Source organism: Sardina pilchardus, chromosome 11 (genome assembly GCF_963854185.1).
Source record: "Sardina pilchardus chromosome 11, fSarPil1.1, whole genome shotgun sequence".
NCBI classification, from domain to species: domain Eukaryota; kingdom Metazoa; phylum Chordata; class Actinopteri; order Clupeiformes; family Clupeidae; genus Sardina; species Sardina pilchardus.
The window spans coordinates 10785466-10839014 of record NC_085004.1 but is presented as its reverse complement, the minus strand read 5'-3'; the positions used below and the strand labels follow the sequence as shown (position 1 = coordinate 10839014).

General features: G+C 43.3%; 1 long non-coding RNA gene across 1 annotated transcript; it reads right to left on the bottom strand.

Moving 5' to 3' along the window:
* Positions 1 to 6597: 6597 nt before the first annotated feature.
* Positions 6598 to 7268, bottom strand: LOC134095878 (uncharacterized). Its single transcript, XR_009940638.1, has 3 exons — positions 7182 to 7268; positions 6860 to 7053; positions 6598 to 6711 (listed from the first exon to the last, which is right to left on the bottom strand). It is a non-coding gene; the product is annotated as an uncharacterized LOC134095878 (long non-coding RNA).
* Positions 7269 to 53549: the final 46281 nt, after the last annotated feature.

Sequence of the window (53549 nt, the reverse complement as noted above, 5' to 3'; positions counted from 1 at the left end):
TGACAGAGGCCATACAGCACCTTGCTGAGATGGACAGAACCAGTCTCGCCAGACCAAGCCTGCCTCTGGCAAAAGAGGCAATGTTCTGCCTGGTTTGCAAAGGTATGTATGTGTAACCCTTGAAAATAAATCTCACTGAAGAAGGGTAAAGCCCGAAACGTCTGTGAGGCGATTAAAAAAGTAAAAGGAAACTGCCGTGTGCTTGCTTTATTTATTTTCAATTATTTTCAGTGTTTATGATTTAGTATCAAGTAAGTTTAAGCACCCAGTTCGAAGTACTAAGGTTTTGAGCGCGCTTCTTTATTTATTCATGTATGTGTAACCCAAAATTCACATATGTTTGCCTGTTCTGTTAGTAGTGTTGAGGTATTTAAATTGCACTGGTTTCATGCGTTTAAGAACATTTGGATTATAAATGTGTTTTTTAAGAAAATCAAAAATGGTTAAATAATTTCACTTTTATTTACATCTGCAGCTGTAATGGAGGACCCCATGTTCGCCACCTGCTGTGGGTCAATGGTGGGGTGCAGAGTCTGCACAGACCGCTGGCTTGAGGCAGCGGACACCTGCTTCAAGTGCAGGGCGGACAACTTCAGTGGCCACCTCCACGCAGTGAGGGGCCAGTCCCCTGCACTATCTTTCTGCAAAGATTTTGATTAAATGTTTAATATCTGTTCTTGTTCTGTCTTGTGTTTTGTTAGCTGGTATTTGCTGTTTGTTCACTGTTTGTTTTGTTATTAGCTGTTTGTTGTTGTTAGCTGTTCTGTTTTTTTTAATTAAACAGTTTTGTAACATTGTCCTGATACCATTTTGGAAGCATTTTCTTTGTCATTGTCTTCGAAACATAAGTTGAATCTTGACCTGTTCACATTAGGTCATTAATGCAATAAGGGAAATGGGGCCTATCTTAAGTTCAATCATTGTTAAATAGTAGTTAACTAGCATTTTAATGTAGATATGTCAACACTCTGATCCATTCAGGTCCATTCATCTGGGTGAGGTGGTGTTAATTGTTTGTACTTTAAACCGTGTGTAGGCAGTATTTGCTTGCGTGCTTTTTGTACGTAAACGACGATGAAACCGAATATGAAATATTGTGCTCTTGTCAGGTAGCGTCTTGAAACTTTCTCCTGTCAACTTGAAGTCCGATTAAACTTCATTCAAAGGTGGTCCATAATTGAAATGAAATAGTTTTCTAACGAAAAATACCAATACATTGGCCTCTAGAGATGTATTGAAGCAGGTTCTGCATGCCTTTTCTGGCCACCTGTTGGGTCAAGCTTGAGACACAGAATTTGGAGAGGTTGTCCTCCATGTCCAGATCCTCCTGGTCGGTCATCTGGACCAAAGCGGTCTTCAGGGGGTAGTTAACCCGCTCGTTGACCTCAACCCACATTTTTTTTTTGCAGGTATTTTGCAGTTATGGCTGCCTGTTCAGGTTATACCGATGGGCAGCCAGCTTCTCCTGAACGTACAGGGTGAGGTAGAACTCCCATCCACAATCGACCCTCACTTGATCCCACATGCCATATGAAATGACAGCAGGTCTGAGGAAAATAGATAAACAAAACGTACAGATTTTACAACAGATGTTAAACTTATAACCCAAACATAATAATCTTCAAAAATATAATTTTAATGCATTGCTAAATGCACTTCACTGTCCAGAATCAATACTACAACTAGACGTACCGCAAAGCGATACACAATATGACCGCTGCTCAGTCCTGCACATTCTCTCCGCAAATATCAATCACGCTTTTGTTTCCATCGCCTACTCCATCCCCTATTGCAACTTCTATGTATGTATATGAGTGTGTGCATGTGCGCTTGCTTTTGTGTATGAGTGCTTCTCTGTCTATGAGTGTGTGTGTGTGTGTGTGCGTGCCTGCTTGTGTGTGTGTTTTGTGTCTCTATGTGTATATGTTCACTGTGTTCTCTGCTGTCACTGTCACTCCAATATCAGATCACACTCTCACACACACACACATGCGTGCGAGTGCACACATACACATACGCAGACTATATGGACCGACTCAACATTGGGTCAATAACCCAAAAATAACCCAAGCGCAGAGTCAGATATGGACCGACTCAACATTGGGTTACTTCAACCCAGCCCTTAACCGACCCAGCACTGGGTTCCATTAACCCAGCATGTTGGGTTGTGTTTTCTGCCCAGCAGCTGGGTAAAAATGACTACATTGCTGGGTTAAAAATTACAACCCAAAAATGGGTTATAAATTGGGTTAACATTATTAATTCACCATCACCAATTATTATTGATGCTTTTTATATTTTAATCATTATTACCAAAGTCAATTACACATGCTTAAAGGGATAGTTCGGGTTTTAAGACACGAAGTTATATGGGTTCCCCGTCAGCAACGTTGTGCATCAGCACTGACTTACCCCGCAACGGCGTCCTGTGAGCTGAGATCCAGCCGGTTTTTGATGCTGAAGAAAGTAGTCCGGCAAGTTTCTGGGGTCACGAAAGTAAAGTGTTTTTCTTCTCAAAACCATATGCGTTCAAAAGAGTGATATATTTGCACCACAAAAACTTTGTCCAGGAAAAATTCAAACCTCGTTATCACTTACCATCAACGTTTTTGTGGTGCAAATATATCACTCTGTTGAACGCATATGGTTTTGAGAAGAAAAACACTTTACTTTCGTGACCCCAGAAACTTGCTGAAGAAAATAGTCCGGCATCAAAAACGATCAAAAACCGGCTGGATCTCGGCTCACAGGACGCCGTCGGGGGGTAAGTCAGTGCTGATGCACAACGTTGCTGACAGGGAACCCATATAACTTCGTGTCTTAAAACCCGAACTATCCCTTTAAGAAATCAACAAAAGATTCTGATTTCAATCATTATTTTATTGATATTTTCATTTACATTAAAATTAATGTCTCCCCATTCATTTTTTTTTTAAAAGTAAAGTCATTGTATGGCCCCAGCTGTGGAGCAACTGATATACTCTAAAAAAAAAAAAAAAGTAAAGTCATTGTGAAAAATTGTGAATTTTGGCACTTCAGCCTTTGCTCGTGTGAGATGCTCAGCGATGTTTGTTTCAATCTGTGAAGGTAAGAAAGAAAGAAAGAAACAAAAAACAACATGATTAAGTAACAGTACAATAGTGGCAAGAAACATGATGTGAACCCATGCTAAAGTTGACAAAAAAGAAGAATAAATTCCTATGGAGGCAGGCAGATTTTTATGTAAAGGCCAGTTATTTCATGGATCCAGGACACTATGCATCCTCATAAAGTTCCCTTGACTTTTGAAATGAAAATAGCCCCACATCATCACATACCCTTCACCATACCTAGAGATTGGCATGGTTGCCTAAAAGCTGGTTTGATTTGCACTGAGAGATGATCTTCTGGAAAGTACCTCTGTGTATGGTGAAGGGTATGTGATAATGTGTGGCTATTTTAATTTCAAAAGGCAAAGGGAACTTTATCAGGATGCATTATATCCTGGATCCACAAGTACAAGTGCAAAAAACTTGACCGGATATTCAAATTTAATGACTGCCAAAGGTAGGGAGCCCCTATCTTCAGATGAGATGTTATGAGCTGCACAAAATGTCATGTGTATGATGAACCTGACACCCCCTGGGAATATGCCAAGTTTTGTAGAATTTCATCCATGGGGGGGCTAAAAAAAAAATGGATTTATGTGTACATTCAGGACTGTATATCCATCGGCCTGTAGATGGTGGTATTAACCCTCTGGAGTCTAAATCCCCCGCTGGGGATTTGAAAAACTGTTCCAAACACACATCTCAATCTGCTAGTTTGTGTCCTAGAAACATATAAGTGACACGGTCTGACACCATTAGAAACCTTTAATGAACTAGTTTCCAAATATATATGTTTTAAAAGAGAATGGTTGCTCTGGGTGCTGGATGCTACGGTCATACACACACACACACACACACGCACAAACATGCAGGAACACACACACAAACACACAGGCACATACACACACACATGTACATAACAAATTACACAAACACGCCCACACGCATGCACACAAACACCCTCACACAGATGCACAGTGCACACACACACAAACACCTTTGAGTAAGTTTTGTGAGACCACCGGAGCTGAGAAGTGAGTGTGTGTGTGTGTGTGCGTGTGTATGGGTGCGTTTCTGTGTGCCCGTGTGTGTGTTTGCATGTGTGCATGTGCATGTTCTGTGTGTGTTCTCTTTCTTTATCTCTCTCTCTGTGTCTGTGTGTATTCTGTGTGTGTTCTCTCTTTCTCTCTCTCTGTGGGTGTATCTGTGTGTGTGTGTGAGTGGGTGCCTGTGATCTGATATTGGAGTGACAGTGACGGCAGAGAACACAGTGAACATATACACATACAGACACATAAAACACACACACACGCAGACACACACGCACACTCACACACAGACAGACAGACAGACTCGTACACAAAGGCAAGCGCACATGCACACACTCATTAACATACATATAGTAAAAGTTGCAATAGGGGATGGAGTAGGCGATGGAAACAAAAGCGTGATTGATATTTGCGGAGAATGTGCAGGGGGGTATTTCACAAAACCAAGATAGGGGATTTAGACAGGCTTACTGGGTTATCCTGGATGAACATAGCCTTGACTTGGTTTCACAGAAGAGATCACATATAAGTTACCATGGGAATTTATACTTGGAAGCTAGCCTGCTCCCGACCATGCTAACAGCCAAGCTAAGTTAATTCTAATGGTAATTACATTATCTGATTGGTTCTGCTAGCTGTCAGTCAAATCAGACCTCCATGCGATTTTTTCAAAGAGCTGTATTCCATTTATAAATATATTATTTGCTACTTGTATTTACTCGCAAAACACAGCAGAATGGCTGCCTATACCATATGGGTGTCCTTTAAATTATGGTGGCCTTATAATTAATAACATACTTGTTGTTTGCTTCTTTTTTGACGGACGTTTGATGAATAGCCTAGTAGTTGGTTGGAAGTGGAGGGGACATTTTTCGAAGGTGTTTTCAACTAATTCGGCTTTTAAGACAAATTAAGATAATATAGGACATACTTTGTGCATCTTTGCGGTGGCAAAGAGCTTTCTTAATGACGTTGCGTGCTGAGACAAGGAAGCTCTCACACGTGGGTGCATACGTAAATTTGCATTCAGTTGATCTGCCACACCTACTCCCGCTATGTAACAGAAATACTCATGATTCCCATCCAAAAAAGTACAACTTTACCTCGTTGTTAGTCTATATCAAAAGCGGTTGTTCACTTTGTGTGCAAGACGCTATTTTTCGCTTCTTTTGTATTCCCACCGTGAGTTATTTGGGGGAGAAATGAGAACGCGCACACATACCGAATAACTTACACCTGTCTTGACCTAGCCCCCTCAACTCATCTGCGCTCAGCATTAGTGAAACGTATTTAGCATGTTTACTTTGACCAGGCTTGGTCAACCGCGTGTGTCGTCACTTATCTTGGATCTACTTACTCTGGTTTTGTGAAATAGGCCCCAGGACTGAGCGGCGGTCATATTGTGTATCGCTTTGCGGTACATCTAGTTTATTTAGTCAATGCAGGTTGGTGTCCAACCGTGTTGTTCTGGAGTGGGCGTTGAAGGGAGAGACCTTGGGCAAAGGAAACCAGGCACCATTGCCGTCATGTGTGGTTGGAGCAATTCGCCGTAAATACCCATCAGAAACAGGCATTTATGTTGGGTTTCAGGAGGCAGAGGAAGCAATGCACATGATGTAGCAGTAACAGCACTCTGGACTGGACTGGACTATTTGCGCTTTGATTTGCACTCTGTATTTGCATTTATGACTCAGGGAAACAGAACTTGAAACAAATTGCACATAATGTGAGATACCAAAAATAAAGATTTGCCCTTTTTTTTTTTGAACACACAACACTTTGTCTTGCTTTACTTGTTCCGAACCCCACTGTTGAGTAATGTGGCTGAAGGTTTACGCAACAAAACAACCCAAACATAAGAAAAGCAAAGAGAAAATGGTAATCAAAAAATTGAAAAAAGAAGATAAGAAATTGTATATTTACACACATTTTTATATTCAAGACACAATAATCAAAGTGTATTATGCAGCTTTGAATCTGGAAGAGTGGCCTTTTTGGAGGCTCTCATTGGTAGGTTTTGGCAGGCCAATATTTTCTGCCAGATCCGGGACTTCCAATCGAGATGAGGGATCTTTGTACTGTACTTGATGGAGGGGTCTAGCCTTCTCTGGATAACTCCCTCCATCAACTCGTCTCTGAATTTCTGGGTTGTTGGAGTGTAAATTGGCCTGACAATCCACTGTTTGGACTGCTTCTGGAAACCAGTGCTGTATCTCGGATCTGAAATTAAAACATTCATAAATGATTTTCATAATGTTGTGCAAATAATATTGCCACTTTAGACTAAAACCTGCAGAGTAATAAAGAGGTCAAGGTCAGTAATTCAAAGTAGGTTTGGTCACAAAGTGAAGAGAACAAATACCTCCAACAGCTCCAGCATGTCATTGTACTTTGCATGTTGCTATGTTTTTTATACTTACTAGTTGCTGTTGTTGCCTGTGTTCATGGATTGTCATGGTTCTCATTGTGGTCCATGACTGCCAACATTGTGTGTGCCTGCATGGTTGGGAACTCAAAGTGCAAACACTTTGGGCAGTACTTTAGAAGGGCATTGTGGAAGACCTCTAGTTTCCCTGGTAAAACATAAATAAAAATGTACACAACAAATGATGAACAACTTCATAAAATTAGTAAGCAAGTGACTGAGGGTGTGGGCATGCTCTATTCAGGACTGGCATTCATAAAATGTTGATGAATTGAGCCTATTCACCAACCACATACCTGTGTGCTTGAACAGTGCCATATGATCTAGGTCATTAATCAGCCGCTTGTCCATCACAACATCATAGAGGGCTTTGTAAGCACCAGAGTCCTGTTGCAACCACTTCTTTGTGTGTTGTTCGCCTGCCGTTCTCCTCCCATCGATGGACACCACATATGTGATGGAGGATGGATGTCCATCGTCTCTTCAACTCCTGATAATTACATTAGAGCACAAGCAGAATATTTTTTATTACATTATGTTCTTGTCTGTGTCTGATTTGGAATCAGACATTTCCACGTGCTTTGAGAAATGAATTGTGCAGTTAGTGCAAGCATGTACCTGTGCATCTCCATTGCATGAGCTGCAGCACCACCACATGTGGTTGCTCACACTTCTTACCCACGAAGCGAGGACCCTACCATCTTTACGGTTGGCCAACACAGTCAGTTTCTTTTTTATTCCTGAATAAACACAAAACAGAACAAACATGGATCAGAGAGTGCTCAAACAAAACGGAATAAGTTAATGTTTTGGATTATATTGAATACAAGGTTTATAACCATCAATGACTGTTTATCTTCTATTGTTTATTTACCTGAATCAAGTTGAAGAGTATAATTTGACTGGTGGAGTCATCCATGAATGTGGTGTAATTGCACGAATGACCAGGGGCCTCATGTACAAAGACTTGCGTGGAATTCTTACTAAAACATTGTGTACGCAAAAATCTGGAAAGAAGCGTACGCACAAAAAAATTTCAAATGTATGAAACCATGCGTACGCAGCAATCCACGCAGCTTTCCTTTGAAATTAAGCGCACATGCACGAGCATTATACTCCACCCTCTCTCCTCCCTCAATCACACTCATTTTAATATGCTAACTAGAAGGCCACTCGAAAACTCAGACCTCCGCGAAGGCAAAATGGCTTATCCCACAATATTAATAAGAGTAAAAAATCATTTGTGGATCCATCCGTTCTTGAACCATACCATATCGTACCATAGGGGACAGAGCTTTTGCCATCGCCGCCCCTACCCTCTGGAATTCCATCCCCCTGGCCATCCGCAATGCTGACTCACTGCCGTCCTTCAAAAATCACCTCAAAACCCATCTGTTCAACATCACTTACAACACCTGACAAATTTTCCTTACCCTTTGTATTGTTCTTTTTGCATTTTTTGTTTGTTTACATGTCTGTATTGTATGTACTGTATTGTCCTTTTGTATCCTTGTTCTGTGTCTTTTTTGTAAAGCGTCTTTGGGTACCCAGAAAAGCGCTATAAAAAACTGAGGCATTATTATTATTATTATTATTATTATTAACTGCAATAATTAAAAGGTCATTAAATCACTCGTGTCCGAGTAAGAACACGCATCGCGCACCCATAGTAGAAGTCTATCCAGGCTTTGCCACAACGATTTCTGGATCATATTCCTATATTTTGCAGAAGTGTGACAACAATAATGTGAATGCTTAGGCCTACTCGAGGAAAGTCAAAGTAGCCTATGCAGTCAGTCAGGGAAATTGCTTCAATTCGCACTAAGCTATTCACACGGATCATCTTGTCCCATTTGTATTTTAATTGTTTTACTGAAAACTGTCGGAAATATGTGAAAACACCCGGGAAATGTATTAGACATGGACATATGCGTGAAGCCGACAGTGGCGAGGCGTAAGGAAAATTTCTGAGGAAGCCAAGTGACGAATGCATATTTATTTATTAATTTATGTATTATTTGTTTGAGAGAGGTGAGGGGGGGGGGGGTATACATTTTGCGCTATGCATAGCGATATACTCAAACCAACAGACCATGTAAACAGACTGGACGAGGGACATTGGTGACTGCAACACACGCGCGCTGTCTCTCTCCCTCCCTCACACATTACATCTCCACACAAATTTACTCGGTTATCACTACATTAGGCCTATGCGTAGACATACCATAGACTACGAAGATATGAATAAGATATACGGCTACACGCATTGTCACGGCCTACTGCCACTCGTAACTCGCAACAAACAAGGGCTATCTCTCCCTCCCTTCAAAGTCCTAAAAATTTCTACCCTCTCAATACGAACCTCCAGATTTAGCAGTGGACTGCAGTCGGATTTAATTTGAAGTCGTTGTTGAAGAAGTACTTTACTAAATTAAAATTGTAGGCCTGCTTACAATTCCAAATCTCCTCGGTCCTTAAAAACACTTGCTAACGTGATCTGACCTTGATGAAACGCATAATTATCGCACCTAACAAAACGACTGATAGAAAGGGAAAGACGAGGAGGATGGCTTCCCTTTCTAAGGTGCTGACGAATCACAGTTTGACCGCGACCGTGACATTCCCCTAATTTGATTGGTTGATTGTCGTTTTTGTTTACATGTTACTTGGTGATAAGGAATCCAACTCGAGCTGGGTGCCACTTGGAGACGACGGGAGTGTTTCACCACATTCACATGCATACAATTTATGGGGGCGCTGTTACACTCATTGCAAAATACAAAATGAAAACGGGAGATGACAGCACAGAAAGAATGCACAAAACCATAAAACGATTGAATGAAGTGCTGTATTTACAATAGCGATTGTCTGACGAAATAGGGGAAGCATGGCTTCCCTTGGCTTCCGGGAGAAAACGCGACTGGAAGCCGACCCCATTCATCACAGATTTCGAGGAAGGAAAGCTCTTCGAAATCTGAAATGTTTGATAAGCAAGTGAATAATCATGTATGGAACTAAATATAGGCACTATCTCTATACGTTTCACATTAGGATGCCTAATTCTTGATATCCTCTGATAAGACTAAAGTTTTAACTGCAGATATAGGCTGTTGCATAGTTTGGTACTTGTAAAGCATGTTGCATGGCCAATTATCTAGAAACATATGCCTACTTTGAAGTGCTATTTTTAATAGCCTACATTTCACAATATGCTGTGCAAATAAAGGCCTTGATTCGCGATCAACTAATGTTGTTGCGCTGCATTGCCTCTATGTGTCGCCAACTGACGATACACACTGGAAATGTGCGTACGCCAGACATGAAGCTTGAGTGGAGGACCGCACACTCACGTTCAAGTTAGTGTTTGTACATCCGGACGTGAGCATGAGAGTTAGCGTACGCAAGCTTTGTACATGAGGCCCCAGGACTGTCACACCTCCCATCTCCATAGATGTGCACAGCTTCTCCGTCCAGTGTCTGACAAATAAGTCCAGCTTTGATGGTGTTCTCTTGCTTCAGATAATTGTCATTGATGACAGGAATGTGGTAGCTTGATTGCATATTATAGAAACGGGTTTTATGAGGTAGCTGGAGATTCAGCAGCCCTGCCAAGTCTGCAATGTCGGTGTATGTTGTACCTGTGAATAGGATGGCCGCTGATGCCAATAGATTGTTTTCGGGCATGCCCCGTAGAGAAGGAAAGGACACTGTTGCGCTTCCATTTAATTGATATTTGACTGCCAGTTGTGACTTTGTGCGTGATGTTGTCTGTGCACAACCTGTCTTCAACAAAGGAAATGGAACCTTGAAGTCAGGAGCTCTGGACTTCTGTGGGGTCGACTGAGGCAAACCGGCAAAACTGGTCAGGAATTCCTCAGCTTCTGCTGAATCTTCCTGTACATCACTTAAATCACCCTGAGGAAGGATTGATAGAATGTAAATGACAATTATTGGCAGGTCCTCCCTAAAGGCAAAAACTTGACCTGAAAAACGCAATTACTGTGTGAAAGGAAACATTACAGGATGAATAACTTCTTGTGGCATAACCAGATGTGGAGAAATTCATGCACTATCTAGCCTTGAGACTTGCTACCTGAGCCTATTTGGTTTTCCTCAGGTAATTCAATTCAGTGGCCTACGTCACCTCCAATCAGAACCTATATGTTGCCCATCCCCCCAGCATTCTGCAGGTAAGTAGCGTTTGCCTGAAAAACTAACGGTGACAGAGTTGTTGTTGCTGTTGTAACGTTATATACGGTCTCGCGTTCATGCCCGTCTAAATGCCCTTATACATTAGATCATCATATTGCTGTTATTTTTCCAGTGCCATCATGATCATCTATATGCCCATATAACATGAGATCATCATAAACAGAAGGCATCAACAAGCCTTCGAAGCCCCTTTCATGCTTTTACCTGCTATTCGTCATACATCGAAACGTTACAGTTGGAATAAAATACTTACAGGCATTGACAATGCGCATGTGTCTTGTGTTTTGAAAACCGATGGGATGGCCGTATCCTTCAGATGTTGTACCATCTTTCTGGTGGCATACTGCATTTTCTCCACGTAGTCGTCCGGTGTGAAATGCTCTCGCTCCATTTCACAAACAAGTGTATACTCACCACCAGAACCCGAACGCTCCATTTCACAAACAAGTGTATACTCACCTGCACTCGAACGCGCTATTTCACAAACAAGTATATAGTTACTTACTTACTTATTATCACAAATGGAGACTCGAAAATGAAAGTTTCAGGATGCAGACGCTCAAGGCGTTGTTTTACTTCAGTAAACAAATCAAAAAGCCACAGTGGGCAAACACGACAAAGGTTCTCTTTTCACACAGAGCTTCACGCTGAATTGACAAATAATAACCAACAACACAAACTGAGAGTCCAGGGTTTAAATAGGAACATAATTAGAATTGGAAACAGGTGGGAACTAAACAAGGCGGGAAACTAAGGAGGCAAACTAAAACTCTGGGGAGGATGAACGGATTGGATCTGCAAATGCTGGTAGGGCAGGAAGCCGGACTGGAGTAGCCGTAGGAACTGGAGCTTGGAGAGAGGGCTGGGATAGCGTGGTTGTGACACTTATGGTTTATTTGATAGGGACAGATACATTTCATGTGGGCTGAGCACAACCCAACAGAAGGCATCATAGCACTTATGGCCTTGGCTAATTTCCAATAATTGTCCATTGTCCCTAGGGCTATACTCACCTGCACTCAAACCCTGCATTTCACAATCAAGTGTATACTCACCTGCACTCAAATGCTCCATTTCACATTCAAGTGTATACTCACCTGCACTCAAATGCTCCATTTCACAAACAAGTGTATACTCACCTGTGACACTGCCACATTAGTTTAGGTGCTTTTTATCAATTGTTGAATTATTGCATATAATTAATATGTAAGTCTCATGTAATATCTTTATTTGATATGTATATGTACTTATTTATATGTATTAATCATGTCTCTGTACGCTGTATGGAAATGGAGTGTTTTGTATAAGGCTAATACGCCTACCACCGCGCACCCGAACTTATATAGGGGAATGCGCTAGGTGAATGGGGGCGGTCTGAAGTAGATAGCAAGTGCGTGTGTGATTTTTGAATCGGTGGCGCCAGTACTTCAGTGCTGCAGCTACATTGTTTGTTAGAGCTTTCCTGCGAGTTTGAGTCAAAAAGTAGACGATACTACTGGGGAAAACTTATTGACAATCCAGCTAAACGGTGTGCGTTTCCTGGAGTGCGTGACCTGCCGCAACAGAGGACGCACGGAGAGAAATTCTGTCGCTGTCGGCTTGGTGGATTTATCTACCAGATTTCGGTGAGCTCGATCCATTTTTTACTATTTTTTCACATTGCTGGGCCTAGCATAAAGACTGCGATCGCGTTGTTCCTTTTTCTGGGATTATATTTTTGTTTGTTCGTCGCGGGACTCTTTCGTTTCCTGGAATGGATTATTGACATTTGTGCGCGCGGTCTTGGATAAGGACAGGACATTTTTCGTTAGTTTGGACTTTTAGGTTTGTGTGCGGGACTGAGTGAAAGAGGGAATTACACGCTTGGGTTTGTTTGGGGGCTTTGGAATTGTTTGTGAATATATAGCGCCACTGTGCGCAATCTGATTTATTGTTTGATGCGTGGCTTTCTTCCTTCAACGAAATATCGTTTCATTGTCTATTGAAAGTATTCTAGCAGCGCTCAGATTTAACTTTTCGTTTTACTTTAATTATTTGGAATATATCTGTTTATTGCCAGTCATTAATTTGTCATTCAAAAGAACCCCCTTCGCGTTAAGTAACACGGCCTAAGATAAAAGGTTGAATTGTTACACACCTGCACTCAAATGCTCTATTTCACAAACAAGTGTATACTTACTTACTTATGGTTTACGTGATAGGGACAGATACATTTCATGTGGGCTGTGCACAACCCAACAGAAGGCATCATAGCATTTATAGCCTTGGCTAATTTCCAATAATTGTCCATTGTCCCTAGGGCTAAATACTCACCTGCACTCGAACCCTGCATTTCACAATCAAGTGTATACTCACCTGCACACAAATGCTCCATTTTACAAACAAGTGTATACTTACTTACTTATGGTTTATTTGATAGGGACAGATACATTTCATGTGGGCTGTGCACAACCCAACAGAAGGCATCATAGCATTTATAGCCTTGGCTAATTTCCAATAATTGTCCATTGTCCCTAGGGCTAAATACTCACCTGCACTCGAACCCTGCATTTCACAATCAAGTGTATACTCACCTGCACTCAAATGGTCCATTTTACAAACAAGTGCATATACTCACCTGCACTCGAACGCTCTATTTCACAAACAAGTGTATACTCACCAGCACTCGAACGCTCCATTTTACAAACAAGTGTATACTCACCTGCACTCGAACGCTCTATTTCACAAACAAGTGTATACTCGTCACCAGCACTCGAACGCTCCATTTCACAAACAAGTGTATACTCGTCACCAGCACTCGAACGCTCTATTTCACAAACAAGTGTATACTCACCAGCACTCGAATGCTCTAGTTCAAACATTTCTTTCAGTTCAAATGCATTTCTTTGCTCAGTCCATTTCCGTTTATCCTCCTGCTCTTCATTATCGCGCACATGGAAGGACACGGTTGTTGTCTACCAAGGGAGAGAAGTCCTAACCGGACTTTCGCCAGATCCTGTAGTTCGCTGTCTGCTTCACACAAGGATCTGGGACTTCTCGATAGGAGATGTATTTCTGAAGGCGGGTCCTTGTAAAACATCCTCGCATGTGATTTGATAAACCACTTGCCTGTTATCTTGAGTGACGTGCTAGGCTTCTTCAAGCTCTTGCCAAACCAGGTCGGAAGAAGAGTAAAAACATCCTTGCCACCAATAAATGTCTTCAAATCTATTCTCTGTTAATCTTTTAAAGAATGAATACTCGATAGATTCGACAAAACGGTTGAAATAGCAGAATCAATGTCAGCACAAGACTCCTCGCTGCGTGCCGCCATTGTTATTTGAATCAAAACACTCGCTTCGGTGCTCCTGATTGGTTGCTCATTTTTTGATCACTGGCAGGGGTTTGGATTGCCCTCGCGTCCAGACCCTTGTGTGGAGCTCAGCGAAACGCCTCTGGTGGAGCATGGCGGAACTACAAGGGTCTGGCGAGAGTCAGGCTAGAGAAGTCCACCAGGTCTTGGTCATCTGCAGCAACTGTGACACACAATTTGCCCCTAAGACCCCTGACGTAGGGAATGGCACATATTATTTAGTACCGCTGCATGTGAAGAGGTACAGACCACCATAAACATCAATTTACTCAAATATTTATGAAAGAATGAGTTTACATAAGAAATACAATGCAACACATGACTCACAAAATAACACATACCATCTAATGTTATTTAAACAAGATCCATGTGGTAAAGTTTAATCCTTTAATCAGAAGGAAAATGAACATGTTCCACCCACTTTTTATAATTATTAGTTTGACCCCCACCCACACACTTCAGCCATGCTAAATATCAGTGCTGTTTTAAAATGGTTCTTCTTAGAAAATCTCCTACATCTGTGTCAAATCCACTTGGCTACAAATGCTAAATTGAAACTCAATATCAGGTTTTCATTGCTAGCTACTCCTCACAGCACACACAGCACAGACAGACAGACAGACAGACAGACAGACAGACAGACAGACAGACAGACAGACAGATTCAGTCAAAATTCTAGCTGAGCTAGCCGTTGGAAGATTACACACAGCAAAACACTTGGAAAGCCTCTTCATTTTGATTACAGAAGTGCTAACATTAAATCCTTGTTTAAGTCAAAACACTTCTTCCATTAGTTAACAGTTCTTGTGAGTGCTATTTGTTAATATTTGAGAAACTGTGAAGCCCCTTTCAGACAGACGTGTGTTTACGCAATGTTCACGGACATTTTACGGTAGTTTTTTTCCCCTTGTGCTGTCTGAATACATATGTCCACATATCTACTACCGAAACTTTTCCTGCTGCCGACCTAGTCATATTTCCGGAATGTTGACCGCCAGAGCTGCAGAGTGAATGCAATTGCGGAGATTTTCCGCACCTATCAGTGATGAACGAGATACGTATTACGTGTATTTAAAGCGCCCTGGAACAGGAGAGTTTTAGAACAAAATGGAGTTACCAAGCGGTGAAGGAGCTAAGGGCAGAGCATACAACAATGCAGCAGCTGAACAGGACTGCCAGAGATTCCTTAGTCTTCGCGAAGATGGTGAAGGACCTGGCCGCCCGAGGTGTGATTAAATCTAAAGTCATCTCAAAACTGAAGACTTTAAAAACGTTGTATCAAAAAATAGTCGACCACAACGGAAGAACTGGCAATGACCAAAAATCATTCCTATACTACGACCTCTGCGACGCTGTGTGGGTCAAAAGGCACGCTACAAGGCCACCTAGGGCAGCGTTTCTCAATCTATGGGCCGTAGGCCGACCTTGACTGTCTTCTTCTATTTTATAACTTTAAAACAACTGTCACTGTAAATCAGATTATGAAGAAGAGCGATTCTGGCTGGCTGGCTCTGCTATCAGTGTCTGTGTCACCTAAATCCCCCTCCCACTTTAAACGTTCTAGAATGTTGAAAAGTTCCCGCTGTGTCTCGTCTGTAAGTTTGAAGAACTCATTCATTCTGTCCTGTCTGTCGCGACACGCACACACGTTTCACGATAACAATGGCATGTTCAAAGCAAGCTAGTCTTGACTCTTTTTTTGGAAAACGTCCATCTAACACTGCAGATTCACAACATGACCCACAGGCAAAAAAACATTGCACTTTCACTCGCAATTACGACCCTACATACATCAAATTCGGCTTCATGTCAAGTGATAGTAACCCCCCAAAACCAATTTGTGTCATCCGCTAAACAATGCTATGCAATGAGGCCATGAAGCCATCGAAATTAACCCGTCATTTGGAGACAAAACACCCAAATCTAAAAGATAAACCTGAAGATTTTTTCAAACGAAAGAGAGACGAATTGGTCACTCAAACGAACATTTTAAGAAGTAATTTGGCAGAAAATGAAAAGTTATCCAAGGCATCATACCTGATTTCGCACCACATTTCTAACTGCCAGGCACCTTTCACAATTGGGGAGAAGCTAATCATGCCTTCCATAGTCACTGCATGTAGTGAGGTGTTGCTGCTGCAGCCAAAGTCAAAGAGATCCCTCTGTCTAATGACACAGTTTGTCGTCGAATTGAAGATATGGCAGCAGACATTCAAATGCAAATCATAGAGAGGGCAAAATCTTCTGACTGGTTTGCCATTCAATTGGATGAGACAACAGATATTGCTAACCTGGCCATGCTTCTGGTGTACATCAGATATGCACACGAGGGCCGGTTTCATGAGGATTTCTTGTTTTGTAAAGCACTGCCAGGGACCACCACCGCTGGAGATATATTCAGTGTGCTTGATGGGTATATCTCTGGGCATGGGCTAATGTGGGAGCGTTGTATCGGTGTCTGTACCGATGGGGCAGCGGCTATGACCGGTCGGCATAATGGAGTTGTTGCTCGGGTGAAAGCTGTTTCACCATCAGTCCAGGCAACGCACTGCGTCAGGTTGTCAAAATAGTGAACTTCATTAAAGCCAATCCGACAAATTCTCGTCTTTTTACGACGAGATGGGTGCAGATCATGTTCATCTGCTCTTGCACTCAGGGGTTCGTTGGCTATCACGGGGTAAAGTGGTTAACAGAGTGTATGAGTTGAGGCGTGAGGTCGAGGCATTCTTGACAAATAAACAGTCTAATCTTGCCACTCACCTGCAAGATAAATCCTGGATTGTGATTGTAGCCAGTTGCATTCCTGCTCTGTCTGTCCCTTCCTGCTTCCCCTACGCACTGAATGAACGTGTGTTTGCCCCGCCCCCCTTGTTAGTGGAGATCATTCATTCAGGCCATGGCGTAGTATAAAGGAGTCTGGTAGGTAAGACCACCTTCCTCTCTGTCTCCCTCCCGATCTGTCCCTGGGGTTCATACAGGAGCCTATCGCCAGCTCACTCGGGCATTGCCATATGGAACCCGACCGGCGCGTAGCCCTAGTTGTCTCTCCTCTGCAGCTTATGACCACGGCCCGGTGTGTTCGTGTAGTGTCCTTTACGGCTTAGATCAATGGCCACGAGTTTTGGTCGCATGGCTTAGCCCCGCTGTCTGTTTAGTGTGGTCATGCTGCTGTCTTGTCCATAGCGTTAGTATAGGTCTAGGCTAATTTCCTGTGTTTACGCTACAGCTCCTCCGCGTTGCGGTAGGTTTCCTGGGGCGGTTTGTGGTGCTTGTGTGTGCTTGCTTGGGATTTCCCTGTTATGTCCGTTCCCTTGTTTTGTTTGTTTGTGCGCTTTCTTTTGGCTTGTGTGTATCCGTGTGTGCCTCGTTTGTTTTGTTTGGTTTCGGTTGCCGTGTCGCCCCCCCCCCCCCTCTAGAGTAATGCATGCGGGTGGGTTGTTTTGTGTGTAGCTTTATTTTCCTTTGAATGTTGCATGCTTGTATCGCTGCTAGGGTGGTTGCCCATAATACCAACAGCTCTCTTCATTCATTACGTATGATATGCGTGTGTGTTCGCTGCTGCTTCTTTTGATCAGTTTATGCTTTGGCAGGCTAGTGGTTTATCTTTGGCGGGGGTAGCTAGTCACCTGGTGGTGGGCTTGTGAAATTCACCCTGGAGTGTAGAACTATTACTGAGTGTATTAAGGAGTATTGGTGGTGGCTTGCTGTGACAGTGGTGTGACACTTTTCTGCAGTGAGAGTGCACGTGTGGACACCCCCTTCAGATAGCCTGCTCCCCCCTCCAGGTAAGCCCTACCTGCCGGTATAATTTTCTGTTTTCTTTCAGTGTTGCATTCCCAACCGATGTTTTAATATTAATTGTTACAACTCATGTCTATTTGCGCTGCAATCACACGCAGTACAGTAAGAAAATAATAATATTAAAATATATTTTTATATCTTAACCCATGCCATCTTTTAAGTACGAGCATCACATCACACTCCCTCTCCCCTCCCCCTAAACAGTCTTTTTCAATAAAGAGATATTTGATTGTACTGGAATTCACGTCTCTGCCTGTTGTATTTGAACCTGTGCAATTTGAGGTGTAATTTGTATACTTGATATTGGTCTGGGGTCCCTGGACACTAGATCCAGGGTGGCGTAGTCGACAGCCATCCATTGGTCCGGTCACATAAAGGTAGCTTATCTTTCTGACATCCTGGACCATTTCAATATGCTAAACCTGTCGATCCAAGGCCAAGCGTGTGACATTTTTCAAGCCAATAATAAAATCATGGCTTTCAAAAAGAAGCTCTCGGTCTGGACCAACAGAGTAAATAGAAGTGTGTTTGACATGTTTGGCTGTCTCTCGTCTCTGGCTGACGAAGGTGAGGATTTAGGAGAGGTCCCGGCAGTGATTGCGCAACACCTTGCAGAAACACTGCGTCATTTCGACAACTACTTCCCTTCCAAATCCTATCTCACAGACAAACAATGGGTAAGAGATCCGTTCACTAACCCAGAAACGAGCGACCTGCCACCTGTGGTGCAGGATAAACTTTTAGAGCTCTCGTGCGATGCTGGTCTGCAGTCTAGATTTGGTCGACTTTCTCTGTCTGAATTTTGGCTGTCATGCTGCGATGAATATCCCCAGCTGAGTGAAATGGCAGTGAAAACAACTATGCCTTTCCATTCAACATACCTCTGCGAGACTGCATTTTCACATTTTACAGCCACAAAGACAAAATACCAAAACAGGCTCAACTCAGAAAACACGCTCCGAGTGTCCTTGTCATCCTGTCTTCCTCGTTTTGACCTATTAGTGGCGAGAAAGCAGGCGCACCCTTCGCATTAGAATGTTGATTGTTCCTTTTCCTGCGACATTTCTGTGTATGACTGGGCCTCTCATTTATTTGATGTTAATGAACAGCATGCAGGCTATACGTTAAATTCTCCATTTAAGTTCATACTGGGACAATCAGTAGCCTAAATAGGGCTAGTGAGTCTTGTCAGTTTGAGGTCCCATGTTCCAGTAGACCTTTTCGTGCGTGTGTTTTTGAGGCACTGTTTGGCAGTGGCAGCCTACTTGAAGTTCAAGTTCTAAAAAAAAAAAAAAAAATTCAAACAAAAAGTGAAAAAAAAAGACGTGATAATAGGTAATACTGCTACTAGTTCAAACAATAGACCTAATAGTAATAATAATAGTTGTAGTACATGTAATATTAATGATAAATGTCAAATTAATAGGCCTACATATATTTGTAATGACTATAATAATGATCACAGCAGCAATAATAATAATAACAACAACATAATACTAGCAATACTAATAGCATAATAATAGTAATAGTAGTAGTAATAATAATAATAATATAATCTTTGGTAGGTTATTTGGCAATTTTCTACAATTCAGTCACTGCACTCCTGTTAGGACTTATTTGGCCTAAATATTTTGTTATACTGGTATAAGCCTAATACCAGGAACTGCTAATAATAATAATAATAATAATTAAAGCTGCAAGCAGCAATGTGGGGGCCAAGCTTTGGAAATGTGGAAAAACACCCCCCCCTCCCCCCGTGACCACCATAGAGGAGTATTTGTGTGCTTTTGTCTGGGCTTTAGAGAGAGAGAGATGATAGCATTACTGAAAAATGAGCTGACTTCCTGTGATTATAGCGCCCCCCTAGTGGTCAGAAGACATGACATGGTAGAGTGGGCGTGTGCAAATGGAACCCCCCCCCACGACCACCATAGAGGAGGGTGTGTGTGCTTGTGTCTGGGTTTGAGAGAGAGAGAGATGAAAGCATTACTGAAAAATGAGCTGACTTCCTGTGATTATAGCACCCCCCTAGTGGTCAAAAGACATGACATGGGAGAGTGGGCGTGTGCAAATGGAACCCCCCCCCATGACCACCATAGAGGAGGGTGTGTCTGCTTGTGTCTGGGTTTGAGACAGAGAGAGAGTGGATATGAAGAAAATAGCCAAAATTAATTTCTAATTTTTTTTTTGTTTGTATGTGTGTCCTTGGGATGTGTTCCTAAGTCCACTTACCAAGTTTGGTTTCGATAGGTGAAATTGTGGTTTATTATAGCGCCCCTAGTGTTCAAACGTCACCAAATTTAGTGTAGGTCCTCAGGATGTGCTCACAAGTCCACGTACCAAGTTTGGTGTTGATATGAGAAAGTTTTGCTAATTATAGCGCCTCTAGTGGTCAGAGTACAACAAATGTATTGTGCGTCCTCAGGGTGGGGTCCCAAGTCCATATACCAAGTTTGGTTTCGATACGTGAAAGCATTGCTGAGATATGAGCCTACTTCCTGTTACTATAGCGCCCCCACAGTTGTCAAAGGGCACCAAAGTTGTTGAGGTTTCTCTTAATTGGGTTCTGAGCCCATGTTCTAAGTTTGGTCTTGATACGTGAAAGCCTTGCTGAGATATAGGTTCACTTCCTGTGTGGCGGCTTCGCCGCCAATTTGGATTGGCTGTTACAGGCGAGCCCTTCCGCCAATTGTTCCATAAAGCAATGCAATTATAAGTCATGGTCTGAAGATGGTCTGTGCAAATTTTGGTGAGTATCGGATGAAATTTGTGACCTGTGAAACTTTTTGACCGTTTTTGACCTTGTCCTGCTGGTGGCGCTACAGCCTGAATGGTTAAGTCTTGTTAATAGGTGGGTGGGGTCAGTACTTTTGCCTTAATCCACTGAGCAATTTTCAGCTTGATAGGTCAAAGCATTGCAGAGCTACTTGCATTAATGTTGTTGAAAAATGTATACATTTTGACCTGTTGATGGCGCTAGAGTTTTGGGGTCTGGAGTCTGTAAATTGGGGAAAGTGGTCATTGGCCATAGAGGAATATGTGTGATGAATTTCAAAACTTTTTACTGTATGGTTCTATGGCTTCCATAGAGATATAGGTTTAAAGGGATAGTTCGGATTTTAAGACACGAAGTTGTATGGGTTCCCTGTCAGCAACGTAGTGCATCAGCACTGACTTACCCCCGACAGCGTCCTGTGAGCCGAGATCCAGCCGGTTTTAGATCGTTTTTCATGCTGAAGAAAGTAGTCCGGCAAGTTTCTGGGGTCACGAAAGTAAAGTGTTTTTCTTCTCAAAACCATATGCGTTCAACAGAGTGATATATTTGCACCACAAAAACGTTGTCCAGGAAAAATTCAAACCTCGTTATCACTTACTTATTTTTCGCGATTCCTATCACTGCGCGCTACTGACAGCTGGACAACGTTTTTGTGGTGCAAATATATCACTCTGTTGAACGCATATGGTTTTGAGAAGAAAAACACTTTACTTTCGTGACCCCAGAAACTTGCTGAAGAAAATAGTCCGGCATCAAAAACGATCAAAAACCGGCTGGATCTCGGCTCACAGGACGCTGTCGGGGGTAAGTCAGTGCTGATGCACTACGTTGCTGACAGGGAACCCATACAACTTCGTGTCTTAAAATCCGAACTATCCCTTTAATGTCTGTGTGGCAGCTTCGCTGCCGATTTTGATTGGCTGTTAAGGGCAAATAATTTTGTCAATTCTTCCAGAAAGCAATGCAATAAGAAGGCATGGTCTGAAGATGGTGTGTGCAAATTTTGGTGAGAATCGGATGAAATCTCTGACCTGTGAAACTTTTGGAAAGTTTTGACCTTGGTCTGTTGGTGGCGCTACAGCGTTTGTGGAAAAGTCTTGTTAATTGGTGGGTGGGGCTATACCTTTTGTGTTAATACACTGAGCAAGTTTCAGCTTGATAGGTCTAAGCATTTTAGAGTTATTTGCATTAATGTTGTTGAGAAATTGATGAATTTTGACCTGTTGGTGGCGCTAGTGGTTTGAGGTTAAGAGTCTGTAACTTGGTGAAAGTTCTTAGAGTTGTGAGTAGAATAAGTGTGCCAAATTTCAGAACTTTTTACTGTACGGTTGAGTTCGACCAATCAGAGCTGTGGAATAATAATAAGAATACGTAGAATCACTATGGGTTGCCTCGCAGCTTCGCTGCTTGGCCCCCAATAATAATAGTAAACTATTCATATAAATCTATCTATCTATCTATCTATCTATCTATCTATAAGGGCGCCCATGGCGGTGGGCGTTGGAGGTTGGGCGGGTGTTCAGAGGGCGTGCAGGGCCTTGGAACACCAAGGCCTAACATCACAGGGCCCCAGAGCAAAAAAGTTTGAGAAACCCTGCTGTCTGGTAGTCTGCAGCTACCATCTCCAGAACCTCCAGACAATGTCGCCGAAGCGACAGAATCTGCATCTACCGAATCCACCGAAGCAGCAGCACCAGCCGCAAAGGGCCTCGGTCAAGACCATGATGGTTCTCCATTGAGGAAAGGTAAACTCATTGTTCATATTGTCATACTGAAACCGTATGCATGTTGGCTCACTTTAAATGGGACCTATGTTAAAATATGGGTTTTGTTTTTGAAGTGTCACCATGTTGCGCGCCACAAAGAATGGTACGGAAGACTGGTTGGTATACAAAGCTAGATTATTGCCAACAGATTAGTAGCTGCTTTCACATCATGGTCATTATGGCTCCTCTGATGCACTTTGGGTACTGCGGCTGCTGTTCATGGTACACATCTGGCTGGCCGTCACCACTCAGGCAAATAGTGCTCCTTCTAAATTTCACATATGTTGTGAATACAACACACATGAACAATATCTGCCATAAGCATGACATCCACATCATTGCGCTTGGCAAGACATCGCCAACGACCCTTCAGGCGTCCAAACGCATTTTCCACGACCATTCTAGCAGAGCTCAAACGGTGGTTAAAGGTGTTCTGCTGTGGTGTGAGTTGACCGTGATGGGTGAACCCTTTCATCAGCCACTTCTTCAGTGGATAAGCTGCGTCCCCAATGAGGTGAATGGGTACAAGCTGGGCCTCAACACCTCCCTCTGCAACTGGCTACTGGACTTCCTCAGCCAGAGGCCACAAGCAGTGCGTGTCGGCAACAACACCTCCAGCAGATTCACTCTGAGCACAGGGGCCCCACAAGGCTGTGTGCTCAGTCCTCTGCTCTTCACACTGCTGACACATGACTGTGAACTAACCTACAGCTCAAACCACCTGGTGAAGTTTGCGGATGACACAACTCTGGTGGGGCTCATCATCAAGGGAGATGAGACACAATACAGGAGAGAGGTAGACCTCCTGACCTCATGGTGCAAAAGCAACAACCTCCTGCTGAATGTCAGCAAGACAAAGGAGGTTGTTGTCAGCTTCCAGAGAGGTCAGACCCAACACCCCCCACTGACCATCGACGGTGCTGCTGCAGAGAGGGTGAGCAGCACCAAATTCCTGGGGGTGCACATCAGCGAGGACCTCTCCTGGACCACCAACACCACAGCACTGGCGAAGAAAGCCCAGCAGCGCCTCTACTTCTTGCTGAAACTCAAGCGGGCAGGGGCCCCTCCACCCATCATGATAACATTCTACAGGGGCACAATTGAGAGCATTCTCACCAGCTGCATTACTGTGTGGGGTGGAAGCTGCACTGACTACAATAAAAAGTCACTCCAGCGCATAGCAAATGCAGCTGGAAAAATCATAGGGGAAACCCTCCCCTCCCTTCAGGACATCTACACAACCCGCCTCACCCTCAAGGCACTCACAATTGTGAGTGATGCAAATCACCCCTCACACAACCTGTTCAACCTCCTGCCCTCTGGTGCCTCCCCTCCCGCACAGTCAGACTCGCCAACAGCTTCAACCATCAGGCTGTGAGACTGCTGAACTCTCTCACTCCCTCAGCCTCAGCCATCAGAAACCTGGCACGCACGCACGCACACACGCACGCACGCACGCACGCACGCACACACACACACACACACACACACTGGACTCAGACACATCAAATGACTGTTTTTGCACTATGGAAATTGCACTGATAACAAAGCAAAGTATTCATATTACCTCTTATCCTGTTACTGTATCTTGTTATTTTCTTGTTATTTTATTTAGAATATGTGTACCGGCCCCAGCCGTGGCGCAACAGGCTGGGGCACCTGCACCGCACGCCGGCGACCCGGGTTCGATTCCCGCCCAGTGGTCCTTTCCGGATCCCACCCCAGCTCTCTCTCCCACTCACTTCCTGTCATTCTCTCTACTGTCCTGTCCAATTAAAGGCATAAAAAGCCCAAAAAATAACCTTTAAAAAAAAAAAAAAAAAAAAAAAGAATATGTGTACCCTGCCATTCTATGGAACAAGCCTTACGCTCTCTGCACTTTATTGTATGTCTCTGCACCTTACTGTTGTCATGTCCTGTCTGCCCTGGTGGTGTCATGTTCTTTCTTGTCTGGATGAATGTCTACGCATGGGATAGTGGGGAACGTAATTTCGATTCCTTAGTATGTATAACACATGTGAAGTATTGACAATAAAACTGACTTGACTTAACTTGACTACTTCCACGCCGTTTAGCATTCTGGAGTTCTGTGCGTAAATTGAATATGATGCCAATGACAGCCCATGCAGATGAAAATAAATTATAGGCATACAACAGTTATGGCCGGCATGTGTCACGTAACGTTACCTCACGGGGAAACAGGTCACCATGTCGATCTTCGGCCGCCTGATATAAGAAGGAATTGGCCAGGATCCTTGCGTCGTGCGCCGACCCCGGCCATCCCGTGTAGGCATCTATGAAGCTACACAAAGGGAAGCATTAGGTAATCGAATCTACAATTACAAGCTCAGCAAAACTTATGATCGACAACCGCTTGCAGACCAATAGAATGCCAGCCTTTTCTATTGTAGTAGGATAGGATCTGGGGTCGTCTCTCGGGACGATTATAGGGATGTGGCTACCGTCGATCGCACCTGCGCACATGGGGTACCCTCTGGCCTCACATCTATCGACTGTCTTCCGAAGTTCATTTCCTGTTGATAGGCAGATGAAACACGCGGACAGGTTGTGTTTCAATGCCGCGGTGACTTCGCGCACAAGCACCCCAACACCAAACAGAGAACTAATTGTCCTATATTCCGATGGGGTGGCATACCACCAGAGGACAATAGCCATTCGCTGGCATGGTTCTAGGGGTTTGCGCCACGATGTTGTTTGGCGAGTCAGCGCCGCTTTCACCAGACTTAAAATGTACTGAAAAGTACGAGTCATCCGAAAATGACGCATCCAATTGGCATTGTTGAAGTTGTTCCAAACGTTCTGCCAGAATATTTGGCCGCTCGGTCTTTGGATTGTCCACACTCTCTCTATCCTAAGACGCATCTCAAATTGAAGGGCCACTGCACTTCTCGTCAATATATAACGTGTTCGTTCACGCTGGCATTTATATTTATATTGTCTCCTATTTTCCTGAAGCTCATTGAGCATTTTTGCATCTCTTTAACATGCTGCCGATAATGCAGCAAGGCTATAGCAACTCTTTTGGAATCCTCCATGGTCCCGGTGTAAAAAACTACACTGTTCGCTGTCAGGCCTGACCAGCTGACAGCGTGGCCGCAGCATGGCCGCATTTATAATGCGTCATTGACGGAAATTCTAAATTAGATGTGAACAACAGGTGGCCGTATACATTCCGCATATATGCTTCATGTCTGAATGTCCGCTACCGTCAGAAATGCGGCAAGCAATTATCGCAAAATCTGCCCAAAACCTGTCTAAAAAGGGCTTGAGTAAGGGGCTGTGGCAGCCACTGCCTAGAATGCTGAAGTGGTACGGTGGCACACCGTCAAGTTAGTTTGAAATTAGACATTTGCCAGAATTTCAAAACATCACTAGTTCTCTATCTCATTCAACCCTGAATAATCTACTCACAAAGTGCGTTGTTCATGTAATACTGAAAAGCCTTTCGCAGGCTGCTGATGCTGGAAGGGGTGTGTTTAACTTAACAGACATCGTGCACAAAGCTGGAAAAGACTTGAGCAAGTTCATGTTATCGGCTGAACAGGACAAGTTTGCATCTAGTTGTTTGACGCCTTTTTGTGTGTCTTTGAACCCTGCAAGCTAGAAAAGAAGTCGTCTTCGTCAGATGAGCTGGACCTGTTGACCTCACTGGACTGCAATGCGGGGTCTTCAATGTGTCATTAAAGGGATAGTTCGGGTTTTAAGACACAAAGTTATATGGGTTCCCTGTCATCAACGTTGTGCATCAGCAATGACTTACCCCCCGACAGCGTCCTGTGAGCCGAGATCCAGCCGGTTTTTGATGCTGAAGAAAGTAGTCCGGCAAGTTTCTGGGGTCACGAAAGTAAAGTGTTTTTCTTCTCAAAACCATACGTGTTCAAAAGAGTGATATATTTGCACCACAAAAACGTTGTCCAGTAAAAATTCAAACCTCGTTATCTTGGCACTATTTTTCTCGATTCCTATCACTGCGCGCTACTGACAGCTGGACAACGTTTTTGTGGTGCAAATATATCACTCTTTTCAACGCATATGGTTTTGAGAAGAAAAACACTTTACTTTCGTGACCCCAGAAACTTGCCGGACTACTTTCTTCAGCATCAAAAACGATCAAAAACCGGCTGGATCTCGGCTCACAGGACGCTGTCGGGGGGTAAGTCAGTGCTGATGCACAACGTTGCTGACAGGGAACCCATATAACTTCGTGTCTTAAAACCCGAACTATCCCTTTAACATAGTCCATTCCTGAAATATAAGAGTGTGTTATAAACAATAACTAGATATATCAAAGAGCGGTACAAAATATGACCACCGCTCACTCACTGCACCTTCTATCCGCAAATATAAATCACACTTGTATATTTGTTTCCATCTCCTACTCCATCCCCTAGTGCAACTTTTATGTTTGTAAATGGTAATGGTGTGTGTGACTGTGTCTGAAACATAAGTACACACGCTGGGCAGCGTGCATTTTCCGGATGTTACGTCAGAATAGACTGTCCGAAAGTCAAGCGCTCTCACTAGATGGGTACTTCGTTTGGCGTGATTTCCAAGCGTGCATCGATGCATCTTTTTGGCCTCAGATACCCCATAATCCATTGCGCAGCACAGGTCAAGCTCCACCAAAGGTCCTTAAGGCGGAGCAAGATACGTTGTCGTAATTCATGTCTATGGGCGCAAAATGGGGATCACTTCCTCTGCATAAAGGGGGTGTGTCATGCGTGTCATGTCCATAGACTTCAATGGAAAAGAGGCGGAACAGCTCTGCATAAAGGGGGATTTTGCCCCCCTCCCTCTTGCGATTCGGGTTCCAGGAAGTGGCTTCTCATGAAGTATCTTGCTCCGCCCTTAATGATCTTTGGCTCCACACGTCATGCAAATTGTCAACACCCCCCCTCCCCGAGTCAGGTGACGCCAACTAGTTTGTGCTGTCCAAATGTAGGTAGGGACGCATACTGAGGAGGAAGCTAACAGAGACGCTACTGGAAAGAACGGTACTATCCAGCGTGCGCCCTTGACTTTTGCACACGGCCCTTGTGTGCGTACCTGTGTATATGTATGTGTGTATGTGTGTGTGTGTGTGTGTGCAAGAATAGTTCCCTCGCCTGCCCCTGACACTCGGCTGCCGGATTCTCTCCCGAGATTGGATAGAGGCGCAACTGCACTTCACACGGGATGTCATTCAACCACAGCTCACCAGCGGAATGACAGAACGTCAACACCCGAAACAGGTGGGAAGGTCTTACTTATGACAACAAAGGAGATCAAAAGCAATTGACATCATCCTTAACCATAGTACATACCCAAACCCACCCTCAGCTGTAAGCAATGTGGAACTTGTCCAAAACTACTATATCAACAAATTACGCCCTGTAACGGTGCTGCTGCCCGTTACCACTGACTGCGCTATCACATGCACACCAAAACCAAACACGCACAGTTTCAAACACAACACTTTATTTTGCACACAAGCTCATCAACAGCGGAACTTGAGTCCATTACGACAGCGGTTTTAGACGGCATCTGTAAAACACTAACATAAACATAATTACGTTAGTGACGAGCTTTACGTTCGGCGTGGCAAACTGGATGTTTAAGGACCACGGACAGTAAACAAACAAACAACTCATACAACGAACTCTTACCTGGCAGCCGGTGCGTGGTTACTTCCACGTCTGGGCAAAGGATGCGACGGCAGCTCCCGCAGGACATTTGAACTTTGGGCTGGGTGACGTCATAGCATGGTCTGATAATTGTGTGTGTGAGAAGAGGGGTGTTTGGGGCTTAGGAGCTAGTTATGGTTATTTATGGTGATGTGATGTGTGGCGCTGGTGAGTAAACTGTGTGCTTGTAGTATTGACTTTAGTTATTGATATTAGAAAGTACAATTGATTTGTGCATGAGAGCAATGGGTTGAGCCATGGGGGATAAGTACTTGGTAGGACATGGCTGAAGGCAGTTGGGTCTAAGGTGGGGGTAGTGAGAGGTCTGTAAAGTCGGTCACAACCTCTGTTTTTTTCAGTACACTGACATAGAAAAAGTGGACAAACCACCTAGAGGTGGAGACCATAGACGGTTGGTACTTCAACGGGAGACCTACTATATACATGCTGAACACTATGTCTCCAGCGGGTCTGAATGAAGAATTCAACATCAAACCTTTTCTATAGGTTACGGGGTCTGTTCTTTGATTTCTCTGGTTTTATGTATTTGTACTGATATGACCAAAGACTTTAAGAGCTCTTGTTTCTTCACGACTATTAACCTAATACAGTCAATGTGTAGGATTCTTTTTATCCAGCAACGATGAAATATTGAAAAAATCATTTTTGATATGGTGACTCTTGATTGTTGATATTTTTTGGGGCAAGATGGCCCTTGTTACATCATCTTTATATATTGTAATTTACCAAAGATCATTAAGGGCGGAGCAAGATACTTAATGAGAAGCCACTTCCTGGAACTCGAATCGCAAGAGGGGGGGTCAAAATCCCCCTTTATGCAGAGCAGAGGCAGCAACTGTTCCATTGAAGTCCATGGACATAGATCAGAATTTCATGTATATGCTAAGATCTTGGTTCTCCAGAGTTAGGAATGTGAATTTTGGGCACGGTTTCATGACCCTCAACCCCTTCTGACCACTTCAGGTACATTTTTAGATTTTTGAGCATTCCAGTCTGGAGAAAATCGACTTTATATCAGGTGTGCCCCTCTTGTTTATACTGCTGATATTCTACACTTAAGCAATATACAAGAAAGGGAAGAGCAGGCTGTACTTCCTGAGGAGGCTGTGGTCCTTCAATGTCTGCAGCAAGCTCCTCTGGATGTTTTACCAGTCTCTTGTTGCCAGCGTCCTGTGGCATGCTGGGGAGGAAGCACTAGGAAGAGGGATGCTGGGCGATTAGACAGGCTGGTAAGGAAGCTGGTAAGGAGTTATATGGGTTCCCTGTCAGCAACGTTGTGCATCAGCACTGACTTACCCCCCGACAGCGTCCTGTGAGCCGAGATCCAGCCGGTTTTTGATCGTTTTTGATGCTGAAGAAAGTAGTCCGGCAAGTTTCTGGGGTCACGAAAGTAAAGTGTTTTTCTTCTCAAAACCATATGCGTTCAACAGAGTGATATATTTACACCACAAAAACATTGTCCAGCTGTCAGTAGCGCGCAGTGATAGGAATCGCGAAAAATAAGTAAGTTATAACGAGGTTTGAATTTTTCCTGGACAACGTTTTTGTGGTGCAAATATATCACTCTTTTGAACGCATATGGTTTTGAGAAGAAAAACACTTTACTTTCGTGACCCCAGAAACTTGCTGGACTACTTTCTTCAGCATCAAAAACCGCCCGGATCTCAGCTCACAGGACGCTGTTGCGGGGTAAGTCAGTGCTGATGCACAACGTTTCTGACAGGGAACCCATATAACTTCGTGTCTTAAAACCCGAACTATCCCTTTAACCTGCTGGGACCTTGAATTTCCCCTTGGGGATCAGTAAAGTATCTATCTAGTTATCTATCATCTGATGTTGGCCAGTTGCTGTCACGGTTTGGTTTTTTTTTTTTTTTTTTTGTACTTCTAGTTTGTAGCGTCTTGTGTCTTCCTGTTTGCTTTGTTTACTTCTGTGTCCTGTTCCATGTGCTCCTTACCCCGCGTACACACTGTCTCCGTCCGTCAACGGATCACGGAGGTTGGATCTGCCGCATGTATATTTGCATACACGTGATCTGATTGGCTGACGGATCCGTCGCTGCCTGAAAAGTTGAACATTTCTCAACTTTCTTGACGGAGGCAACGGAGCTGAAGCGACGGACGGACCCACAATGCATTTCGAGTCCGCCCCATGCAAAGTGAATGAGATCCGTTGACGGACGGAGACAGTGTGAATGCGGGGTTAGTTTACCCTCCATGTGCTCTGGTTTGTTCTTGTCTCCGCCCCTCACCTGTGTCCAATTATTAGTCCCTTGTTAATTTCACCTGTGTCTTGTTGCCCCTTGTTAGTGTTGTATTTAAGGTCTTTGTTTTGTGGTGTTCTTTGCTTCGTCATTGTTGTATGTATACTGTGCCTCGGTTGTTTCTGTCCTAAGTAAAACTCTGTTCCACGTTATTCTTGAGTCCTGCCTCGCATTTGGGTCTTGGTCCTGCTGCAACCCTGACAGAATGACGAAGCCAGTAAAAGTCCCAGCGGGCAGGTTTGTCGATCTTAGTTCTCATGCTCTTTGGGAGCAACCTTGGGAGGACGTCAGCTTGGTCAGCCCCGAGAGGGATCCCTGGGATCCCTTTCGGGGATCGCGACTGGCAATCTGGCGACCTCCCAGGGACCACTGGAGGACGGTCCCCCTGACGGAGGACGAGTTGGCGACCGAGGACGAGTGGTCCACGTTGTTGTATGTATACTGTATAGTATACTGTGTCTCGGTTGTTTCTGTCCTAAGTAAAACTCTGTTCCACGTTATTCTTGAGTCCTGCCTCGCATTTGGGTCTTGGTCCTGCTGCAACCCTGACCCCGCATTCACACTGTCTCCGTCCGTCAACGGATCTCATTCACTTTGCATGGGGCAGACTCGAAATGCATTGTGGGTCCGTCCGTCGCTTCAGCTCCGTTGCCTCCGTCAAGAAAGTTGAGAAATGTTCAACTTTTCAGGCAGCGACGGATCCGTCAGCCAATCAGATCACGTGTATGCAAATACACATACGGCAGATCCAACCTCCGTGATCCGTTGACGGACGGAGACAGTGTGTACGCGGGGTGACAGTTGCTACGTACGCTCTACCTTGACAACACATTAGCCAGCCAGCTGGACCAAATTCTGATTTGTGCTAACGACGATCAGATGGCGCTGGGGTAACTCAATGAGAGCAGCGACATACATGTATTTCCATTATTCCATTGAATATTTAATTCATTGAAAGTGTACATGCTTTGTGTGTGTTATTTTCCATATTAGAATTAATAAATGTACAAGACTTGAGAGAGCAGCAAGATTATTTTGGAACATCATCAAGCAACTGATAGCAATTGCATTGATAGGCCTAATCGAGTGCTTGATTTTATACACCTGTGGAATGACACGCATGACACATCCCCGTTTTGCGCCCATAGACATGAACTACGACGACGTATCTTGCTCCGCCCTTAATGATCTTTGAATTTACTAATTGGGTGACACACCCCCCTCCATGTATATATATATATACCCTCCCCCTGCACCTGTTCTGTGTTGCACCTTGATGAAGGACCTTGATCCGAAACGTTGTGCTAAATAAACCTGGGAGCTGCTATCAGTGTGCGGACCTTATCATTTGTGACTCTGCAAAGCGAAACCAGTCGTTTCGGTAAAATTGACTAAATTAACTTATTGTGCTCACGTGAACGGCCATAAACTAAGCTTTCCAACGATATGTATATCGAGGGTATTACACAAACTATCGCTAAGATACCTGCATCCAAAGTTGACATGGTTCTCCTGTCACGATATGCCAGAAGAGGAAAAATCACCTTTTTTTTTTTTTTTTTTTTTAAGTATATTTTTTGGGGCTTTTGTGCCTTTAATTTTGACAGGACAGTAGAGAGAGACAGGAAGCGAATGGGTGAGAGAGTCGGGGTGGGATCCGGAAAGGACCTCGGGGCGGGAATCGAACCCGGGTCGCCGGCGTGCGGTGCAGGTGCCCCAGCCAGTTGCGCCACGGCTGGGGCCAAAAATCACCTTTTTAAGTGGCGCGTGGACAACCGAAATGACGGCTATCGCTGTTCATTCCGACATACCAGCACTCTGACATTGACGTCCAATTGTCGTAGTGGAGGGGAAAAAGTCCCACCACTCCGACATTTTTTTTTTTCATGGTCGCAGTGGCGGTATTTAACTTTTTTTTCAAACAACGTGCCATTCCGACATGAGGTCATTAATAGGCTATTCATGTCATAACTATATCCAATTGTGTAAAATAATAAAGATTCACGTTTAAAATGTCATTGTGAAGACTTCTTGATATGGTTATGTGTCTGTTTTGCGTGCACGACTCGGGGAAGTGAAAGCAGTTCTATAGACATGGCAAGATTTCTTCTCTGTCTCATTATTCGCGGACTAAGTGGAGCTAAATTAAGTTATTATTTTGCTGTCACTTTGTCTGTTTTATGGCCTAGAAGGTTGTATTTGGTATCTGTGGATAGCTCTAGCTCTCTTCTTTTATCTGACATGCAAGCCGTATCTTTTTAACCACGGTTTCACGAGTAAATCAAACGAAAGTAGCGGTAGCCGAAGCTATATGATTCTTATTTGTTTGTCACTTTGTCTGTTTCTATAACACAAAAGGATCGATGTGTTTGGTATCAATGGAAAGCTCTGTTTCTCCTCTTTCATTTGATATGCGTGTCATGTCTGTGCGATGCCTGGTCCCGGAGTAATTCAAGCGAGAGCAGTGGCTGCGTGGGTGAACGCAGAGCAATATAGACTGTAAATATGATATAGGCTACTTTCATTTAAATTCATGATTTTATTTTTATTTTCATACTTGATTGTACTAGGGTTGGGACTTTAGATGAATTTTCATGTTCGACTATTCATAACGTTATTGAACAATTAATCGATTATTTGCTAAATCATGACGTCACATGGCATTCAGAGCCGTATAAACATTTGCCCCCACCCATCACTCCCACATGTCCAACACGCACACAATTGTTTAACGATGATATTTTTTTTTTAAAAAAACCTTTATCAAGAAATAAGTTGTTTACAACAAGTTGTAAACTTTATTTTACAGGGCATTATGCCATCCGACGTAGGTCCTATTTGAACATGTAGGCTAACGATTGCAACGCTCACTGGTCATCTCCGGTGCTGGTTTCGTTTATGGTCGGATGAACATTTTGTTACCTTGCCGGTCGGCCCGTTATCTTATCACTTTTAACTTCACTTGCCGGCAGCTTGCGAGGTAATTGTTAAAACACGGGTTATACTAGTGGTATATTGGTGATGAAACAATTAAGAGGCTTGATGTCTCGGAATACCGGTTTAATAGGCTTCTTTTCGTTTAACATGGAGATGCTTCACAAAACAGTTCTCCCGCATTCATTAACATAACACACACTTCTCTAACTCTCGCACTTCACGTTGTTCTAACCACAACACTTACTGCTTACGTTTTAGGTACCCCGTTCCCATGAGCCCCTAAATAAAGAAGAGGTCCAGCACTTTTCCTCGCTCGCTTCATCTCTGCTTGATTTTGTCATGCGCGCAAAATACCGGAAAATGTTGCTGTTCTCATATTGCATGAGACTAAAACGATTATTCATTAGGCATTTATTTTAGTCGAATAAATTCTTAACAAACATTATTCGATATTCGATTATTCATTAACAACCCTAGATCGTACAGACACGTGTCTCGTCTCATTGGAAAGCCCCGGTTCTGAGCTCTTTCATGCAATATAGGTCTCATCTCGCTGTGACTAATAATCGCGGAGCAATGTAACGGAGAAGAATGGGTGTGTTTTTTGACGCACTTTGCGTCCCTCGGGCTCATAGGGTCCGTTAAATTGACGTGGAAAAAAATAGGATTTGTAAACTGTCGGAATGGGGGTACTAAAATGTGTCGGATTGGCAGCATGTCAGAATAACACCATGTCTGAATAGCGGCATGTCGGACGAAAGGGATGTCGGACTGGCAGGATGTCGGACTGCCGACATGTAACCCGTATTGAGAGGGAGAGGCTAGAATGGGAGAAAGAAGTTGAACCGCATGGATATTGAGAAGCGTCGCCTTGACTTGAAATGAGAAGATTGGAAGCTGATGAGCGGCGAGCTCGAGAGACAAGGGAATTTATGATGCAGTTTTTGCAGTGTCGTCAAATGCCTGTTTCTCAACCCACACCATTCAATTATGCTCCCTATCCTGCTAGCTACCTCGAGCATCTTGAGGGCTCTTCTGCTCCAAGTTCTTCTGCTGGGTCACAGCCCTATATGTTTGAACATGGCGGATTTCTTTTAAATTCCGGTGAGATTCTGTGTGTAATCAGATAGTTCACATGCTGTCTTGAGACAGACAGATGTGTAAGGGTGAGTTTATCCTCCACTAATGTCTGGCACAAAGTGACAAATGGTTGAGCAATGAACAGATCATACTCAGCAATGAAGGAGCACACGCAATTTTTTAGTTCAGCCACGCGATCGATCATAGAGGGCTGGATATTTGCTGAGGCTGTTGCCCCTGGCAAACGTGAGGTAAGTGGAATAGCTCGTAAAGCTGCTAGATAACAAGGATCTACAGTAGGGTTAGCTATTAGCTGGTTTGAATTGCATTGAGGTTAATAACAATGAAACCAGCTAATAGGCTAACTGAATGTCAATCTCTTGTTATGGTGAAGGGTATGTGTTGATGTGGGGTTATCTTAATTCCAAAGGCCAAGGGACTTTATCAGGGTGCATAGTGTCCAGGGGCCTCATGTACAAAGACTTGCGTGGGATTCTTACTAAAACATTGCGTACGCGAAAATCTGGAAAGAAGCGTACGCACAAATAAATTCAGATGTATGAAACCATGCGTACGCAGCAATCCACGCAGCTTTCCTTTGTACATCCCAAATAACGTGAAATTAAGCGCACATGCACGAGCATTATACTCCACCCTCTCTCCTCCCTCAATCACACTCATTTTAATATGCTAACTAGAAGGCCACTCGAAAACTCAGACCTCCGCGAAGGCAAAATTGCTTATCCCACAATATTAATAAGAGTAAAAAATAATTTGTGGATCCATCCGTTCTTGAACCTGCTACAAAATGTAATAATTTATATAATCAAATCGAAAAAGTTTTAAAAGTTAATCACCAGCGATTGCAAGGTAGAAGTGCTCTTATCAGACAACATGGTAAAGACACAGTCGCCTACGTCTTTATCATCTGTAATTAATAACAAAAAACAGTTGAGGCAGAGCGTACAGTGGCTACAAGGGTCTGAGACCGTGGCAGATTCATTGGTCAGTCTGCAAGTGACAAGGTTCACATAAGGCGTTTTGGTGGGCATTTCAAGCATTACAAAATAACTGCATTAATCACTCGTGTCCGAGTAATAGAAGTTTATCCAGGCTTTGCCATGACGATTTCTGGATCATATTCCTATGTGTTGCACAAATGTGACAACAATAATGTGAATGCTTACTCGAGGAAAGTCAAAGTAGCCTATGCAGTCAGTCAGGGAAATTGCTTCAATTCACGCGTATCATCTTGTCCCATTTGTATTTTGTTTTACTGAAAACTATCGGAAATATGTGAAAACACCCGGAAAATGTTTATATTGGACATATTCGTGAAGCCGACCCCATTCATCGCAGATTTCGAGGAAGGAAAGCTCTTCGGGTTACATGCTGCCACTCAGACATGCCACCACTACGACATGCTTCCATTTAGACATGCCTCTATTTCGACATGCTGCTATTTAGACATGCTGCCAATCCGACACATTTTAGTACCCCCATTCCGACAGTTAACAAATCCTATTTTTTTCCAAGTCAATTTAACGAACCCTATGAGACCGACGGACGCAAAGTGCGTCAAAAAACACACCCATTCTTCTCTGTTACATTGCTCCACGATTATTAGTCACAACGAGATGAGACCTATATTGCATGAAAGAGCAGAACCGGGGCTTTCCAACGACACTAGACATGTGTCTGTACGATCAAGTATGAAAATAGAATAAAATCATGAATTTAAATCAAAGTATATCATATTTACAGTCTATATTGCTCTGCGTTCACCCACGCAGCCACGGCTCTCGCTTGAATTACTCCTGGACCAGGCATCACAAAGACATGACACGCATATCAAATGAAAGAGGAGAAACAGAGCTTTCCATTGATACCAAACACATCGATCCTTTTGTGTTATAAAAAAAGACGAAGTGACAAACAAATAAGAATGTCATATACAGTAGCTTCAGCTACCGCTACTTTCGTTTGCTTTACCCGTGAAACTGTGGTCAAAAAGATATGGCTTGCATGTCAGATAAAAGAGGAGAGCTAGAGCTATCCACAGATACCAAATACAACCTTCTAGGCCATAAAACAGACGAAGTGACAGCAAAATAATGACTTAATTTAGCTCCACTTAGTCCGCGAATAATGAGAACTTGCCATGTACAGAACTTTCACCTCCCCGAGTCGCGCACGCAACAGACACATAACCATATCAAGAAGTCTTCACAATGACATTTTAAATGTGAATCTTTATTCTTTTACACAATTGGGTATAGTTATGACATTAATAGCCTATTAATGACCTCATGTCGGAATGGCACGTTGTTTGAAAAAAAAGTTAAATACCGCCACTGCGACCATGAAAAAAAAAAATGTCGGAGTGGTGGGACTTTTTCCCATAAAGAGACATGCCTCCACTACGACAATTGGACGTCCATGTCGGAGTGCTGGTATGTCGGAATGAACGGCGGATACCTGTATGGCCCATTTATCTAGAAACATATGCCGACTTCGAAGTGTTATTTTTAATAGCCCACATTTTACAATATGTTGTGCAAATAAAGGCCTTGATTCGTGATCAACTAATGTTGTTGCCTGCATTGCCTCTACGTGTCGCCAACTGAGGATACACACTGGAAATGTGCGTACGCCAGGCATGAAGCTTGCGTGGAGGACCGCACATTCTCACGTTCAAGTCAGTCTTTGTACATCCGGACGTGAGCGTGAGAGTTAGCGTACGCAGCATTTTTGTGCGTACGCAAGCTTTGTACATGAGGCCCCAGGATACATGTAACTGGCATTTACATTTAAAACAATTAAAAATCGGCTAGCCTCTATTGGAATTTTAACACATAGGGTTAACATACTGTAGGCCTTCCAATACTTATGACCCATGTATTTTAAGGAAAACATTCATTCATTCACAAAGAAAATTGATGTCCTTAAAGGTTAAATATTTCCTCTTTTTTTCCATTTAGTGCATTAAGATCAATTTCCAAAATATTTTATATAATCAACTTTAGCATGTGTTCCAATACTTTTGGAAGGGACTTTATATCCAGGATGGTGCCATTCCACTTCTCCATCTGCACTGTTAACTGAACACTGGCCTCCCAAACCCAGTACGCCAACAGAACAAATATGTCAGTGTCATCACTTAGTTTACGTATTGTCGGAGTCCCAGCTTTTGCTGCTGCTTGCAGGTGATCCGCCTCCTCATGCTTCACAATGCAGTCTATGTGGTTCACAAATAGAGCTCCACAGTCCCGCCCACAGCCTTGTCCGGAAGTAAAAATCCAATACAATTTCTCCATTGACAACTGGAGAATAAGCCATAAAAGCGTAACCGTCCATGGTACACTTAAAACCAGCTACAATGTGACTAAGCGATTATACCGGCTCATATAGATGTCAAAAGTTAACGGGGCATCAACCTTGTTTTTGAGAAAACAATGTTTTATTGTAAAACAATGTTTTATTCACGATTTAACTACCCAACACCCTACCGTGTAAAACTGGTGAAAGCAGAGCCTTTGATTGGTAGAGATCGCCGTTGCCATGGCAATCCCAAACAAACTGTACTCAACTTTTCCCGCACCTATCGTCCGGCTAGTGTCTTGCTGGAACTTCAAAACTTAAAATGGCTGCAGGGCTGTCAGGACCGATGTGTGGTCTTCCGAAAAAGAACAGTTTTCTCATCTTGAAGGTTGAATTTACTCAATGGAAAAGGTAGGAAGTAATCATCTTCTTTTCTCAGATTAATATAGAAACATGTTAAACTATCGTTAGGCTGCAAATGTTGGAAATGTGTGTACGTTTGCAAAGCATCATGGGATTTGAGTTCTCTAACTAGGAATTTAAGATATGTACACAGTCTTGTACTTTTCGCTTTTTTTTTTTTTAACATTTTCTGTTCATTTTTTCACTCGAAATTACAAGTTATATGCTTATGAGTCACATCGTAGCTGGTTAGCCTAAGGCATGGTCTAAAACTCTTTATATCCGGATTTTTCCAGAAGTCAATGGGAGAAATGAATGAGAAATTTTCTTCCGGACAAGCACCTCTCTCGGAGGAGGGGCAGGACTGTGGAGCTCTATAAGATGTTATAGAGCTCCACAGTCCCACCCACAGCCTTGTCCGGAAGTAAAAATCCAATACAATTTCTCCATTGACAACTGGAGAATAAGCCATAAAATCGTAACCGTCCATGGTAGACTTAAAACCAGCTACGATGTGACTAAGCGATTATACCTGCTCATATAGATGTCAAAAGTTAACGGGGCATCAACCTTGTTTTGAGAAAACAATGTTTTATTCATGATTTAACGAGAGAGTACTACACTACCCAACACGTACCGTGTAAAACTGGTGAAAGCAGAGCCTTTGATTGGTAGAGATCGCCGTTGCCATGGCAATCCCAAACAAACTGTACTCAACTTTTCCCGCGCCTATCGTCCAGCTTCGTCTCGCTGGAACTTCAAAACATAAAATGGCTGCAGGGCTGTCAGGACCGATGTGTGGTCTTCTGAAAAAGAATGGGTTTCTCATCTTGAAGGTTGAATTTACTCAATGGAAACGGTAGGAAGTAATCATCCTCTTTTCTTAGATTAATATGGAACCATGTTAAACTATCGTTAGGCTGCAAATGTTGGAAATGTGTGTACGTTTGCAAAGCATCACGGGATTTGAGTTTTCTAATTCGGAATTTAAGATATGTACACAGTCTTGTACCTTTCGCTTTTTTTACATTTTCTGTTAATTTTTTCACTCGAAATTATAAGTTATATGCTTATGAGTCACATCGTAGTTGGTTAGCCTAAGGCATGGTCTAAAACTCTTTATATACGGATTTTTCCAGAAGTCAATGGGAGAAATGAATGAGAAATTTACTTCCGGACAAGCACCTCTCTCGGAGGAGGGGCGGGACTGTGGAGCTCTATTAGTGGTGAGATCAAATGTGCACAGAAGGCGTTAGAGCTGGGTCTTAGTTGAGGTGCTCTTCATCACACCTTCACGATAAGGAAGAGGTGAGTTGACTGTCAGCTTATAATCAGTTGCACTAACTCCTCCTCGCCTTCGCCTCTCATGATCCTTAACACTTGGTTCAATATTGTATCAGTCAAAGTGGATGAGGGTCTCATTAGCTCCAGCTGCAGTATAAGCATTGGAGAAGCATGTATTGATGCTTGAGGCAATGTCCTTAATCGTACCTGCCACCGGCCACACAATGAGATATATCAACTGACTTCCATCACCCAGAACAACATTGAGAAGTGAAGCATTTTCATCAGATACTCCTAATTTTTTGACAAGGACAGACTTGTCACCCTTCCTCAGGCAACCAGATTCATCAATGCGTGATGGTGATCAAAAGCATCTTTCAACTCTATGCCACGCTGCTGCTCCACGACAAGGAGTCGAGCAAAGAGGGCCTCCATGTCGTGGATGGGCTTGCCTTTCACACTCGAATACTTGAATATGGCTCACATTGCTGTTTATGAATCGTTGCAGAGTTGCAGGAGATGGAAGAACAAAATCCCTCCTCAACATCCTGTAGGCATTTTGACTGTGATGAAACACTTGGACACCAAGCTGTTCCACAGAGGTAGGGTAGTTTCTCCCTCTTCCTCTCTGGCTATTAAGGCCTATTCGGACGGGATTAGTTTTAGGGGGTGACATCAGGTAAAGTAATAATTACCAGGTAATGCAGTCCCGTCCGGACGCGCCATGTCAGTAAACATAACGGAGTATGTCGGTGACATTTACAGACACTTACCTTCCGTAAAACGGTCCGGAGAAATTACCTTAATCCCGTGCGAACGCGACCCTCTGTAAAGATGTTGTGGTGTTTTTTCCTTGCCCTATTGTTTGAATGACACATAGTAGTAAGATACATTAATAACCTTTAATACCATATACTTATAAAGAAAGGATCAACATGAAGCAACATGGACAGACATGTACGGACATGTACTGGACCAGAGTAAATAGGGGAAAGGGGACTTTCCACTCAAGCAGGAGTGAGGGCAATGTGCCAGCTGGTTGAGAGTGCAAAACAGATGCAAACTGGAAAACTGGAAAGAACCAGAAAACCCAAACTATAGCAAAAGAGCACAAACAACTATGACTCAACATAGTGACCTAATGAGGGGTGTGCTCATATTCTTTAAAAATGGAGGAGGGTGAAACTTCCACCATTATGATTGGATCCTCTTGCTCCTCCGCCTTTTCTGATTGGCTAAACACGATCTGGTGACGTTCTCAGAAGGAGGCGCTTCTGAACAGAATATAAGGGGGAGCAGAGCAGCCAGTGATTCAGATCGATCTTGTCGAGGTACCAGCTGGTAGCGCCGCCTTCACTCTATTGCTTGGTAGTGCAGTTCAGACATTGTTTGGATTGTAATATCATTTGCTGCGTTTACATGAGAGCTTTAATTCCGAATAAAACCAAGTTAAATCGGAATAAAAGTTAATTCCGCTTTAAAAGAGACCATGTAAACGCTTATTCCGCTTGAAAATGATTATTCCGAATTAAACTTAATTCCGATTTAAGTGGTTGGTTTATTCCGATGTTAAAGCGGAATTAACTCCCCTCCTTGATCATGTAAACCTTTATTCCGATTAAAAGTTTATTCCGTTTGTTTGGCGCATGCTCGTACAAGGAGGAAGAAGAAGCGCATGCTCGTTTCATTGTTAATTCAGCTCCGTCTTCTTCCCCCCTTCTCCGACAGTCTTCTCCTCCTCAGCAAGCAAACGTGAAGCTTGACAATATTCTCGAGCTGCTGGCTAAATAGTAGGCCTATTATCAGAGTTACTGTGAAACCCGTTTTCATTATGTTATTGTCCATGCTGTAACGTTAACCCGAGATGACAAAAAAGTTGCTAGCCAGCTAAAGTTTGTTTTCTTCCGGTAGACCTTATTAGGCTACGTTCATGCGCCGCCTGTCCAATCGGAACCCTTCACCCTTCACTGTGATACAGTGAATAAAGATCTTCAGTGTTGGGAAGTCTCTGTCTACGGGGTCTCCTTCGGATGCTTGGTCCAGAGTGATAATTGGTTTCTTTACAAGGGTTAATTGGTTCCAGAGTGCTAATAGTCAAGAAGTCCAGGAGCGTGGAATTTTCCACCACAATGTCTGTAATCTTTCGTCACATCCTGATTTGAAAATAATTCCACCATCCCTGCTGAAAAAACCAGCCTGACCAGCTAAAGGTGGTTTGCTGGTTGACCAGCTTGTTCAGCAGCTTGTTTGTCCACCTTATGATGGTTGACCAGCTGAAGGTGTGTTTTCGCAAGAGCCTTGCTGGTCTAGCTGGTTTACCCAGCTTATGATGGTAATTCAGCTGGTTTTGCTTGTACCTCAAGCTGGTGTTGCTGCATTGCTGGTTTAACTGGCCATGCCAGTAGAATGTTGGTCATTCTAGCTGGTTTTGCTGGTTACATCTAGCTGGTCTAACTACTCATACCAGCTCATGATGGCCATTCATGCTGGCTTTGCTGGTCATATATTTTGAGATGGAAATGATGACAATTTTAACTGGTTTTGCTGGTTCTCACTGTTCAAAGAAATTAAGTCTCAAAATGAGCGGTGTGGACTTTAAATATTTAATGATTGTTGTTACACTACTAAATGTAAATTACATTTCAAACAAGTGCAGTATTTAACAGTAGCCTATATAACAACTATTAAGTATTAAGCATTCTTCGGTTTGTCCTCCTTCCTCCTGATGTCCATTATTTTTTCGGAAATATAATGGTCCATGGCTCTCATTCTTTTTTGCCTTTCCTCCCCCTCCACGCCTTGGTGTTGGAGCCACCATTGGAAGCATTCTGGAAAGAATATATTGTAAATTAACAAAATGAATAATTAGTCAATGTGATTTTACATCACCAAAATCTCTACATTTACTCATTCAGTAGACAGTCCTGTCTAAAGTGACTTACAGGCAAAGTAACATTTACATTTTCAGTAAATACAGTGAAGCCCAAATTATTCATACCCCTGGCAAATATCAATGTAATGTTGATTTTCTCTTAAAGGGATATTCTGCCATTTTTGGAAATAAACTCATTTTCCACCTCCCCTCAAGCAAAACAATCAATATTTACCTTTTTCACGTTCATCCAGCCATTCTGTGAGTCTGGCGATACAAATTTTAGCTTCAGCCCAGCATAGATCATTGAATCGGATTAGACCATTGGCATCTAGCCTGCAAGCATCATGTTTAAAAGTGACTAAGATTTCCTGTAATTTTCCCATTTAAAACGTGTCTCTCCTCAAGTTAGAAAGTGCAATAAGACCAACTGAAAATGAAACCTGACGTTTTTCTTGGCTGATTTGACATGGAACTACACTCTCATCTGGCATAATCATCAAGGGAAGTTGCACCATGGGCACAGTGATCCCTGCTGAAAAAAACAGCCTGACCAGCTAAAGGTGGTTTGCTGGTTGACCAGCTTGTTAACCAGCTTATTTGACCACCCTATGATGGTTAACCAGCAAGACCAGCAAAACTCTCGCGAAAACATACCTTCAGCTGGTTTACCCAGCTTACGATGGTAATTCAGCTGGTTTTGATTGTCGTACCACCTCAAGTGGTCATTTTAGTTGGTGTTGCTGGTCTACATTGCTGGTTTTTACTGGCCACGCCAGCTCATGTTGGTCATTATAGAAAACCAGCTTGACCATCTTTGTCAAGCTTGACAGGCTGAGGGGTATTCCACAAAGCCGGTTTTATCACAAAGCCGGTTTTATCACAAAACCGGGTAAGTTAACCCAGGGTTTGCGGTAACTCTAGGTTTTCCGTTCCAAAATGAACACGGTATGTTAGTTACTATAGAAACATATGCTCTGAACCTAACCTGGTCGGAGCAGGTTTTGCACAGGTTAAGTTTGAAAGATAACCCGGTTTTGCTCAGGGTAGCCTATTTAAACCCGCGTTTCCGCAGCTTTCTCGTGTTCAATGGCATGCTGAGAGGCCTATTGACATCGGAGCGCAAATAATTCGAGCAATTCACCGAGAGAGATTGATAAGACCACGGCTCGACATTTTGATAAATTTTGGCTGAAGCGATATCGTTTTTCACGTTAAACTTTAATATATTTAAATAGCCTTCTCCAGCCCTACGTTACCAATCGTCAACCTGCCTTAGTTCACTGCAAACTATTTGCATAGCTCTCCATTTATTTGCGAAGTGTAGTTTTCTGTACAGTATTTGAGATGCTGAGCATAGGGAAAGCTACGGTCTGCCAATCAGTGCGTAAAGTCTGTCTTGCGCTGGAGCGGTTAGTGCGCGACTTCATCCTCTTTCCAGGCCACAACTCACGAGGGTCATTAAAATGGAGTTACACCAACTCGTCTCACAGGTCACTAATGCTTTAAGTGTCCCCAAGTGGCACGGAAATTATCCTTGCTGTTGACTTTTCATATGGGTATCTGATACCATTCGGTTACAATAGTATGTCATTGGGTGCATTGATGGCACAAGTGCCCCAGCCATATGAGGTCGATTATGTGAACAGGAAAGGATATTACAGTATAAATGTTTAGGTAGGTATACGCAGCCTATATTGGCCATTTCCAATATCTTCAAGATAGTTTGTTAATCGCTGTCGATTTTATCATTAGATGATATGATGCTTCGCACATGATTATACTTATGTGGAGGCAAAATTGCCTGGTTCGGTCTACGATGCCAGGATGTAATTTGAGCTATAGCCTACATTTCAACAGACTGCGTTGCATTATGAACATATCATAGACCTTATATAATTGATGTGCTTGTGCAAGATAGCTCAAAGTTTGTATTTGGTCGCAGCGCGATGGGTAGCTTCTTGGGGATCGAGGGTATCCATGCCTCCCGACGCTCATCACCCTGTACCCTAATCCCGCTCCTGGACCACATGCAACATTTAACCTGGCACACAACAGAACCCGCGATTGAAAACACATTTGGGATATTGAAGTCCAAATTGCAATGCCTATGTAGTATAAGAGTGTGTCCGAACGGGCTTGCGTAATTGTTGCATGCGCCGTCCTCCACACTATAGCCATTCCGCGCAAAGAGATGTAGAAATGTATGTGGAAAATAATAATTACTACCATGAATCGTAATATTTTATCTTTTCTTGATCAGGTGATCGCTTGGGCCCATCGTAGCCTACATCTTTATAAAATAACAGGTTATGTGGTAGGAATGCTAAGAAAACTTAACTGAGATATGAATAGATTCATAGTTCAAATATTTAAGAACGTGCTTTTGTATGCATTCACGCTGTCAGCGATCCGCTACCAGGGTTTCTCTGAATGGCAGTTGCTTTGGTGCTACTTTTTAAAACTTTTTCTAATTTATTACAGCCTGCGTTCGAGTTCTGAGAAACATGCGGCCCGTTTCGCCTAGAAATCTAGACGCCCCTAGCGGCAGCTAGCCTGTTTCGCCCTTTTGATCAGGATTTCCATGCTCCATACATCACGTCTTTATAGGTTTGGCGTGTACGCGCAGAACCCAGTGTTAACCAACCCTGTGTTGATTAAACTAATTCATAACCGGCGCGGTGGAACCGACAACTCTGTTTTAGTCGGCTCAGGGTCAATCAACCTAGAGTTCAGCGTTAACTCTGTGTTTGTTAAACCTCCGTTCGTGGAATACCCCTCCGGTCACCAGCATGACCATCTTAAACCAGCTCTATCCCACACGACAGGCTGGTCACACCAGCACGACCAGCTTCCTCAGATGGTCACGCCAGCATGTCTAGCTTGTGACCTAACCAGCTACACCAGCAAAGGCCAGCAATAGCTGGAAGAAAACCAGCAAAGACCAGCTAAAACCAGCTGCCAGCATAAGCTGGTTTCTTGCTGTTTTTTTCAGCAGGGATAGTCTGAATGAAAACATGACATGCTGTGCAGCTCCTAATAGGACGTTAGCTAGTTTGCCTAATAGCTTGATGTTGTTAGCCATTTCAAACTACTTATGGCATAACATAAAGCTAACGTTTGCTAGTTTAACCAACTTGTGTAGTCTCTCAAATCTGAAAATGCCGCACGTACCTGACGCAAAGTATCACGTGCACGGCGACGAAGATGTGACGGCAGAACGTAAACGTAAGTTACTCCTCCCATGTCAAGTAAAATGACAGAGATGACTAGTCCCATCTGAATTGGACATTTATATTACAGAGGTCATATGATAAACCTGCATTACTCTACGTCCCCCCCATAAAACTAATCCCGTCCGAATAGGCCTTTTGTCTCTATTTGGAGGCTCAAAAACTCTGCTGACTCTGGTGGAAGAACCTTTAGGGCGTCACACAGTTTTTCTTTATCCTCTTAAGCTTTAAGCCCTGTATATTAACCGAAGTTGTTAAGTCATAAGAAGACAAAACAGGCGGGGGGCAGAGGACAGTGCCATGGCCGGGCACAGTCAGACACCAGAGCAGGCACCAACACTTCAGGCTCCAGAGCAGGCTTCAGGCACCAGAGCAGGCATCAGGCAGTACACCGGTGAGAGCAAGCCAGCAGAGGAGGAAGAGGCCCCACTCTGGTGATTTTGAGGAGAGGCTGTGAGCAATAGACCCCCCCCCCCCCTGAGGATAGCGATAGCTATTTTTTTAAAAGCCTGCTAGAAGACTTTCAAACCTTGCCATTTAGAACTAGGGTTGTGCCGATGGACCATCGTGATGCTTTTTTAGGCTACATGTCTCGCAGTGTAGCCTACATTGAACGCAAAACATGTAGCCTAATAATGTTTAAGAATGAAATAGTGCAAATGAATGATTATTGTTACGACTAGGACATTCTAGCTCTAATTTCTTGCGAGGCTACAACACTGAAGCGCCGAATGCGTCATTCTCCACCGTGTTAAAATAAACCATTTATTTCGTTATCGTTATCAGAAGCTATAGCCTACGTCTTTCACTGTAATGCTTGTATTTCACGCATTTGCCTTTAGCAAAAGCCCCAGCAGCGGAGTGGCAATCGGGATTCGTTAGGCTATTTGTAAAAGTTGTTTAGCCTACTTCAACTGTTATTTAATTCGACTTGACTGCGCGATCGCAGCCTACTTTCACTTTCTGCTGCCCTCATAGTCGGCAAGCCGGTAGCCTAATAACGTGGGATGCGTAACATATGAGTTAGGTACAGACTGGGCTATTCAAGATTTTAGATGAGTGACCGCGAGGTTTTTTGCGAGGCCCAGCGAATGCTGGCAATGTGTAATATACCGCTGGTTGGTGTAAGCAGGTGTTTAGATTGGCTGTCTGTCGGTCTCTTACTAGGATTTTCTTGGAGCAGATCTTCCACACAGTAGCCCAGTCAGTATGTCTCTTAGCTGTCCACTTTCACCAGGCCATATAGCCTATATAATATTTAATATAGGCCATATATAGCCTATAATATAATATATTTATTTACTAAGATTGTTCTTTTTTTTCAATAAAGATTGTAAAGTATTTTATTAATTTATTCATAATTTTAAATTTCATGTTTTCTCTCACATAAGTGTGCTGTGATTTCCACACACACACAGGTTTGAAATGCAACATTAAAGGGTAACTGCACCCTAAAATATGTTTTTGAGCTGTTGATTGATTGAAATTACTTATAAGTGGTGACCTACACTATTACCAGGGTTAATATTGACAAAAATCGTGTTTCTCGACAAAAGTAACATTTTGTATGATTTTGTATTGGAGATATTGCTCTCCGCGCATACTACAGGTTGAGACATGCCATGGCATGTTGGTCCAAAATACTATTGGAATGCTGACGTTGTCCTGCACTTCGTCACCGGGTCGTTACAAATTAGGAATGAAACGCCCCAACACCTGCTGCCCTGATTAGCCTACCTGTGATAAGCCATGCACTCATTCCCAGATTGACACAAAATCACCATGGTTGCAGGGCTGCACTCCCTTCCAAATTTCAGAACGGTCCTGCCCATTTTGAAAGCCTTTTTCAGAAATGTGAAGTGGGTGGAGTTATGCGGTGAAGTTACTCCAAAGATCATTAAGGGCGGAGCAAGATACTTCATGAGAAGCTACTTCCTGGAACCCGAATCGCAAGAGGGGGGGTCAAAATCCCCCTTTATGCAGAGCAGAGGCAGCAACTGTTCCATTGAAGTCTATGGACATAGATCAGAATTTCAACTATATGCTAAAATCTCCATTCTCTAGAGTAAGGAATGTGAATTTTGGGCACGGTTTCATGACCCTCAACCCCTTCTGACCACTTCAGGTACATTTTTAGCATTTTTGAGCATTCCCGTCTGGAGAAAATCGACGTTATATCAGGTGTGCCCCTCTTGTTTATTCTGCTTATGTTGGCCGGTTGCTACGTACGCTCTACCTTGACAACACATTAGCCAGCCAGCTGAACCAAATCCTGATTTGTGCTAACGACGATCAGATGGCGCTGGGGTAACTTAATGAGAGCAGCGACATATTTCCATTATTCCATTGATGTTTTTATTCAATTCCTTGAAAGTGTAGGCCCTACATGCTTTGTGTGTGTTACTTCCATATTAGAACTAATAAATGTAGAGGGCTTGAAAGAGCAGCAAGATTATTTTGGAACATCATCAAGCATTGATAATCGAGTGCTTGATCTTGTACACCTGTGGAAAGGGACCTGATGAAACTCATGAATACGTCTGACACGCAATGACGCGCCTCTTTATGCAGAGGAAGTGATCCCCGTTTTGCGCCCATAGACATGAACTACGACGACGTATCTTGCTACGCCTTAAGGATCTTTGTTAATAGGCGCTTTCAAGTTAAACTCTAAATGACCTCTTGCAGCAACGAGAGCTGCCGGTGACAGCAGGGGAGGGGATACAAACGCTGCTATGAAGTTGTACACTCTACTTCCCGTAGTCTAGACTTGACCATGTGACGAAACATGAGGCACGGACCAGCATGGACCCTTACGGATATGAAGAGGCATCTAAACGCCTGCACATACGTCAGGGATGTAAAAGCCAATTAGGGCAAAGACCTGACGTCATGAAGGCAGGGTCTAGGCTCCGCAGCACTCCGCAGTACCTAAAGGGCTGCTGCGCCGCTGCTGAGCAGCCGCCTTGCCACGCCTTGCTCCCGCGATAAGTTGAGGCCACGTGATACCGACTGCCGAGTCGAAAGCACAACCATCTAGACCATCGTGGACAGATTTTTAACCACGTGCATCTTGTGCTGCGCAGTTTTTGTGCTGCGCAGCCATCTTGAACGCGCCTAATATTGTATAATCATATTGCATGTTACATTGTCATTTGCTGACATTTTAAAGAATTTAATTCAATAAATGTTTTGAAGTATTTACAAAAACTATGGCTGTCATAAATTATTTCAAAATGTACCATGTGTGTTTAGGCCAGAATGCTTTGAAGACATTTTAAATGACTACCATGTGTTTTTATTGAAGGGTTATGTCATGCATTTTTAAACTTAGATATGGAAGTCATGCTTTTTATTTGGTGGCTCTTAAAAGAGAAGTAGAAGACGTACGCCTCCCTGACACGGATGGCCTCCCGGCTGGAGTTGTTGCTGCCTGCTCGGGCAACAGGCAGTAGACAAGCAGCTTCTCTGTCTGCAGATGGTCCAGGTCGTGGAGGTGGAGGTGGCTCGCTGGAACTCGTCATGCTTGTCCTTAGGAAGTTATGCAGGACACAGGTTGCTTTCACGCAGGCATCTGCATTTGCAGGGCTGATCCCAATGACTCCTCTGTACATACGCCACTGGGATGTGAGAATGCCAAAGGTATTCTCAACAATCAGCCTTGCATGAGATAGCCTGAAGTTGAAAGTCCTGCGGCTGCCATGCAGGTGGGTCCCTGGGAAAGGTCGCATGAGGTCACGGCGCAGCAGGAAGGCCTCATCTGCGACAAAAACAAATGGCTGCGGTTCCAAATGCTCAGCTCACTACCCGAAAGCGGTACTGTGCGTCGACCACTGCCAGGAGCACAATAGAATACGTCCCCTTGTAGTTGTAGTAGATGGACCCGGAATTGTCAGGGGCCCTGATCACCACATGTTTCCCATCAATAGATCCAATGCAGTTGGGAAAGGCCCACCGCTCACGAAAACCCTCTGCAATGTTCCTCCAGTCCTCTGTGGTAGGCACTGGCATGAACTCCTGGACCAAGGCATCCCATACGACCCTGGTGACTTGGTTCACGATGGTTGCCACTGTGCTCACGCCCACGCGGTAGCTGTAGGCAATCGTGCGGTACGAATCCCCCGTCGCCAGGAACCGTAGGTAAACGGCAAGACGCTGCACGGGAGCTATCGGGGTGCGGTAGTTTGTATGCTGCATGGTGAGCAGCGGCCCGACCTTCGACTGCAAGCTGTCAAACTGCTCCCTGTCCAGTCTGAAGCCGATGGAACTCGCCGTGCTGATCACGGCCCTGGAGAATCTCGTGAACCCAAATCCTCCTCCTCCGGCGGCGTCTTCGCAGGTACAGCAATGCAGCTCCAATGGTGTTTGTTACTACTTTCTCAATAACATGCATAGAGGCACGGCTTGCTTGTAACTAGTAACTTCATTTAATAAGAGCAGAGCGGTGGAAGCAAACAGGCATTACCAATCAACAACTCTTACAGAACTCACTATAGTATAGCGACACCATCAGGTTACTCCAAACACTACAGTGACAATATCTTGAACATCCATATCGACGTAGATACATACTGTAAGTGATAATAAGCGCGAGTATTTATACTTTTTTTCCCCTCTAGAACGTTCGTTTCAAGCGGGAATGATATTCATTTGCTCTGCATACCACCAATCTAACCAATTACAGTAGGTTACATGCAGCCATGCTCATTTCCCCTGAGGATTTGCAGTTTAGACTTTATTTATTTCAAATTAGATGGAGTGCAGAACATTATATTTGCAGATGTCTGAATTCCACTTCGCACTTTCCCTAACTGACACCTGCGCGATTTTATATTTTATTTTCAGTTTTATTTTCTATTTTCTTTTTTTATATTATTATTATTGTTATATTCTTTTTTGGGGGGGGGGGGGGGGGATCACACAGCACAACTTGCTGTCGAAGTACTAATTACAGTGCTCCAGCACTCTGATAAGCTGTCTTGACTGTTCCTTTAAATGGACAAACGAAATCGAATGTTCGAATCTCGCGATTTGGGCGACTTCAGCGACACAATTTTTTTCAGCAGCTGCGTTTTACCTTCTGTTTTATGTTGATAACTAGATGTACCGCAAAGCGATATACAATATGACCGCCGCTCAGTCCTGCACATTCTCTTCGCAAATATCAATCACGCTTTTGTTTCCATCGCCTACTCCAGTGGTTCCCAAACTTTTAACAGGCATGTACCCCCTGAGACATTGTAGATCTTCCCGAGTACCCCCACACCACCAATTGTTAACAACACGTTTTTTAATTATAATATTCATTCGTATCAATTTTGTCACAGACAGATCTCACATTAGGCCTACAACACATGTCCAAGATCTCATTAAAGCTATTGTTAACTTAACAAGTATTGCTTTTCACATATTAACATTGTATATTTTCTTAACTTCTCTGCTGTAAAATAATAATAAAAAAGGAAGCACATTAACAATAGTTAAACTAAATTGGAGTTAACCACACAGAATAGGCCTGTCACCTCTCCACCCACGTCAATCAATGTGAGGGATGTGCTTGGATGTTCTTGCATAGGCCTAATGCAGCGATGTTAGGCCGAATTGGGGACAACTTCAGTCTTCGATAATTGTCAACAAACAGTCTGTACTCTTAAGGTAGACCAGCGCTGAGAATCCAGTCTCGCTTAAATACGTTGTAGCAAATGGCATCAACGTCTTAATAGCTCGGTTTGCCAGGACCAGATACTCTGTCCGCAAACTAACCCAGACATCTGTCACTGTCTTCTGACCGAACTCTATGATAGTTTTAGTTTGCTATAGTGTCTTGACCTGAAAAGCTTGTCCCGACAGCAGGTGACTCCTTTGATGTTTCTGTTGTCGCTGCATGAACCCGTTGCGTTTCAGCCATTTATCCATCGATTGCAATTTTATTTGTCAAATAGTCGTAGTTTACGTGCGACAAATAGCAACATTTATTATGACGCCGAGCTGTAATCAGCGCTGCAACAGGCTGCTGTAAAGCTCTACTTTACCATCTCTGTCTCCACTCTCCAATATTTAGTTAATGCGGAGAAAATACGTTTTTAATGTGCAGTGCAAATGCGGAAGTTAAGTTACCTCCGTGGGATATAAAAATCGTTTGGAAAGGCATATGATTTTGATATTTTTTCACGTACCCCCTGAAATCGGTCCACGTACCCCAGGGGGTACGTGTACCCCAGTTTGACAACCACTGGCCTACTCCATCCCCTACTGCAACTTTTATGTATGTACTGTAAATTAGTGTGTGCATGTGTGCGCTTGCTTTTGTTTATGATTGCTTGTCTGTCTATGAGTGTGTGTGTGTGTCTGCTTGTGTGTGTGTTTTATGTGTCTCCATGTGTATATGTTCACTGTGTTCTCTGCCATCACTGTCACTCCAATATCAGATCACACATACACACACACACAGGCACACACTCACTCACACACACACACACACACACACACACACACACACACACACACACACATCCCTATTACCCTAGCAATGCCCTAGCAACCATTTTAATTACCCTAGCAAAAACCTAACAACCACCTCTAATGTCAACATGGCAACTAGCTTAGCAGCCAACATAATTACCCTAGTAACCAGCATAGCAACCCCATTATTTTGCATAGCAACCATTATATGTTCCCTTGCAACCATGCAATTACAGTAGCAACGCCTTAGCAACAATCTTAATTACCCTAGCAACAACTACCTCTACAATGTCAATCTAGCAGCCTCCATAGCAACCAACATGATTACCCTAGCAACCATCCCAGTGATCCAAGCAATGCCTTAGCAACCTTGTTAATTACTTGTGACTCTTTGATGTCTGCTAGCTTTTGCCACTCATTTCTAAATGCTTTGTAAAGCATAACAAGTCCTCACTTTAGATGCTACGATTGTGGGGCTCCACACAGGCTTGGGCTGGCAAAGGTTGTGGGGCCCCACAATTAGGGACCCACAAGGGCATGGGCTGGCTTTGAGTGCAGGGCAGAACACTGAGCCAGAGATGTGTGATCTCGGACATAAACTAGTGCTTTCACAAGATGGCGCTAGAAGTAAAGAAAGGAGAAAGGAGCACCCAGAGTTGCTTACTCAAACACTTAATGCTCCTAAAATTCTACATTCAACTATAGCTTTCACAGATCTTCCACAAGATGGTGCTAGTAACCAAGAACAACATACTCATTGTCTTCTTCTATGCTCTTATAGACAGACAAAAAGACATACAGACGGAAAATCACACAGACACACAGAGGGGGTGGGAGTAAAAGACACATGGACAAATAAACACACACACATGTACACACATGCACATACTCACAGCCCTAGTATGTATCGAGAGACATATAGGCTGTCTCTTAACATCCTCTAATCTTCCTTTAAAAAAGAGATAATATTAGTTCATTTGTTTGCAGTTTCAATGCACATACACTTTTCAAATGGAACCTGAGACCATTTACATTTTTTTTTATCTGAATGCTGTTATATAAAGTGTGCTATAAATTAATTATATTTATAAAATTGTATAATTCATATACATAATTACTTGCACATGTGTATGCTACAACCCTTATACGTAAAACTTGTAGAAATATATCATTTGTTCATTGATATTGCCACCTAACACGTAAATGATGTATTTTTAAAGTAGAGTACAATAGATAATTAAGCCTGCAGTTGCAGCACAATTGATTGCATACTGAAAAGTCACAAGAAGACCGTGTAGCACATTAAGGCCAAGGCAGAAGGGCTTGATGTTTTTTTTGGCCCCCACCCACCGGCGACTTTGAGGCAGTGCTACCACGGTCGACTTCAAGGCTGCCTAGCCTAATCATTGCCTGACCCTAGCGCAGCACTGTCTTGAAGTCAGCAGCGGGGCCGAATACACCATATACTGTATCGGCAGAAGGCAGCCTCTTCTGCTTGCTTTATGCTATGTACAATGAC